At 39.2% G+C, this 72,089-nt stretch overlaps 3 protein-coding genes across 3 annotated transcripts; 1 reads left to right on the top strand and 2 right to left on the bottom strand.

Moving 5' to 3' along the window:
* Positions 1 to 18,798: 18,798 nt before the first annotated feature.
* Positions 18,799 to 30,285, top strand: LOC122018637 (microtubule-associated protein 70-1-like). Its single transcript, XM_042576015.1, has 12 exons — positions 18,799 to 19,305; positions 19,399 to 19,484; positions 20,839 to 20,904; positions 20,994 to 21,164; positions 21,733 to 21,903; positions 21,992 to 22,147; positions 22,269 to 22,415; positions 22,570 to 22,641; positions 22,755 to 23,273; positions 23,349 to 23,542; positions 29,367 to 29,463; positions 30,052 to 30,285. Exons 1-11 carry the CDS (start codon positions 19,059 to 19,061, stop codon positions 29,401 to 29,403), a joined length of 1,866 nt encoding a protein of 621 aa, XP_042431949.1. The 5' UTR covers positions 18,799 to 19,058; the 3' UTR covers positions 29,404 to 29,463; positions 30,052 to 30,285.
* Positions 30,286 to 30,311: 26 nt separating this feature from the next.
* On the bottom strand, positions 30,312 to 33,438 carry LOC122019548 (PHD finger protein MALE MEIOCYTE DEATH 1-like). Its single transcript, XM_042577005.1, has 3 exons — positions 33,144 to 33,438; positions 32,590 to 32,833; positions 30,312 to 32,502 (listed from the first exon to the last, which is right to left on the bottom strand). Exons 1-3 carry the CDS (start codon positions 33,436 to 33,438, stop codon positions 31,032 to 31,034), a joined length of 2,010 nt encoding a protein of 669 aa, XP_042432939.1. The 3' UTR covers positions 30,312 to 31,031.
* A 36,781-nt stretch (positions 33,439 to 70,219) lies between these two features.
* On the bottom strand, positions 70,220 to 71,584 carry LOC122019547 (U-box domain-containing protein 20-like). The gene has a single exon (XM_042577004.1). The coding sequence runs from the start codon at positions 71,582 to 71,584 to the stop codon at positions 70,292 to 70,294; it is 1,293 nt and encodes a 430-aa protein (XP_042432938.1). The 3' UTR covers positions 70,220 to 70,291.
* Between the last annotated feature and the right edge of the window lie 505 nt (positions 71,585 to 72,089).

Raw genomic sequence — 72,089 nt, 5'->3', positions numbered from 1 at the left:
CCTTCGCAACTTTATAGGCATCTATAATAGATGCCCATAAGGAGTTTCGAGGGAATGAGTTAAGTGTATACCTGATGATATCACGATTCTCAAGTTGATGGCCGATGATATGTAGTCCATTTAGGATGTCCTTAATCCTCATGTGTAGTTGGCTTGCCGACTCACCATCTAACATTTTAATATTTAGTAATGAATTTAATAAAAGATCATGCTTTACTACCTTTGTATCATTTGTCCCTACATGTAGTTTAACTAACTTATCCTACAAATCCTTTGCATTGTCGAAGGGGCCGACTCGTTTTAATTCTTCTTTTGATAATCCACATTGTAAAGTGTTGAGTGCCTTTGAATCAATTTGTACTTTCTTCTTTATTTCTTCTGTCCATTCTTTTGGATTGTTGACTGGTGATGTGTAGTCGCATTGGATAATGAGTCATTGATCAATGTCTGTTTTGAGAAAAACTTCCATCCTCTTTTTCCAGCATGGGAAATCACTTCCATCAAATAGCGGAGGACGCACGGTTGAATATCCCTCGGATTGTGTCATTTGTTCTTGCACCAAAAATTGAGAAAGAATTTCCAAGACACTTGTCCTGGGATTAGCATTGCTTGAAAAATAAAAAATATTCTAAGAAAAAAATGATGAAAAGAAAAAGTTTTAAAAGATGCTTTGAAAAACGGTTAAGTAATTTCAAAGCTAACTTGGCTCTGATAGATCAGATGAGAGCGATAGAGGGGGGGGGGGGGGGGGGAATATCGCTTTCTTTTAAAACTTATCTTTTTCTTTTAAATCAAAATCGTACAGCGGAAAGTAAAAAGGGAGACAAGTTCATTTACTTCGTTCGGAGCCTAGCTCAACTCCTACTCGAAGGCCCGCGGTCCTTGACCGCACCGATGGGCAATCACTATAACTCTTCTTTCCTAAATCCTTCAGAAAGAAGTAGATCGTACAAATGAGTAACATAGTAACACCCTACTATCTTACTAAATAATGAGTACAATGCAATATAAAATATTATATCGACAGAAGTAGAATATGAAGCGCGGTCGGTACTTCTGGAGTAGCTTGAAGATTTGTTGCAGACTTGTAGTACGATGATCTTGAGCTGAGTAGAACCTTTTTATCAATCACAAAGCATTATGCAGCCTCAGACTTTGAGCCTCCTTTTATAGGTGTACTGGACGTTCGGTCGACCGATCCTCCTGTTCGGTCGACTGAACACGCTCCCCTCCTTTCGGCTGGAGTTTGACGCTAACTCGATCTCCGGCAATCAATGCTCTTTAAGGGTTCGGTCGACCGAACCCTTTTTTCGGTCGACCGAACAACTTCCTTCCCTGTTCGTCGTGATTTGTCGAGATCAATAGTTAATGCAACTCAGGGCATCACTAATTAATCCATAGTGTAGTATGACAATACGTTGTGGATTAATTATACACACTTAGTTAGATTTCATTCAAACATTAAATTAGTTTCCTACTTGCTTTGCTATGCTTTTGTTAGATTTATAATCAAAATCCAAAACTCCCATTTTCATAATAAAAATCCCAAAAATAGGAATAACATATAATCCTATATTACCATCCTATCGTTGCTTTCGTTGGAAAACGACCTGAGTCATTTCTATACTGCATTAGTGTAGTTAGAGGGGGTTCAAAACTTAAAAAAAAAATTGATATTATTTTCACGATGAAATCAGTTTGCACCACGACAGGAAGGAACTACTCCAATTCCAGTAGCTAAAAATACTAATTTGCTTTCTATATACAGTTTTTTAGATAAGATAGAGCATGAAGGCATTGCCTATGCTTTGCTACTGCACCAAAGTGAAGCCCTAGTCATGGACACTCTAGCAGGTTATGATGAGTAGATGCCAGAAGATCTTCCTTCTGGGCTATCACTCATACAAGATATCCAGTATTAGATTGACATTGTTCTAGGGTCAAGCTTACCTAATCGACCAATATATCACCTTAGTTCCAAGGAAGCTGAAGAATTATAGTGATAGGTGATGGAATTACTAAAAAAGTGCTATATTTGTGAGAGAATGAGCCCATATGCATTTCCAGTCCTACTAGTGTCGAAAAAAGGTGGTTCATGGCGTATGTGCATTGACAGTAAAGTCATTAACAAGATCACAATAAAATACAGATTCTCAATTCCTCGATTGGATGACATGTTGAATCAGTTATCCGATTCTAAAATCTTCAAAAAAAATCAACCTTGAAAGTGGATGCCACCAGATCAGAATAAGGCTTAAAGATAAATAGAAAATCACATTCAAAATGTAACAATGGCTATATGAGTGGATGATCATGCATTTTGGATTAGCCAAGGTAGCTAGCACCTTCATGAGGTTTATACATTAGATTTTGTGGCTTTTCATGGAAAAGTTTATAGTGGTGTACTTTGATGGCATTCTTGTCTACAGTCCAACATCATCTTCCTACTTCGATCACCTTTATGCTATTTTTGAAAAGTTGAAGACAGAGTGTTTATTTATTAATATGAAGAAATGTTCTTTCTTTACTACATCAATAACTTTTCTTGGCTTTATTGTGCTTACTAATGGTGCACACAAATCAAGCAAAGATAGATGCTATCTTGGAGTGGCCTCAGCCAAGGTCCTTGCATTATGTTAGAAGTTTCCATGGTTTGGTTTCTTTCTACCGCTGATTCATTAGAAACTTTAGTATTCTGATTGCTCCTATCATCGAGTGTCTCAAGGGACAAGATTTTAAGTGATCTGAAGAAGTATAGGTTGGTTTTCAATTGGTTAAGCATAAGATGACTGAGGTACTAGTTCTAGTACTTTCTGATTTTAACCATGTGTTTGAGGTCAATTGTGATGTATCTGCATTGGTATAGGAGGTTTTCTGAGTTAATCTAGGCGTCTAATTGCCTTCTTCAATAAAAAGTGTCCGGATCCAAAAAGATTATTCTACCTACGATATTGAGTTCTATGTCATTGTTCAGTATCTGAAGCATTGGCAGCACTACCTAATATAGAGCGAATTAATCTTGTTTCCTAATCACGAAGTCTTAAAATACATCAATGGACAACATAAGTTGAGTATGCAACATGCTAAGTGGGTGACTTATTTATAAGAGTTTACCTTTATATTAAGACATCAAGCAGGGAGAATGAATCGTGTAGCTAATGCCCTGAGTTGTCTCTGTTGATGCAATATCCCTAGGTCAAGGTTGACCAGGCTTGAGTTGGCTCAGGCTTGAGTTGACTCAAGCTTGAGTCTTGATGGTTGAGTTTCGATGTTTGACAATACATGGAGATTGCAGGTGCAATCATCCAATTGGGGCGATTGCTGGTGCAATTTCCCTCTGGTTAGGGTTTGACCGGATTGGTGTGAAGAAGAGTCGAGTAGGTCAAAGTTGACCCGATACTTGACTGGGAAAATCCTGGTGAGTGAAGCCAGACAGATGAAAAGTCCTGGTGAGTGAAATCAGGCAGAGTGAAAGTCCTGGTGAGTGAAGCCAGGCAGATGGAAAGTTCTGGTGAGTGAAGCCAGACAGATGGAAAATCCCGATACTTCTAATTCTTTATTTAGTCTACATTTTATGTACTTACAAGCTTGTAAGAGGCTTCACCGCCTAAGATAAAAGGAGAATTTTGTTAGTACTTTCAACACCTTGGATTAACAACTTCCTCGGTTGTATTAAAGTAAAATTCGGTAACATCTTTTATTTTTATTCAATTTAGTTTTGTTTATTAAAGTATTTATATAATCAAAGTCACAAGAAGTGAGAAGGGTACGCTTGTAATTTCAGGTAATTTTCCCCCATCTTATCGACCGCATGGAACTAATAATTTGTATTAGGGTCTGGACTGTCAAAAGGACTAACTGCCGACTGTGCATGAAAGTCATGGTCCAATCGAGCTATGTGAGTGAAATATTGACCTCTAACGAAGGAATTAGGAGCTCTCATGTCTGGATCAAGATGATCAAACACCAAACAAAAAATCCTAGTTGTGGCTAGGTAAGGAAGTGTTGGTAATTTTGAGAGCATGAAAACTAAAGTGAAATAATGATAAAACAATGCGGTAATTATAATCACTTATAGTGATCTCCCAAAGTCGCAACTGAAGACCCGCTAGAGACGTCGCTGCTTCTGTCGTCGAGAAGATCACCACACGGAACCTTCTCGAACTCTTCCACGAACCAAATCCCAGCCACTGGGTGTTCCCTCTGCTCGCCGATCTCCTCACAAAGCTCTCTGATCACCTCCACAGTGCTCGCTCGCTCTTCACCCCCAATCATGATTGCTCTTGGACGCCATCTTATATAGCTAGCAAAACATCGGTTACCAACCGATGCTTTGATGGCTAGCTTTCAATGGAGGAAGATGAAGGATCGGCACCCCTTCATCTTCCCGACGTTGCAACTGATGCAACGTCTAACATCTCCCACTCGTCCAAGTCAATCCATATGGTCACATAGACCATGCCAGTCACATAGACTACAAGATGATCATGTCACGAAGACCAGAGCGAAATTAGTCACAAAGACTAAATAAGCCACATAGACTTTATGAGGATCAAGTCACGAAAACCAGAGAAAAATTTAGTCACAAAGGCCAAATAAGTCACTAAGATTTTATGAGGATCAATTCACGAAGACTAGAGCAAAATTAGTTACAAAGACTAAATAAGTCACGTAGACTTTATGAGGATCCAGTCACGAAGACCAGAGTAGAATTTAGTCACAAAGACCAAATAAGAACATTCATTCCATACATTAGGGAAAATGGTTCGTGCGACAGCAAGCATAGTGAACATTCAATTGCTAAGAAGATTGTCACACCTTACTTAGCTACTCCATAGAACAAATCAGAGACATAAATGTCCATAGAACGAGTCAAAGACATAAATGACTTACTTTTACCCCAGATTAAATTATTTACATCATTATGAACATCTCTAATCCCTCATATTGATCATATGTCAAGAGTATGTTCAATATCTCCAATCAAACAAATTATTCACAATTACATTTTATGTACTGAACTAAAAATGTAACCGATATCAGTGAATAAATGTCACAGATGTAAATCAATCTTAATCTTCCTTTTTAGCTAGAATCTATTCATTCTAATCAGTCGCTTTCCTAGTTATGCTTCATAAACCGAATCATCCATAGCCAATAAGAAACATGCTAAAGTAGCAGACACTGATCAGAACTTCAAGTAGACAGCTAAATAGTCACTTAGGGTAAGATTGAGATTAACTTATAATCTCAAGGGTCTCACATAGTAGAGAAGCATGGATCCATTCTCCTACTACCTTTCTTGTCACCATAGCACATGTGGTATGAATCACATGCTACGTTGTTATTCTCTTTACTAAAAAGAGCGCATGTTTTTCCCAAATTTAACATCGTACAAATTTTGATTTAGACATTCCCAATGTCTAATCCTGAATTTAACATATGAATTCTAATCTGGTCTCAAGCAGATTCAGTAAATGGTAGGTGCATTTACTCCAATCATTACACAAATGATCTCATCTTGACACAAATATCAAGGCGACCTTAACTTATGGGTATGTCTCTATTTACAGCTACATAAGCTGTCCCATAAGCAACGGTCTTACTTCTATTCATACTTAACAAATAGAGATGATTGTCCATGTGAGTGGATCAATCTCAATCTGCTAACATGCTTATCGAGACTTTTATTCGAATGTAATCAAGACATATATACTGAATAGATCATGACATTTTTCATTTATCAAAATATCTTTACAATTGTTACATTCTTCGAAGTCCCAAAGCCTTCACATGCCCATGAAATGACTCTTTAGTCAATAGCTTAGTAAAAGGATCAGCAAGCATATTCCGTGTAGGGATGTATTCAAGAATAATCTTTTTCTTGTCAACAATATCCCTTACAAAATTATACTTAATTTCTATATGATTGCCTTTGCTGTGATATTTGGGATCCTTGGAAAAAGCTATCGCAGCTTGACTGTCACAGTACATAGTAACAGGACTCCCACTATCCTCAGCAATCCTCAGATGCTTCAGGAACCTTCTTAGTCAGACAACCTCTTGCACACCTGCTACACAAGCCACATACTCAGCTTCCATTGTCGACAAGGCTACACAAGCCTGCTTCTTGCTGTTCCATGAGATGACGCCACCATTCAGCAAGAAGACATAGCCAGATGTTGATTTTCTGTCATCAAGGTCCCCTGCCCAATCTGCATCTGAGTAGCCACTAAGACTCATATCTGATCCTTAGAAACAGAGGCAATAATAAGCTGTTCCTTTAAGATATCTGAATATCCTTTTCACCGTTTTATTGTGTCTCGATCCTGGGTTTGACTGGAAATGACTAACTAAGCCAACAGCATAACTTATATCGGGACGAGTACACAACATAGTGTACATCAAACTGTTAGGATCGGTTGAGCTAGAGGGGGGGGGGGGGTGAATGACTCACTTCGTTTTCTTGATCTTGATTTTACACAGCGGAAACTTGAAGCCAATGCTAACTCCGGTATTTACTTGGTATCCACCTCCTCAAGGAGGTGACTAGTCCAAGGATCCACACCACTCACCACACTTTCACTATCCAAAAACCCTCCTTCTCGGAATCACACCGAATGTGGAGAAACCTTACAACACTTACAATACTTCCTCTCCCAAAGGAAATAACTCACACTCACTACAATAAAGAAGAGAAGAGATTTACAAACTTGAAATAGCTTCTTCCTTGTGGCGTGAGATTTTAAAGCTTGGAGAGATTGAGAGCTCTAACTTCCAACGCTTGAGAGATCTTGAGCACTTCAAGGATTCTTCACACCAGAGCAATAGAACAGTAATTTTTGTTAATCCGTGCTTGTTCCTCTTTCTTCCAGCGTTTTAAACATCAAGAAAACTAGCCGTTTCTCACGCTGCCGTCACCGTGGATCGATTGAGGTTATGTCCCAATCGATTCACAAGTATCCGTTGGAAGCCATCGCGTCAAGATCAACGGTGCAGATTCTTTTATTTGACTTGGATCGATTGGGGCAGCGTTTGAATCGATTCAGCCGCTTGCTCATGAAATCGCAGCTTTGTGAATCGATCGGCCGATCGATTCAACATCTTGAATCGATCGGTTGATCAATTCAGGATGATTCTGTGCTTCGCACAGAATGTTCACGAATCGATCGACCGATCGATTCAATACCTTGAATCGATCGGCTGATCGATTCAGAAGGGTTCTGTGCTTCGCACAGAATGTTCACGGATCGATCGGCCATTCGATTCAATACCTTGAATCGATCGGCTGATCGATTCAGAAGCGTTCTGTGCTTCGCGCAGATCCTTTCCAATCGATCGACCGATCGATTGACTTACCTTCAATCGATCGGCTGATCGATTCAAAGGCATTCTGCCTCACAGCCATGTCTGAATCGATTCACCAATTGATCTCTGATAGTGAGCCTAACACACATATAATCTTGTGACCTACAGGAGCTTCTTTTGCCAAGAATCCGGTCCCCGACCTTCTCGGACTTCTCTTGCATCTGGTCTTCTAACCTGCAAGAAACCTTTTTACCAAGAATCCAGTCCTCGACCTTCTTGGACTTCTCTTGCATATGGTCTTCCGACCTGCAAGAAACTCCTCCTGCAAACTCACAATGCATGTTAGTTCCAACGTATTAACCTAAACTTAAATAATTGTCAACACATTGAAACTTCCAGGGCATGATTGCACCAACACAAACTACCAATAGCATTGGCATATGATTTTTTCTTCATTTCGGCTATTTCCTCAGGAGTCTTGGGATACATACTTTTGCTCAAGACAGTACCTTTCGCTATAGGCGTCTGTTCAATGTTGTAATCTGATATATTGAAGTGTTGTAGTATCTTAGTGATATAAGCTTCTTGAGACAAACTCAAAAGCCTCTTTGATCGGTCTCTAACGATCTTTACTCCTAAGATGTACTCTGCTTCTCCCATATCTATTATGTCAAATTGTGATGAAAGCCAACTTTTGACTTCTATCACACACTTTATGTCGCTTCCAGCTATTAGCATATCATCAACATATAATGATAAAATGACAAGCTTTTCTTTTTCCTTTCTTAGGTAAACACAATGATCCTTATTGATCATTTCGAAATCATAAGACAATATTACTTCATTAAATATTATGTTCCATTGTCTTAACGCTTGTTTTAGCCCATATATAGACTTCCAAAGTCTACATACTCTTTTCTTTTGGCCTTCAGCAACATAACCTTCTGGTTATACCATATAGATTTCTTCGTCAAGATTACCATTAAGGAAAGCCGTTTTTACATCCATATGATATAATTTCATGTCATATTGTGCTACTATAGCTAGGATGACACGTATTGATACAAACTTTACAACTGAGGAGAATGTCTCTTCAAAGTCAATACCCTCCATTTGGGTATATCCTTTTGCAACCAATCGAGCTTTGTATCGATTAATCGATCCATCTGCTTTCCTCTTTATTTTGAGAATCCACTTATTCCTAATAGCCCTTCGGTCCGGAGGAAGATCGACTAAATCCCAAACTTGATTCTTTCTCATTGACTCCATTTCTTCATCCAGTGCAACTTTCCATTCTTTTCTAACTGAGATGCTCAAAGCTTCCTCAACTGTTCGAGGTTCCTCATCGTCAACTAGGAGAACCATCAATGCCTCATTCTCAATATCAAATATTCTCCGAGGAATAATCTGACGACTACTTCTTCAAAGGTTAGACTGTTGAGAAACTGACTCATTCAGTGGCAAATTACTCCTACTCGGTTGACTAGATTCAGGCATCTCCTCATCTGTTGATAAAGGAACATTATCCTCCTCCTCTATCTCATATAGAGGAATTGTCTTATCAACTTCACCTCGTGTTGGGAACTCAGTTTCTAGAAACGTAGCATCTCTTAACTCTATTTCAGAGATGGTTCCATCTTGTCGTTCACCAATAAAAACATAATCCTTAGAAGTCTCAGAGTACCTTATAAAGATATACTTCTTACCTCTGAGTCATAATTTTTCATATTCGTGAGTCTTATCATGAACGTAGGCAGTTGACCCCCAAGGTCTCAGATTACTCAAATCCGGCTTTCTGCCTGTCCAACGTTCATGTGGGTAGATGGAACTGACTTTGAAGGCACTTTGTTAAGTATATAGGTCGCAACTAATAATGCATCTCCCCAATAGGAGATTGGCAAATTAGCCTACGCCATCATAGACCTAACCATTTCAATAAGAGTCATATTTCTTCTTTTAGCAACCCCATTTTGCTGTGGAGTTCCAGGGACAGTTAGTTGTCTAATAATCCCTTTCTCATTACACATTGTCTTGAACTGATCAGACAAATATTCTCCTCCATGGTCAGTGCGCAAGGTTTTAACCTTACGTTCCAATTGATTCTCAACTTCGTTCAAGTAACGAATAAAGCGATCCAATGCTTCAGATTTATGAGAAATCAAATACACATGACCAAAACGTGTGAAGTTATCGATAAATGTAATGAAATAAGAACTCTCATTTCTAGCCTTCATATTCATCAGACCACAAATATCCGAATGAATTAATTGTAATAGTGATTCAACCCTAATAGCCTTACCAAATGGTTTCCTAGTCGTCTTTCCAGCAAGACAATGCTCACATATAGACAAGTTAATCTTAGCATGAGTGCCTAAGAGGTCCTCCTTAGCTAATCTATTCATTCATTCTTGTCCTATATGTCCCAATTTAGCATGCCAAATTTCATCATTAACATCAGCCTTACTAGTAAGAGCAATGTTTGAAAAACAACCATTATTATTTGGTTCTACATCAAGAACCATAAAACCATTTATTACATAACCATATCCAATTAACACAGAGTTAATTCGAAGTTCCACACAGCGGCTATAAAAATTTACATTGTAACCTAAATCAAGAAGACAAATGACGGAAACCAGATTCCGTCGAATCTCAGGAGCGTACAGGACATCATGTAGAAACAAGGTACCTCCACCACGTAGGTTGAGCTTGCAAGTGTCAATTCCTTTGACTTCAATTCTTACATTATTTCCTACATATATCCATTTGTTGTCAGTTGGTACCCGACGATATTTCACATATGTAGCTCGATCACGAGCTACGTGGTTCGTTGCTCCTGAATTTTTTTAGGCTCAGTACAATGCCGAGCAAAATGACCCTTCTTGCCACAGTTGAAGCAAGTCAACCTGCTCTTAGGTTTTTGTCCATATTTCTTTCCTTTTTCTTGATTTGGTTTTTCGCAGCAACAACATTAGTCTCCTTTCCTTTCCCCTTTCCTTTCTTAAACCACTTGTTCTTATTCTTGGAACCAGAACATTCAGCTACAAAAGTTTGACCCGAAATCCTTGCGGATTCAATCCTCTCCACCTCAAGTTCCACATGGCGTGAGACATCAGTGAAAGTCTTGATACTTTCACGATGGGTCAGGTTCTGTTTCATCGTTTCCCAAGAATCAGAAAGGGAATGGATAACTGCATGAACCTGTTGTTCATCGGTCAACGTATAACCAGCAGTCTTAAGTGTTAGGATCGATGGTCGCGGCTAGAGAGGGGGGTGTGAATAGCCGACCCCAAATTCTTTCGTTTCTTCCTACGATTAGGGTTAGTGCAGCGGAAATAAACAATAGAAACGATAAAGGAGAAGCAAACCTCAACACGAAGATGTAACGAGGTTCGGAGATGATACTCCTACTCCTCAGCGTGTCCGTAAGGTGGACGAAGCCTATCAATCCGTCGGTGGATGAGTCCCCGGAAAATCAGCTAATAAGAACACTCCTTCTGGGTGGAGAAACCTCGCCACAGAAACTTCTTACAACAGCAAGAAAGGTGTACAAAAATACAGCACAAAACAGAAGACAATATGAATGTACAAAACAAAGCTTGCCTACTGTTCTTGTCGACTGGAATCCGAAGCAGCAACTTCAGGAAACTCACAGCAGCAGCTGATCAGTCGAGGAAAGCTCACCCGAAGCTTCAAGAAGGAGCGAGCTCAGCAAACCTCAAATCACAGCAGTGAAGAAGAAGAAGCAGAAGCTTCGGAGAAGTAGAACTGTAGAAAGCCCTCGATCTCCTTTTATAACCTGCGCAAAGAAGACAGCGAAGAAGACGGAGATAGTCGTTGTCACTCACAACGGCTATACCTGCTGATCGGTCTGGGGTTGATCTGATCGGTCATGGGGACCGATCAGGCTCTATGCTGATCGGTCCCCAGACCGATCAGAACGCTTACAGAGAGTTGCCCAACTCTCTGTGCGTACCCTGATCGGTCCCGGGGACCGATCAGAGCTCCCTCTGATCGGTCCAGGGACCGATCAACACCCTTTTCTCCCAAACTTCTTGCCTTCTGATCGTTGTTTCCTGATCGGTCTGCAGACCGATCAGATAACACTCAGTAGGCTACTGTTTGGTTACTGATCGGTCACCAGACCGATCCAGATACCCAGTGTATCATTGGATCGATCCAGAGCTTGTTTTTTGCCCAAACCAAGTCCCAAGCCTTCCAAACCAACATCTGGTCAACCTTGACCTGTTGGTACATCATGCTTAGCATCCGGTCACTCCCTTGACGTGCTAAGACTCCCCACCAAGTGTCCGGTCAATCCCTTTGACCCACTTGACCTTCTCAACACCAGATGTCCGATCATCCTTGATCCATCTAGATTTTTCCTTGCCCGGCTTCACTCACCAGGACTTTCACCTAGCTTCACTCACTAGGGTTTTCACCTGGCTTCACTCACCAGGATTTCCAATCTGCCCGGCTTCACTCATCAGGACTTTCCCACTGCCTGACTTCACTCACCAGGACTTATCCGTCTGCCTGGCTTCACTCACCAGGACTTTCCACATCCGGTCCAGAGAACGAGCTACCGAGCCCTCTCTGACCACAGTTCGGAGAACGAGCTACCGAGCCCTCTCCGACTTCCATCCGGTCCAGAGAACGAGCTCCCGAGCCCTCTCTGACCTAGTCCGGAGAACGAGCTACCGAGCCCTCTCCGACTTCCACTTCCGGTCCAGAGAGCGAGCTACCGAGCCCTCTCTGACCTAGTCCGGAGAACGAGCTACCGAGCCCTCTCCGACTTCCACTTGCCAAGTTCCCATACTTGGACTTCTCCGTGCCAAGTCTCCATACTTGGACTTTCTCCCGTGCCAAGGTCCCTGCTTGGACTTTTCCCGTGCCAAGCTCCCTGCTTGGACTTTTCCGAGTCAGGTCAACTCACCTCGGGTCAACCAGGTCAACCTTGACCAAGGGTTGCACCCACAACCTCCCAAGTTTATGTTTTTGTCAAACATCAAGATACAACTTGAGTCAGGTCAATTCGAGTCAGGTCAACCAGGTCAACCTTGACCTAAGGTTGTACCAACAATCTCCCATCAAAATACAACTTTTTTGTTCTTGTCAAACATCAAAATACAACTCGAGTCAGGTCAACTCGAGTCGGGTCAACCAGGTCAACATTGACCTAAGGTTGCACCAACATTAAGCTCTCAAATCATGTTACCCATCTCCCTGAGATGTTGGGCCATGGTAACATTCGAGCGCTTTTTACAACTATCAAACTTGATAGTTAGCTGACGGAGCTTACTTAGACTGACTCCACTGTACTTCTCTCTAAGGGCTACCCAGACAGTATGAGCCGATGGTAATGACTCATATTCAAATACTAGGTCATTCACCATTTAACTAATCAATATTCCCTTAACAATGGAGTCCTTCCTTTTCCATGTCTTATATGCATCAAGGTCACGTCTGTGCTGTGTTGAAGAACCATCAACCGGTTCCTCCATAATTTAGTTTACAGCCTCTAGAACTTCTTGTTCCTCAAGAACATATTGTATCTTGAGGTGCCAGATTTTGTAGTTATCCTCATATAATTTCTCACCCTTATTGAGTTCAGCTATGATGTTTTTAGTTGTCATGATCTACATAAATAAACAAATTATTTATTATTTCAGTGTAATTCATATATGTGCAATTAATCATTGACTCAGTGTAAATTAGAATTAATTTACAAAATCAAGTGATAACATTGTTTCCACTCATCATTTATATGTTCTAATCTAATCAATACTGATCAATCATATTACACATATCCTATCTAATGAACGAATCATTATTAAAATGAACTAATCATTTTTCATATGAACTAATCATATGGATATATGAACAAATCATATCATGAAATGAACTAATCATTTCTAAGTTTATTAACATATAACATAACTTTTCATTATTTAATTCTGTTCATACATAACGACAGAAATTATTACATTACTAAAAAACTAGATGAGCTTACATTGTTCGTACATAATGATAGTAAACAGAATACTAGTAAACTAGATAAGCCAGCATTGCTCCCACTAGGACAAACACTAGTGTGGCAGCCAACATTATCCCTATTAACCTAGACTTATTTGGGATAATCTCAAATGGGGTAGCTTCAGGATTCTCTATCAGATTCATTTCTGGATCTTCCTTGAGCATCTCCTGGTCCTCTTCAGACTCTTCAGGCTCTTCTTCACCCATATAGTGAAGTAGTTCTTTACATAGTACTGAATATGTGACTCGTCCTTCATGACACCCTCATACATAGTCTGGTATTATCCTAGGATACTCTGGCAATGAATGCATCAATGCCCAGATCCTATAACTGTCCAGGACTGGAAACTCTTCTTGCTCAAGTTTCCAAAATAGTCAATCCAACCGTCTAACATGTCCGTCGACTCCATAAGCAGACTTATACTCTATCTCCTGAATCTCCTCTCGGAGCTGGTTTCGCCGCACTTCGCGACGAGTCAATGTGGTAATTGTCCGTGCCATCTGAAAAATTGAATTTAAATAAGTCAGTACAAAATCGACTAACCAGTACAAAACCAGTTTAATTCAATTTATACAGGCATACCATCATTATAAATCAAGAAAAATAAATCTTCTCAATTTTCAGGAGTTTAAGTCGACTGACCCATTAGACCGGTCAATCAGGAGTCCGGATGTTAAACTTAGTCTATTGTCCTCATTAGAACTAATCTAATTGTACCTATGTTCTGTTATTGTTTAAGCCCATTTGAGTCAATCTCAGACTTATTGATCAAACTTAGGTCCGTTTGATTCATCCAATTGCCCATTGGATTAAGTCTGATCCATTAGAACAAATCTAATTTTTATGATCAAATCTTACACAACGGAACTAATCCGATCATATTTGATCAACCCAACTTCTGTAATAAAAAATATCCCAATTAATTCAATAATAAACCGAACTGGTTAAACCAACAAATAATTTGATTCAGCTTTAGGTATCATTGAATCAAATTGGTATGCTTAAATCAATTAATAATTTAAACCAGACCTGGATTTGATCGACCAAGTTGGTCTGATTCCATTTTTAATAAATTGAACCATAAATTAATTAAATATTTCTTTATTAATTAATAATACATTTCTATATGTATTTTAATTAATAAATATATTTAATTAATCTCTACTGTTCATGTATGTGAATAAAAAGCATGCATCTTTTTCTTTATTTTATACACGTTTTTTGACTGTGCACTTTTGTTCATGCATGCATGCATGCAAACGAACGATACTGTGCTTCGTCAAAAACGAGCGTTGTTCATACCGTTTTTTTTCCTTTAATCGATTGAAGAATCGATTAAACCACTATGCACGATTTTTGAATCGATTGAGATTCTTGGATCGATTAAATTACTGTGCGCGATTTTTTTTTTCCAATTGATTCAACACATGAGTGAGGCACTGTGCCACCAATTGAATCGATTCAATTCCTTATTCAATTGATTCAAATATTTGAATCGATTGAACAATCGATTAAAACAAAAAAAAATGCGCACTGTTCGCGATTTTGAATCGATTAACCAATCGATTCAATCGATGAACAGTGTTACTGTTCATATTCTTCTTCGCGACAGAAAAAGAAAAAACGCGAGCATTTTCGCGTCGATTTCCATGCTTTCAAAACCATGCTCTGATACCATTGTTGGTAATTTTGAGAGCATGAAAACTAAAGCGAAATAATGATAAAACAATGAGGTAATTATAATCACTTACAATGATCTCCCGAAGTCGCAACTGAAGACCCGCCGGAGACGTCGCTGCTTCTGTCGTCGAGAAGATCACCACACGGAACCTTCTCGAACTCTTCCACGAACCAAATCCCAGCCTCTGGGTGTGCCCTTTGCTCGTCGATCTCCTCGCAAAGCTCTCTGATCACCTCCACAACGCTCGCTCGCTCTTCACCCCCGATCATGATTGCTGTTGGACGCCATCTTATATAGCTAGCAAAACATCGGTTACCAACCGATGCTTTGATGACTAGCTTTTAATGGAGGAAGATGAAGGATTGACACCCCTTCATCTTCCCGACGTTGCAACTGATGCAACGTCTAACAGGAAGACCTAGTAGGTTGGATGAACCGAGGGACAAGGAAGTCTTAGTAGGCCAGTTGGACTAAGGACAAGAAAGTCCTGGTGGGGATCAGATGACATCAAGTGGATAGGTTTGAGGGGACATTTCTTCATTTGATGGGGGATTATTGGGTTGCAATAGTTGTAAATAAAGTTCCATATTGAAAACAAATGAAAAGGATTATTGACTTGTAATGGAAAAATATCTCTCTTGGTACGAGACATTTTGGATAGAATAAAAGTAAAACCATGAGAGCTTAGACTTAAAGTGGACAATATCATATCATTGTAGAAATATCTTAATTCTTTTCGTCCTAACACAAGGAACCTTAGGGGAGCGTCCTTTCTAAGGAGCCTTCGAGATTTCATCCTCTTGAGGGCTTGGAGTTCATCTAAAGACACCAACGCATATAACGACTAAGTTTTCTCTCTCTTTTCTCTTTGATTTGAGTTATAGAATGTTATTTTCCATGTCTTTGTACTGTAACTCCATCTCAATGGAGTAGTTATTTTGATTTTAGAATGAGGGAGTATCCTGATGCATTGTTAACATTAGTTTTTTATTACTTTATTGTTGTTTTTATCACATGATGTGTTGATCCATGATCTAACTTTATTATGTATACATGACTATGACATTCACGTGTGTTTTCATACCATAGGGATGCAGGTAAGTAACGAGAGATGAATCTAATTTTCTGACTCATACTTAGGGTTTGTTAATGAAAGTGGTCCAAAAACTCTTGAGGACACCATTGACTATCACATAGTTTAATGGGTTTATCCCGATTCAATGTCACGAAGTAGAAAATAACACCTAAAAGATTATGGGACATCATGATAGGTAGGAGCGGAGCTAAGATATTAGTTCAGTATATATATGGTATCAGATCACTTAAAAAAAGTTTCTATGATTTACAATCTCAAATAGGGTTTTATTAGTTACAAGCTATTAGTTATAAAGCTTAATTGATTATTCTACTTGAATAGATGATATCAATACTCTATTTTTTCTTCAAAATAGAAAAATGACACCTTCTATATTTTTTTTACATGAAATTGGACTGTCTAACTAAATCTTTAAAATTGACATTTTCCTAATATAAATTGTTAAGAAGAGTTTTACAAACGCAATGCGAAAACCAAAACGACAATGTCATAAGCCACGGTGCCGTTGCCTGGCGGCCTTGGTCACTTTATTTTCGAAAAAAATAAAAACATCAAAATATTCTTCTAAATTATAAAATTAAAAGTTTAAATTTCAAAGATGCAAATGCAATCTTCCTTCTTCTTCGGGCGTAATTAGTGCTCGCCTATTTTCAAGTATAGTTTGATTTTATTTAGCCCCATTTTTAAGATACAATACTTTGATTATCTCTACATCTACTCTACAATTTTATAACTTGTACAAACATATGTCACAGTTAATAAATAATAATTTTTTATGATATTTTTAAATGAATCACATAAATATCATTTTATGCCATGAAGATAGATGTTTCATTATGAGGCTGGCGCGCAGCGGACTCCAATTCATAAATCATAACAAGTCAGGAATAAAAAATTTATAATTGATATTTAGCCATCGAGTGTAATTCAAAATAAATTTCAAAAAAGAATAAAAGGGTTAGCGTCCCCATCTCTTTGAAAATAAAGGAAAAAAATTTAGAGAATTAGAATTACATTCGATTGAGCTTCCTTACTGCATAAGATTGAGGAAGTATGTGTGTAACTTGCTATCAAGTGTAGACTGCGGAGGGCGGAGTAAAGATTGGGCGTGTGCGGAGACGAAGTTTAATTAGGGTTGTGTAATTTTTTTATTTGGGTTGTATAATAATTTTTTTTTGTCCGGACCTAAAAAATATCCGTTTTAGTAATGTTACCTTTAAAGTAGGTGTCATGTTTAGATAAATATATTGGTATTATTCTAAAAAAAAATATTGGATGCCTCAAGATAAACCACTTTCATATATTTCAATACTGAGATAAAAGAATAAATTATATTTAAGATGTTAATAATCTTCAACATAAAATCTAAGTGTTAGAATTGCTTCTCAAAATCAGTTTTCTCCCTTCGACTCTTCTTCTCTTAGTTTATTTTTTTCTCTCACGATTCGCTTGATTCTGATTGACCTAAGTAATTTCCTTTGTAATTTGAAATAGAATTATAAATTGAGTATTATTTGATAATCATGATGTACCAGTGACCTTTGTACATTATCTGCGCCACCTCTCCCACTTGCCCACTCATCTAGTCAAGTCTCCCATCGAGATCAACTTAGGTCAAACTATGGTGGCGTGTCACCGCCTTGTCTACTGGCTTGTTCTGATCTTAGTTTTATGCTCGGTTAGCTTGATTTGAGCTCGACCTTGAGTCTCAGGTTGAGCTCGACCATGAATCAGATTGACCCAACTTTGCTTGGCTAAGTCATAGGCCTGCCACGTGACCTCTGCTATCAGAATTGGTTCTAAGAGCATCCACAACGTTAATGTGTTATAATATTCACCACTTCATCAAAAGATATGAGGCTCATTGCCACATATTCATTATAACAACATATATTTTTCACTCACATCTCTTTTAACATTAATATGGATTTCACCATCCACTTATTCATCTCTTTTATTAGTTTTTTTAAATAATATTAATTTTTTTATAATTTTAAAAAGAAAAAGAAAATATTAAAAATTAGGGGAGAGAGCCTCTCTCTTGTGATGTTAAATGGGTGTTATAACCATACTCGCTCAGAATGTTGTGATTTACCTCCCTCGTGATGGCCTTGGGTCGGGTGCGGCGGGGGTACTGGGGGCAAGTGATTTCGCCTTTTACCACATAAATGGGTGTTATAAGATTCATTTAATACCCTATTGTAGATGCTATAAGAGAATAAAAGTTGTAATTTAAAATAGGAAAGAAAGACTGAAGTGAGATAAGATGAGAGGCAGGCTCAGGAGAAGAGCTTTGTTTTTTAAAAATGAAAGTGGACGACTTTTCTACGGGATAAATCTAGAGTAATTTATGCACAATCACTAACATTTTTTTTTTTTACAATGAGTAACGAGTGGGTAGTTATGTTATCACGAGAACCAGCAGTTACTCTGTGGTTTTACATTCACCGCGATTCTCTGTGTGACTGTTTTATAATTAGATATTTATGGGACAGATCTGTTGTCTATGATCCATGATCAATTTATGAGTTTGCACTATTTGCCCTATCGAAATGAATTGCAAATTGTATGTTTTATCGTTGCAGTTTTTATTCTCTGGTTCAAATATTTGTAAAAGGAATTTTTTTTTTATTTTTATTTTTGTATATGGTAATTGGTAGCTTAGCATAATAGTGGCGTTCTCCTGTTGCTTTCACTGTGTCCTAGTTAATACACCCCCAAATCCCGCATTGCTTCGGGACGGGGGCGATTGGAGGAAGAGGCATAGATAGGGTTCCTTTCGCAGGCAATCGAAGCTCTCGGAAGATCTCTCGGCGGAGGAGGTGGCGGAGGGAGAGCGCTAGTTCCGTGAATCGGCGTTGAGATCACATGCCCGTTTTTTTTCTTTGTTCTTTTTGAACTGGGCTCCTGGTAAATGTGAGACAATCAGATCCAGGATGTCAGGTCGGTACGACGACTCTGGGGAGAGGATCTATGTGGGCAGCGTCGGGGCTAATGCTCCGCCGCAGTCGGCGGCGGTTCTGACGGCGTCCGCCTCATTCAAGGGTGAAGGGAGGGCGGCGTCTGCTTTGAGGCGAAGGGCCTCAATGAAGCCTAACTTGGACGTGGAGGAGTTCATTAATCTTCTCCATGGCTCAGATCCGGTGAAGGTCGAACTCAATAGGCTCGAGAACGAATTGAGAGGTGGAATGCAGTTTTTTATTTTTGCGTGTTTCTCATTATTTTAATTTGTTTGGAGTTTGTGTAAGCTGGTTTCTTGTGTCTGGGGGTTTACAGACAAAGATCGAGAATTGTCTGAAGCACTGGCAGAGATCAAAGCTCTAAGGTTGTCTGAACGTGCTAGAGAGAAGGCAGTGGAAGAGGTCAGTAGGCTGATTAATTTCCTGCTCTGTCATTGGTTTGTTGCTTATGTTCTTTCCCTGTTTTCTTGGAATCATTTTCTAGAATTTTTTTTATAAATTCATTCCTTATTATTGTCATAAAATAGATAAGAAAAACAGCTAATTTTTTGTTCTCAACTATAATGTGAATCTAGTTTTGCATGAAAGCTATCTGTTTCATTTACTTTCATGGGAAACGGTGCGGATGAGAAGGAGTAAATAGAAAAATAACTGATGGATGCCTTTTTTGGATATTTACTTAGACGGAAACCTTTAGGCGAAACAACACTGCTAAAGTCTCCAGCTTTTTCTTAGCTCAATTTTCATCCAAATGTAGGCATAAATTGGATGGAAAGTTCTTGCATTGTCGAATGACTATATTGTTCTTTCCTTTGGGAAAACTATACTATAATCTTTCTACAAATGTTTTTTCCTACTTAGCCACCAGCTACCATGCCAACAACTGCAATACTCTTGCTTCTTCAGCAATATCATACCTGTGACTGCCTTGTCCACAATTGCACATGTATTAGTGTCATTTTAAGTTCAAATCCTTCTAGTCTTCCTCTCAAATAAACAAAGAAATAAACAATAAAAACAATTCATACTCCAAACTAAACAACATGAACCTCGTCCATCCCTCATATCTTCTATCCTTCTCATTTGTATTCAAGGGTTTAGGTTGCAATCCCATTCTATCGAGATTCAAAAAGTTATTTTTCCCCTCTTTCTGATCCTCATGTTTTTACATGTCAGCTTGATAGTAAGTGCAGAGTGAATAACACGTTGAACAGAAATGTGCTTTATTATTATTATTATTATTATTATTTAATTTGCATTAGGTAGTGACTTTTCTATCAAATTTAGACTGGTGGATGAAATAGTTGTGTTAATTTCTTCTTTTACACCTTGTACGTCTTGGTTATCTTTGTCAATATGTTTTTTAGTTGGAAATCTACAAGAACTAAATCATTTCTGCCTTTAGTAAAAAAATTAATGAAGGTTCTTGGAGATTCTAAATATGGCATACTAATTTTGATTTTGTTAAAGATAATGTGATTGGATCTTATTACTTCAGGTTTACATTCATGGATAAAATTTTTATAGTGATGGAAATGCGTTAAAATTGGTTTTACTAAAAAAATTTATAACCTTGACTTCTATTAATTTAATTGTGCATAACTTTGCCTTTGCATATTATCAGAGAATTCATTTTCCCTCCAAGTTGTTGCATTTCTTTCTCTTTTTTCCTTTATGTTCTCATCTTTATACAATTAAATATAAGATTATGATGATATCAATAGGATGCATTCTGATTTCCTTTCTCAACTGTCAGCTAACAGATGAATTGATCAAGATGGATGAAAAGCTCAAGCTAACTGAATCACTTCTAGAAAACAGAGTACTTGCAGAATTCCTAATATTCTTTTCCCTCTTATTTTCATATATGATTCTATAATGAAGAAGTGTTAATGAGAAGTAACCATGCAGAATCTTGAAATTAAGAAGATAAATGATGAAAAGAGATCAGCCTTGGCCGCCCAGTTTGCAGCTGAGGCAACACTTAGAAGGGTCCATGCAGCTGAAAAAGATGATGATATGCCTCCTATTGAAGCTATTCTTGCACCCCTTGAGGCAGAGTTGAAGTTAGCACGGCAGGAGGTATTCCTTTGAAATCTTGCTCATGCACAATTTCATTTTGTCAATTTCTTGGACATGTCGCCCTAAAATCTAAAAAGAATGACAAGCCATTATCAGTAAATAACCTCCACTTTGTCTCAAGTTTATAAACAACTCGAATGTTTTAAAATCTGTTGTGAGCTATTTCCTTTTTTGCTTCATTTATGCACTGATAATTCTCTATGCAATTTGAGTGACTGTTGGCTATCCTTTTTTGCATGAACTAATTGCATTTATTATTGTAACATCCATCTCCTAACTTTTGCCCTGAACCAAATTTGTTAATGGTATCAAGTCTTATCAGTTGGATTTCTGTAACTGTTAGAGCTTGGCTTTAGTGTGCTCTGTAAGCTTAGATATTTTGTAAGTTGTTGCCATATCTATCACTTTTGTTAAGGGTTAATACTTCTGCTAGTTGATAGCACCTATTCTGTTCAAATATAAACCTTGGGCTTCCTCATGGATTGGCAGAAAGAGTCTAGAAAGAGCGGAAACTGTATGATATATTCCCTCTTTATTATTCCTATCCAATTGTTTTTCTCTTTTGCAGATTGCAAAGTTACAGGATGACAACAGGGCATTAGATCGACTCACCAAATCAAAGGAAGCTGCATTATTGGAAGCAGAAAGGACTGTACAAATTGCTTTAGCAAAAGCTGCCATGGTAGATGACCTACAAAACAAGAATCAAGAGTTAATGAAACAGATTGAGATTTGTCAGGTATTCATTTATGAAACAATCTTTGGGCCAAAATTCTTTTGGCCCTACTTCTATTAAAAATTAATTATGCACTCATTTTATTCTTCAGGAGGAGAACAAGATCATGGATAAAATGCATCGACAGAAGGTTGCAGAGGTTGAAAAGCTTGGCCAAACAGTGCGAGAACTAGAGGAGGCTGTTCTTGCTGGTGGTGCAGCGGCAAATGCTGTTAGAGATTACCAACGGAAAGTTCAGGAAATGAGTGTAATACATCTAGCTTTACCACAATCAATATGACGATGCTCCTAAAAGTTGTCAGCTCTTTTAACTCATTATAGCATAGTTGGAACTCTCCCCCTCATCATTCTGTTATTTGTTTATTCAGGAAGAGATGAAAACACTTGACCGAGAACTCTCTCGAGCCAAGGTTTCGGCTAACAGGGTTGCTGTGGTAGTGGCAAATGACTGGAAAGATGCTAGTGACAAAGTAATGCCTGTTAAACAATGGCTTGAGGAACGTAGATTCATGCAGGTTAGATTTAGCTGTTCCTTGATTTTGTTCAAGTTCAGATGTTATGTTTGGAGATATTTCTTCTTTTCAAGACTATACTAGGCTTTTCGAAGATTCCATTTACATGCCCATCTTTCCATATTTATTATAAATATTGCCACAAACATTTTTACAGGGTGAAATGCAGCAACTTCGGGATAAGCTTTCTATAGCAGAAAGGACTGCAAGATCTGAAGCTCAATTGAAAGTACAACGCCTAGCTTTGGATGTCTAAGATTTGACATTTTAAATTTACATGTTATGTTTTAAACTTTTTCGTTAGTGACAATCTATGTGACTGAAAACCTTTTGGTGTTTCAGGAGAAGTTCCAATTGAGGCTTAAGGTTCTGGAAGAGGGATTGAGAATGCCAGGTAGTGGTATAATCCGTGCTTGTGTAGAGGGAAAGAGTGTAGGTAATGGTCCTTTACGTCGCCAGTCCCTTGGTGGAGCTGAGAATAATTCTAAGAGCATTAATGGCTTCCTATCTAAGAGACCATCTTTTCAGATGAGATCTTCTGTTTCTAGTACGATGGTATTGAAACATGCCAAAGGGGCATCAAAGTCATTTGATGGTGGGACAAGAACACTGGTTCCTAAAGTCATTGGGAATGGTACAGGTGTGTCACTAAATAGATCTCCTGATGTAACCAGTGATAATCTCTTACCTAATAGGTGGAAGGAAACCCCATCTGAGAAAACCTGTGAGTTTCCTATTGTTGAGTCAGAAGATTGTGTCTCTGGACTATTGTATGACATGTTGCAGAAGGAGGTAGTTACATTAAGGAAGGCATGCCACGAGAAGGACCAAAGCTTACAGGACAAGGATGATGCAATTGAGGTAAATGGCCTGTCATAACAAGTTCCTGCTCTAAAGTCATCCAATTTCTTGCTGATCCTTCAACTTCCAAATCAGATGCTGGCCAAGAAAGTTGATACGCTGACTAAAGCAATGGAAGTGGAGGCAAAAAAGATGAGAAGGGAAGTTGCTGCAATGGAGAAAGAGGTGGCTGCTATGCGGGTGGAGAAAGAACAAGATAGCAAGTCAAAACGACTCAGTGTTAGTGGTTCCAAGGGTCCATCTACTAGCTCTCAAATGCTGTCTGGAAGGTACAATTGTTTGGGGTTTTTATGTGTGATATTTGATGATCCGTTTTCTAAGGTCTGCATTCTAATCTTGCTCTTCATGTTATTGTTGTGGCTTTGTGATATCATTGAAAATTGATGCCTCAATAAATATACAGTTTTAGTATAATTAAGATGTATGATAAATGATGAAAAATCAGTACTGATATATTAAGAAATGCTAAATATGATTTTATACTAATTATAAAGGGATTAAATTCATAAGTCATATCGTGAAACTTTAGGAAAAGGCAATTGGGACTGATTAAGAGATATAATAACAAATTATGATAATCAATGTACTTTTATGCCTCTGATATCAATGATAACTAGCAACCTCAAGAAAAGAAAATACTCCACCATTAACTCAAAAATCACTTGATTAATGCAAATTACTAATACCAATCAATGAGGTGGGACTGGTCCAATAAGCATGAACCCTGCACTCTTCCATCCTCACTCAATAGATAATGATATCCGCATGTACTCCTACATGTGTATTGACTATTGAAAGTAGTCCCTGTGTCTAATACATCAGACTCACCCGTGGCGAATGCATGGTCAAAGTAGAAAGATTGGTATAAGTGCTAAATGGTTTGAGATCATCCACAATAAAATATCTGCCGTATAATCCAGATTCACAATAAAGTCATCCAATTATGAGGATATGCTTAGGTTTATCATGTTCTAACCTTTGTAGCCTTCTAGTCCACATCAATTAACAACAAAAATAAAATTGCATGACACATCTAAAGTACAACATCTACATATTAAACATAAATATATCTAATATGATGTACATTTTCAATGCAAATAAACATAGTCCAAGAGGAACTATATGAACAATAACCAAACAGGCGAGCAAATAAGGTAATATAGAAACTTCCCATCAAATTAGGTATCTCGGTCTAGATACTCCTTTATTGTGAGTTTTCCAATTCAACGGGGGGGAAACAACTTACCTTCACTGAGGTTTACTGAAATTACTAGAAGTAAGCTACTGCAGTTGGATGAAGGCATTTCCTTTCGCTAAGATTAATACTCAATCACTTGGGTGCTGCTCTAGCAGAGAAACAGTGAAAACACCATGTTATAACAATGCTATATGCATGAATTTCATACTTATTGCAACGAGGGACTTATATGAAAAGGAACACAATCTCACCTATTTGAATATGAATTCATGGTTGCAGAAGTAGCATCAACTTGCAGCTATAAAGGGAAAGGTTCAATTTTTCTCAGTGAGGGAAAGATGAGGCTGCATGACTATTGGTAGCAGTAGACAGCAAACAACAGCGAGAACCTTGGCTACAGGGGCAACAAAGGCCAACCGGTGGATCTCAAGCAATGGTTGGCTTTTAAGAAGAAAGAGGAGCAATTGGCATTTGAGGGGATTCCCACACCTAGGTGAATCGGAAGCAACAGAAGCTTAATCCGTAACCAGCAGTAGTGGCATGATCTGGGGCTTTTGCACGAGGTTGAGAAGTTCAGGAGAGAATCAATGAAGCTGCCTTGGGTAAGGGGAGGAGAGGAGCTCTCTCTAGTGAATTCACAAGGAGCGCATAGCATCGAAATGGCTTTGAGAGAAGGAAGAAGAGTTACCTGTTCTGCTCTCACTGAACGGGAGAACAGGAAGGAGTTATGTGCTTCTCACTATATTAGGGAGAGGAGGAATAATCAGAGCATTTAAAAGTCCTAAATCCTAATCCAAATAAACCTAGTGAATTGAACCAGTCAACACAAATATTTTTGACCAGTTTAATTTGGTCCAAAATTAGTTCAACCCTGAAACCCCTTTTTAAAGCCGTTATGAGCCCAAAGAGAAATTAAATTGACCCACACATTAGATTGCCTTTAATCAAGCTTTCTAACCCCACTTTATCCTGAAAATTGGACAAAGAATATTTATATTAGCATTTAAACTACTTCGCTCAGTCGTAAAATCCTTATTTTAATTCCTTTAGCTTCTAATAATTCCTAATATATTTATTTAAATCTTATTTAGGTTTTTGAAATATAACAAAATGTCTCAATGATACATTTGACAAAATAAGGATATACTTTCATGGAATACTTAGGTGTTTTGAATTATTGTCACTGTCTCATACATTAAACATTTTTTTTTTGTATATTTTCACTTTATTTATTTTACTATGAATTTTGATTTCATCAATTCTACTAATTTGATACAGCTGATACGTAGGGTTTTTGATTGATTATGCTGAAACTAATACCTATTATGTCAACTATGTACACAATAATACAACAACCTTTGCTTGTATTTTTACCACATTCTACTGTTTATTTGATGGATCACTTCTAGATGGCCTCTTGTACCATCCTCTGCTTATCATGGTACATGGGTGGTGAAGATGCTTCACATCACTTGCAGCAACAATCTGGTCTCATGAAAAATAAGATGATGAACTATATTCATTGGTTTAGACAAATTTGGTGATGTCTATGCCTAACACTGCATTCAACTTTTCTTTTTTCCTTGCGTTGACCTTTTAACTTATGAAAACCTTCATTAGCAAATGCAATATTTGTATGATTAAAGATCCTATTCCTCAATGGTGCCTTTGGTTTGCCAATTGAAATAGACAAGGATGGCTCATTGTTCCACTCTCCTAGTTTTGCTGGCTCATTGAACATGTTTAGCCTCACAATTTGATTGACTTGTTGAACTCGCTTGTCCTGCCTTGCTCAACAAGTCTAACCAATCCAACCAATCCAATCGATCTGCTTGCATGGTTCATCTGATCCATCTAGCATGATTGGTCCTCATGCTCCATCTGACCAGCTTGTCATTATCTGCCTGATCTGCTTGCCCAAGTGTCTTGGCCCATGGAATATTATAATTGCTATTCCCATGGAATTTTGATTCCTCATTAGGAATAGCTATTCTAATCATAATTCCATGGGAATTGATATTCTCACTTCATATTGCAATCAAACATACAAATACTTATTTTATGGGAGTTTATAGGGAATATAATAGCTATTCTTATGAACCAAACACTTCTTACTACTGGACAAACTTTACTTTTTGTGTAGAATAAATCGGGACATTCTTATAATGAATACTTATAAGTGATCTTTGGAACACATGAAAATAGTATATTAAGGCATGCTTTTGTTGACTTTAGAATGTGGGCTATTTTATCTCTTAGTTTTGGACTTTTGTGTTGTAAATGTTCATGAATGAGCAAGCTAAACATTCAACATGATAAGAGTTTGTTGTGTTCGTTTAACATTTAAAATTAAATAAATAAATAAGCTTGAACGCTAGTGAGCTTGCCTCGTTTGAACAAAGCAATTTATGAATGGACATGTTTATAACTTGTACAGAGCTCAACTTTGGCTTTTTTAGTTTTAGATTCAAATATATACAGAAATACATATTTTACAAATTCAATACTTTTATATTGTTTATACTATGTCAAAAAGGAGCATAATGTTTTAACTAAATTATAAATAAAATAATGTTTCTTGTTAAGCTCAATAAAAAGCTTGAGTTGAGGGTTTAATAAATGAGCCTAAACAAGCTTGGTAAGCATGAGCATAAAGCTCCTTTTTATTCATTTACATCCCTACTTAGATATGCTCAAAATATATATTCTGACAATTAGCAAATTAGTAAAGATGAGAATCGTAAGATGTATATGTGGAGTTATTAGACACAATACAATATGCTAAATTTTAAAATTTGAGTGTAGTTTCAATGAATGATAAAATAACATTTTACTAAAGGGCCCTCCCAAAAGATTCCTATTTACTTAAGGATGCACCACAAGTTAGAATCTACCAAAGAGCACATCTTATTCTCCAAATTCTCCCGTATTTTAACTAACAACACATTTTATATTTTAAGGCAACTTTTAAAATTATTTTGATGTCCTTTCAGTAGTTAAAGTCTATGATGCTACAAATTGATTCTTGAGAGCTTCATGAATCAAATGGGATTATGTTCATGAAAAGGGCTTAAGGTGGTTATGAATGTGGTTTAACCATAAGACATCATTGGATTTGTCATGCTCAAGGAATTGATTCATGTCCTTGTTGATTTGGACCAAGATCATCAACCTTTTTACCACTAAAAGACCATGAAGCCTTTTAGTTATCAAAATTAAAAAGGCAGGAGCATAAACTTTTGGGAGCACTATGAACAAAATGGTGATCTCATATTGTCATTTTGGCGATTGGAACACTACCAGTGTGTTTTAACAAAACACCTTGATGACTCTCTTGACCACCTTGTAGTGGTCATAATGGTAATACAAGGCCATCATTGCACTCATAATGCTCCCATGAGTCTATTAATTCCTTCTATTTGAATCACTAAAAGATCTCAAGATGACCATCAAAGTGTTTTGACAAAAATGCCTTGATGACCTTTTCTTGGTTAAGGTGGCAAAATAGGACAATTTGATTAGTCAGGCTCACAGGAATTGACCATTTGAAGGTCATCAAGATGGCCATCAAGGTGTGTTAATTAAAACACTTCACTGTATAAAAATAGCAAAATAAGACCACCAGATTCTTCTTGATCTCAGGAATCAAGTTATGCCCTTGTTGATTTTGACTACTGAAAGGTTATCGAAAATTTTTGCCTACTAAAGGGTCATGAGGTGTGTCGTTTGGTAAATTCTAACTTGTGGTTTACTCTGGTAAATATGAAACCTCAGATGTGTGGTCTGGTAACATGCCGCTGATAAAATGAGAGAAATTAGGTTGAGATTGCATTTTATATTTAGAAGAGTCGAATCCATGAAAGTAGGAGTTAGGAGTATTGGGAATCCAAAGAAACATCAATTAATTAATTATTGATTTGATTATTACTAATGGCTCAACCTATGCAATGTAAAGCTGGGTGAAACATGGCTTCATGATGATATGATCTAACAAGGCTTTGGTGTTTTTTATCAGGCATAATTTTAATAAAAGTTGGCAATTACTTCTTTTGTAGGTTTTATAGGCTCTGATCATGAATATAATCTTAGAAAATGTATAGATTGTGTATAAAATTCTTACTGCAACAAATCGATTGAATTTGGAAACGTTTGCAGATTGGCCATTTCTGGTGCTTGGGGTGATTCTTTACCATTCTTGGGGCATGGAGTAGGAGGACTAAGCCACATAAAAAAACTTCATAGTTTTTCACTATTTAATTTTTCATTAAATGGATAATACTTATTCCTAGTACGAACATTTGTTTAAAGTAAATTCAAATTATGTTTTCCTTCTTAGAAAATGTATGTTGGATGATTAATTTGCTTTTGATTCTGTTTAAGATGCAGTCAGATCTTTTCTTCCTTTTCACTTGTATGGCACCCTTTGATATGACACAAATGTAGCATGTGGTTGGTTCATTTAATTTGCCTTTTGATTTGACCTTATCAAATGTCAATGATGCCAAATCTGTGCAGCCAATCTCAAATAATTGGGGCTGACATGGTTTGATGATGATTATGAATTATGTCAACTAGCCGTATGAGATAGTTTTCTCAGGATATGGAAGGCTTATTTGCAAATTATCACTAAGTGAATTCTTAAGTGTCTTTTTTATTCTTTATGGCTTCTAATGACAATGGTCATACTGGGTTTAAATGTCGCAAGGATTTTTCTTAAGCATGTTGTTTTATTTAAACTCTTCTGCTTTTGTTGTACACAGTATTAACATTTGAATATAAACAACATTTGCATACTAGTGTAATGAACTAGATTTGTATTACTTTGAATTCAAAATTAAGGTAATGTATGTATAACTATGTTGTATTTTTGGCTTACGGCTATGTTCCAATTTCAGGACTGGTCCACGAAGTGGATTGATTCGCAACCGTTGACAACAAAATACAAGGTCTAAAAGTATCTAAGAGATTCTGCATTAGGCTACTTCTTCTGCGGTATACTTCCCTTCTTATTTTCTTATATTTTTAGACTGAACCTGGCACTATCCAACCTTGCACCAGCGTTAGGTAGTTGCACCTGATTTCAACTGTAGTTAGCCACTGCAAGTGATGCTTGGGTTTGCCTTTTGCTAACTCCATGACCTGCTGTTTTGGTGGGACAATATGCCTTGTTTGTATAGCCCGGTGCATCCTAGTCATTTTGCAAGATGCCAAAGTATCACAATCTCTTTTGCTTTTCACTTATTTTCCAGGAATGTCAACTTAGTATATATTTGGCATTTTGCAAGATGCCAAAGCATCGTAGTCTCTTTTGATTTTTTACTTCTTTTCCAGACATGTTAAGTTGGTATAATTCTGGATTTGTGTGTTTTTGTTGATTGGTTTTAAATTTGTATCGAACTCCCTACTTGTTTAGATATGTTTTACTCGGGCCTTGAACAAATTCATGTGATTGTATTTCCTTTCGTTTCATAAGGCGCGACTCTTGATGAGAAGTTCGTGAGTTTTAGTGTTCAACTTTGACCATTTAATTAGTGTTACATTAGTCAAACAAAATTTCACGCAGCTATGCTTTTCTTGCAGAGCCAATGAAGATGTAACCCAAGAGCCAACATTGATCGAAAACATTTGGGAGCTGGGAAGGCTAGTAATATGTTGTAAAAAATAGTGGTACAAAAAGCTGGAGCAGGTGATTAAACATCTTCCTGTACAACGATCACTTGCTCAAATGTAAAATTTGTTTGCTCTATAAGGTGTCTCAAATATTTTAAGGATTTTATCTATCCAGGTTATTAACACGAGCTTGATTTTTCTTTACTTCAAGTATCAGAAAGTCTAAAATTCATTTACCTATCGACTGGAGATGTAGGCTTGAAACGCTGTGATGTTGGATTCGAAACGGGAAGATATGGGAATGAATGTTTTGTCTCACTCAACTCCATCAATGAGACTTTCTTTCCTCTTATGGTTCTGGAGCCATGGACGATCATGATGACAGAAACTTGTACGTGTGTTATCCCTGCTCTGTGCGTCGGAGGAGGATTGGAAGCAAGAGAGCTACAGGCAGATCGTTCAAATCCTCCTAATTCAATGAATCCATTTTACGTCCAGCTAAGTAACTCCACCAAAACAGTTGTTTCTTCTTCTTCTGATGCCTTTCAGTTAACCATAATCCGACACCATGAACTTGCATTGATCCTAATTCATCAAGTCAATCAGCCCCAAAGGCTGAAACCTTGCTCTTCATCCAAAATGGTATTACAGAATCCATGACGAATTCATTTACACCAAGGACAATGCAATCTCATATATCTTTTGTTTTTACTCTTACAATGGCTCATGGAATGCTCCAATGTGCCGCCGGTTCCGACATGCTTTCAGCAGCTAAGAAAATGAACAAATGAATGAATAGCAGCAATCGACACTTGCTAGAAGCAGAACAGAGCCATGGCTTCCAGCTCAAAAAGGCAGAAGAGCCGTGTCTTTGGACCCATCCGCGGTGATTTCTTGATCCGTCTTCTCCCTGGCAGCGGGAAGATACCGTCGCGGCAGCCGGAGCTTTCTTACTCCATCATGTCCCCGGCCGCCACCGCTGACCTTCGGCACCTGGCGCAGTAGAAGATGGGCGGCACCGGCTGCCCGTCCGGGATGCCTGCGCAGCGCGTGTGGTGCCACACATCGCAGGCGTCGCAGGCCACCATGCGCTCGCCGTCGTCGTCGCGCGCCCCGCAGGCGCAGCCAACCGACCACGTGTCGGGGCCACCCTCGTACATAAGATCGCAGTTCATGTCGGCCCCCTCCCCGCGCACCCAGATCTTCGACCCCGACTCCGCGCCGCCCAAGAGCACCGCTTCCCACGGCTCCCCCTCCACCCCCTTCATTTCCTCCGCCGTGAACCCCTCCAGAGCACAGTACGTGTCCCTTAGCGCCGTCTCCGCCTCCTCCATAAGCTCCCCCACCGACGCCGTCGCCTCCATTACCACCACTTCCGGCGGCGCCAGAAGCCGTGTAAGCTCCTGCAGCTCCTCCGGGTTCGGCATCCACATCACCAAAAACCGAAGCCGGTCGTCTACGTCGTCCTGCAGTTCCCACTCCTTCACCCAGTGCTTGGCGTGCATCACTATCCCGCCCGCCTCTGGCTGCGCAGCCAACAGCCCCCGGCACAATGCCGCAAGGTCCCTTTCCACCTGCCGGGCACTGTGCCATGTAGGCCTTGCCACTTCAACTACTTCCTGCTCCTGCTCCGGCCCAGGCTCCGGCTCCGGCTCCGGCTCCGTTGCCACAACTGTAGATGGCATCTCCTCCAAACTGAACTCGAGAACCCTTGTGGCCGGATTGGAAACGCGGCGCACAATGTGGCCACCAACGATGCAATCGCCGAGGGACTTCAAAACGAAGTCGAGGAGACCAGTGTCGCCGATGGTTAACCGCGCGGCTTCCCGGACCTCTTGCCGCGTCATTCTCCTCCCGTGCTTCTTGAGAGCATCCACCACCACCTGAGCAGAAGTATGGAGACGCCGAACGGGCCACCTGCTCTGCAGCTCCGCCGCGACCCTCGCGAAGTCGCGGCACCCCTTCCTTCCAGTCTTTTTGGTCGACCTCCTCGATGACGAGGCGGGCAGGAGCAGGGGCGAGGGCGTGGGAGGGAGCGGGAGTGGTGGGGGCAGCGTTTTGAGGGCTGGCGGTGTCTGTTGAGGCGGCCGGCGCTTCAGATCGAGGAGGAAGCGGAGGAGGTCGCGGACGGTGACAAGCGGCGGAGTGTGGCGATCAGGCAGGCACATATTCCGGTAGGCGAAAACGATGCGTCGAAGCTCTCGATTTTGAGCGCCGTCGGCGACGTTCTTGATGAGGTCATCGAGGTCGAGGGACGCGAGAAAGCGAATGGCGCGGTCGTAGGCCTCCTGTGTGACGCCATAACTTCCCCGCAAGAATCGATAGCCCCAGCGAGCGAACCAAGGCGCACCATGGGACAAGCTGAGCAGGAGGCGAAGGTCGATGGATCCCTTCCGCGACACGTCCTCCAACGACACAGCCCTGGCAAGAATTCGATCCACATACTAAGAAAAATGGCAAATTTGCTAGGTCCAATGGAACAGACTGACGTCCTGCTCAACAACTCACCGGATTCGGAGGGCGGTGCATAGGCGATCGAAGAGGTCCATAATGCGACTGCCGGAGATGAACTTGGAGCCGCCCTCACGGCCGTTAAGGAAGATGAGGTGGCCGAAACCATTGCAGTGGAGGAGGGCGTGAAAGAGGTGGTTGTGAAGGAAGAAGGCGTCGGAGCGCAGGGGTTTGTCCCAGTCGTTATCGGACGGGATGATCAAATGGTAACGCCGCTTCGACACCAAATGGTGGCTCCATCCTGCGATGCCAAACGAAGAATGATCACCGTCGCGTCAAAAACCAACAAGAATCAGAGCCAAATGGAACTTCACAGAAATTCCCAATCCAAGCAATCGAGATGGAAAAAAAAGCCGACCTTTCTTCGAAATGTGCAAATTAATCTGGAAAACCTAAATCACGGATCGAAAGAGTCGTCATTCGAAGACGATCGAGAGAAATTGGGGATAGACTGCCTAAAAATTTCTCAATTTGGAATCGAACAGATAAAGCAAGATCGAAAACCCTAAACAAACCCAAATGGCAATACGAGAGAGAGAGAGAGAGATTACCGCTGCAGCGGCAGTAGTCGCAGAAGGGGGTGGCGGAATGGTAGGCGCTCTCTTCGACGGTGTAGAGCGGCACCACCGCGCCGCACCGCTCGTCCACCAGAAGCGTGCACCAGGTCGGCATCCCCGCCGTCGTCCGCTCCTCCACGTCCGCGCATTCGCGGAGGAAATGCCGGATGTTATCGCGGAACGCCTCGTAGAAATTCGCCGGGCACCCTGGGTCGAGGAAGGTCCGCAGCCCATAAACCTTTGATCTCGCTTTTCTCTTCCCCGCCGGATTCCCCTTCAACGTCAGCATCGGCCCCTCCGCCCTAGCCTCCGGAGCGGCACTATTTAGTCCTCTCCTTGCTTTGGCGTCTCGCCGGCCGTGGTATCTTCGAAGGCGCGCTTTCTTTCGTAATTACCTAAATGCCCAGATCTTAATGGTCACTCGACGCTAATCAGAATCGTTCGATAGGGTTAATGTTGGAAATTCGCCCTTGCTTCTATTGAGACCGGAGGATTATCGAGCGTCCTTTGAATTGTGAAATCGGACGGTGTTCATAGAATCCTGTTGTTCGATCAACTTCCGATCGCAGCCGTCCATATCAGCACTCTCGGGGAGGGAAGATAATGTTAGAGCTTAGGGCTAAAATCAAATGGGCATTCGGAATTATTAGAAAACAAATAATTTCAGTTAACGTGATTGAGTATCCTTGGATGATTGGATTGGGTGTCTAAGTAACAATCTAGATATTTTATCATGGTATCATAGTTTCAGGGATCAAATGATAATTTTAATTATTCTTATTGACTATTTTTGAGGATGATCGGATCGGTCCCATGGAACTTTCCTATTGATTATCAGAATAAATCAAAAAGCGCACGTGATGATCAACCTAGAAGACAGAAGTCTAGCATCCTTTGATTGTACTTTTCATTTAAAAAAAAAATTCCTACAAATATATCATAATTAGAGATTAAATTACGAATACTTAAATGACAACCTGAATATTCTATTATGATATCATAATTCTGGAGATGTATTTGAAATGATTAGAGCATCAGCAATGAGAAATTTATATTATGCGTTTTATATTATAAATTTTTTATTATAAAACTGTTTCCCACATTCTAGTGGGGTTTATATTTTTTTTTTATAAATTTATCTTAAAATTTTAGCACGAGATTTATAAAAAAAATACTAGAGTTAAAAACAGTGGGTTTTTTTTTTTAAAAAAAAGATATTGTGAGAGTAGAGAGAAGTTTTTAAAAGGACTATGATATGCTACTATTGGGATAGTTAAAAGAAATTAAAAGAATCATTTTTTTTACTTTTCTCATATCAAAAATATTTTTATTTTAATATTATTATTATTAATGGTAGCCAGAGTAGTGACTATTATACCAAAAAAAAAAAAAAAAAAAAAGAGCTCATGAATACAAATCTAACGAACTCCTATAGAAACTAATTTCACAATAATCCTCTTCCATTCCATTGTGACGATGAACCAAATTTAAATTATTAAAACGTACTTCTTCTTGTTCAACTTGTTCGCAAATCGATATTGCACACAACTAGTCATAGGGGCTGCTAAGTTTTAAACGAGCTAAGCCAAATTGCATACGCGAACATTGACAATGATGATGACATCAAAAACCCTTACAATGACATTGTAGATATCATAGATATGATTTCAAGGCTTACGAGTTGTGGTGAGCCACAGTGGCCTTTTTGAGTATTGGAACAATGACCGATTCTAGATAAAAATTTCAAAAGAAATTATACATTTAACCTTCTTATTGAAAAATCTTAGTTTAACTAGTCTAAGATGTGGCGAGGCAGCTTCAATTAGATCACTTATCTAAGTAAACCAAGTAGAATATGTTTTACCTTTCTTAACTTCCCAGACTAAGTTTTCTTAACATATTATCATCTCGTCCTATCCTAGTACTATATTGGATAAGAGTCAAATTGTCTTTTTCAGTCTAATTCTAATTATCCAAATAGATAGATTATATTTTTGAGATGTTAACTAATTTGATGTCTCCCCTAAATCCTATATTGTATGTCTTGTTTTTATATAATAAATTTCATTATTTTTTTTCTACTTGCTTTGACTTGTTAGGTAAGCTTTCATAACCTAAGCTTTGATTTGTTTCTTGTTTTAATTAATTAGTGAAATGAAAGTTTTATTTGTTAAGCTAGATTTGTATCTGAGTTCGGACTTGTTATATACAGCTCTTTGAGATCCAAATATTAAGTCAAGATTTTTAGATATTGTTGTAAAATTTTCTAGTAGTCCTTTAAAATTATTAATTTCATATTTCAATACAAAGTTCTCTTCTTTAAGTTTTGTAGCTTGAGTTGAGTCTTTATTTTGAACTTGTTTAGTTAAGAAGTTTAGGTTAACTGGTTCATTGCGCTCTTGATTTTTCTTAAAGAGCAATTTAACTTGATTTTCATATTTAGTTAATTTTCTATTTAAGCATAAAATTACTTTAAAGAATTTTGCATTTAAAATAGATGTTACCTCATTAGAACATTCGAAAATGAGTACAGATTCGTGACTTGATTTTTACTTGAACTCATCTTCTTAATCTGAGTTCCTTTATGGCTCAGGTCCAATTGTCATTAGTGTGAGGTAGCTTGCTTGCTTTCAATCTTCTATATCTGATTCTTCTGAGGAAAATTCATCCCAAGTGGCTTGAACTGCCTTCTTCTTCTTCGTCTTCTTGCACTTGTCTTCTTTTTGATTTGGACACTTCTGCTTGAAATGACCCTTCTTTTTACATCCGAAGCAGGTGATGTTTACCTTTGCATCGGTGGATGTTGACTTGATCATTTTTATAGATCATTCTTGGTGAAAATTTTCTTCTTTCAAGTGAACATTTTCCTTACCAAGTTCACTAGTTGCTCCTCTTCGCCTAATTTAAGTCAGATTCATCTTCTGACTCGGGCTTGGTTCGAATTCTTGTTTTCACCTCCTTTGTTGAACCTGCAAGAAAAGTTATGCCCTTCTCGACCTATCTTGATTTAGTTTGTTCATGAAGTTCTAACTGACAAAATAGTTTGTCTAATTTTAATTTATTTAAATTCCTCGAAACTTTATCGGCATCTACTATAGATGCCTACAATGCATTTCGAGAAAAAGAGTTAAGAGCATACTTGATTACATCCCTATTTTCCAATTGGTGGTCGAGGAGATAGTCTGTTGAGGATATCCTTGATCCTCGCATGAAGCTGGGTTGCCATTTCTCCATCCTGCACTTTTATATTAAGTAAACTATTTAATAACGAATCATGTTTTATTACCGTAGCATCGCTTGTGCCTTCGTGCAGCTCGATCAGCTTATCCCAAAGTTCTTTCGCATTCTCGAACGGTTTGACTCGGTTGAGTTCTTCCTTGGTCAGTCCACATTGAAGAGTGTTCAACGCCTTTGAATCAACTTGGGTCTTCTTCTTTATTTCTGGGTTCCAGTTCTTCGGATCAAGTGGTTGTTTTGTTATACATTCATTGACACCTTGTATCCTTGTCGGATGGAAAATCACGAGTCGATGTCTATCTTCAGGTATACATCCATTTTTTTCTTCCAATAAGGGAAATCATCCCCACTGAAGAGTGGAGGGTGAGCAGTACTGTAGCCTTCGCTTTGGGCCATTAGTTGTGAAATAGAAAAGGCTCAAGAAGGTTTCCAAGGCTCTATCTTGGGGTAAGTAGTGTCGGAAGAAAGAAAAAAGGAATGAAATGAAAGTTTGAGTGGTGTTGCACAAATTTCGAGGGCAAAAAATCACAAATAAGAAGAGATGATCAAAAGGGGTGATTGCCATAGGTTTGGTGAGGCAGGCTAGAGATGAGGTGGATAGCCTGAAAAGAAAGTTAGACAAATTTCTCTTACTTTTGCTTTAGCAAGGATGTACAATTAATTAACAAATAATTTGCATAAAATGAAAGAGATAAAGTAAGATGGCTAAGGAATTTACATAGTTACAACTTAGGTGATTGTTAACCCAAGATAATTGAAAGCTCACTAAAGATCTCCTTCATGAAGGTGAAGTAGCCTCTTATAGTCTTTGAAAGCACAGAAATAGCTAGGAAGATTGGTACAATGATTGATGAATAATTTCTATCTCTTGGAGTTTTTTTTATAACCTCCTAAAATAAGTTACCGTTGCTTGGAGGGGTCTCTAAAGGCATCTAGGGCACCTCCAAATGGATAAAGCTTTATCCATTTTTCAATGGTCAGTCAAAGACTACTGTTCATTAGAGGCGCCTCTGTGGAAGCTCTAGGGTGCCTCCAAGAGGTCCGAGGGCACCTATAAAAGAGCTGCGAGGGCACCTTTAAAAGAGGCGTGAGGGCGCCTCCAACCATCTTGGAGGCACCTCCAACTAGCTTGGAGCTCTAGTTAACCTTCAAATGGTTGACTCTTTTTTGCGCTTCTTTGGGTGATGCTCCGGTTGACTAGAGTTGAGCTCACCTAAATTCAACTCCGTCCTTCTCCTCGAGCAAGCTTCCTCCCCAACTTCTCGTCTCTTGGATGCACCACGTGCATTCCTTCTCGTCTACCAATGTACTCTTTCACAACTTTTCGTCCCTCGGATGCACCAAGCCCGTCGACTCATTTTCCGTGCCACCCTTCTCGCCCGTCACTTCTTCCGTTCGACTTCTTGTGTTCCTAAGTTCTTGCACACTTAGACACAAGGCATCAAAATAACACAGGATTTAACTTAATTCAGTTGATCACATCAAACCAACCTGAGGTATTTACAATTTCTTTCTTTTTAATGTACATCAATCCAAATTAAGATTATGGTTATACTAACAAGTAAAAAGTAAAAAATATTTAAATGAAAGAGATTAATTTAAATTACAAATAAATATGGAAATTTTAAAATAAAACCATAAATTCCCCCTCTAAACTTAAAATTTAATTATTCTTGATCATAAAAAAAATTAGAAAAAAATAAAAAATAGTAGAAAAAATACAAGAAAAATTTGAGGGTTTGGTTGCAAAATATCTAAACTCTAGGATTTTTACCGAAATAATTTTTAAGAGATATTTCATATTTTTGTGCCAAATAATTTAAATTATTTTTAAGTTGTGAAAAATCCTAAAACTTTTGTCAATACAAAATCATAAGCATTAAAAACATAATAAAAATATTTCATGCATAGAATATTTTTATTTTAATCATAATAAATATTTTGAACAAATAAAGTTATTTTCAAAACTAAATATTTAAAAATAATTTTCGAGTTCTAAAAATCTGACTAATTTTTCTACCCAGTCAAAATACAAGGGTAATTTTTTGAAAAATTAGTTTCTTCAAAATTAATCTCAAAAAACTTTTAAATTTTAAAATTTATTTGTTTGATAAAAAATTCATAAAAAATTAATTATTGGTTGAAAAATTATTAAAATTTTTATACTGACAAAAAATCCATTTGTGCATCACAAAAAAAATTAGTAAGAAACATGGACATTAAATATACAAAATAATTATTTTTTCTAAAAATTAAAATAATTTAAATTTCTATCTAACTATGAAAATTTAACATGTCAAGATGAATTTTAGAACCTAGAATAAATTCTTACATACTGGATTTATTAATTATTTTCTATAGATATAATTTCCGGATACTTTTGTGATTTGACTTATATGAGTTCTAATATACAAATTTATCCCTTCATTATTTCTAATATTTGAAATTGGTGAAAGATTTTAACATACATCATTCTTTTTCAGTAATTTGATTTGCTCTTTTAGTTTTGCATTTTCATTTTTAATTTTGTCAAATTTTCTACTAAGGAGGCAAGATTTTTCTTTGAATATAAATATTTTATCCTAGTTTTACAAAGTGATCTACTTAGCATTTTAATACATTCATATAAATGATCAGAAGGAAAGTTACGTACCTCACTTACTGTCTCGGAGTACTCGTCGGTAGTTGCTCCCCCTTCATCGTTGCTTGCTTTCGAAGTGGTTTCGTTGTCTTTAGGTAGTATTAAGCTATTAGTGTTGTTCCTATAATCTCTTCGGTCTCGGAGTTTTCTGAAGACAAATCAATATCCATCAAGGAGTTAGATTCTGCCTTTTTGGTTCTTCGTAGAGTTCCAAGAACTTTTCCTAAAGCTCTTTGGCAGATTCATAGATGCCGATTCTTTCGAGTTCTTGAGCAAGTAGCACACTCAAAAGATGGAACTCGACCTTACCATTTACCATGAATTCTTTGCGCTGCATGCTAGTTTAACAATGTTTCTCGAGTTATTTTCTATCTTTGCTTTTGGGCACTTCAAAACCATATCTAGTTGTTAATAAAATATTAAAATTGGTTTTGAAAAATACCTCCATACGTCGCTTCCAAAACACAAACTCTCCCTCGAACACTGGTGGATAGGTCCTCGATCCGGCCATAGTCTTATTGCTTTAGATGACGATTATTCTTTCTGAAATGGTTGGACTCTGATACCAATTGTAGGTCAGATGAGGTCAGCTAGAGAAGGGGTGAATAGCCTGAAAAGAATGTTAGACAAATTTATCTTGCTTTTGCTTTAGTAAGGATGCACAATTAATTAACAAATAATTTGCATAAAATAAAAGAGATAAAGTAAGAAGGCTAAGGAATTTACCTAGTTACAATCTAGGTAGTTATTAACCCAAGACAATTGAAATCTCACTAAAGATCTCTTTCATGAAGGCGGAGTAGCCTTTTATAGTCTTTGAAAGCTCAGAAATAGCTAGGAAGATTGATATAATGATTGATGAATAGTTCCTACCTTCAGGGGACATTTTATAGTCTCCTAAGATAAGTTATTGTTGCTTAGAGGTGCTTCCAAAGTCATCTAGGGCATCTCCAAGTGGATAAAGTTTTATCCACTGTTCAGCGATCAGCCAACGACTACTGTTCATTGGAGGTTCCTCTATAGAAGCTCTAGGGCGCCTCCAAAAGAGGTGCGAGGGTGCTTCCATCAAGAGACGTGAGGGCACCTCCAACCTCCATCAGGGCGCCTCCATTAAGAGCGCGAGGGCACCTCCAACCATCTTGGAGGTGCCTCCAACTAAATTGGAGCTCCAGTTAACCTTTAAATGGTTAACTCTTCCTTGCATTTCTTTGGGCAATGCTCTGGTTGACCAAAGTTCAACTCACCTGAACCTAACTCTATCCTTCTCCTCGAGCAGGCTTCCTCCTCAGCTTCTTTCCCTCGGATGCACCACGAACATTCCTTCTTGTCCACCGGTGTACTATTTTATAGCTTTTCATCCCTCGGATGCACCGAGTTTGTTGACTCATTTCCCGTGCCACCCTTCTCATTTGCTATGTCTTTAGTTCGACTTCTTATGTTCCTAAGTTCTTGCACACTTAGACATAAGACATTAAAATAACATAGGACCTAACTTAACTCTGTTGATTACATCATAACCAACCTAAGGTACTTACTATATGTACCCCGTGGTAGTTTTGATGTGATCAACCAAGTCAAGTTAGGTCCTATTATGTTTTTAGCCCTTGTATCTAAGTGTGCAAGAAATTAGGAGCACAGGAAGTTGAACGAAAGACACAGCTAGCACGAAGAACGACATGGGAGAGAGTTGACGAGCTCGATGTGTTCGAGGGATGAGGTGTTGCAGAAGAGTATGCTGGTGGACGAGAAGGAGGCGCGCGACGTTTCCAAGGGACGAGAAGCTTAAGTGGAAGGTTGCTCGAGAAGGCCGAAAAATGAATTCGGGTGAGTCCTATTTCAGATGGCTTGAATCACCCAAGCAGGCGGAGATGAAGCGGAAGATCCAGACCCAAGTGATCGGAACTGGAGCTGAAGACCCAGACCAGGTCCGTGCCCTGGGATCACCTGGGCGCTCCTTAGGCGCCTCACCCAGCGGGAGCCTCTGTAAGTACCTCGTGGTAGTTTTAATGTGATCAACCAAGTAAAGTTAGGTCCAGTTGGTATTTAACCACTGTGTCTAAGTGTGCAGGAACTTAGGAGCACAGGAAGTCGAGCGAAAGACGTAGCTAGCGAGAAGGACGACACGGGAGAGAGCCGACGGGTTCGGTGCGTCCAAGATACGAGGTGCTGCAGAAGAGTATGCAGGTAGATGAGAAGGATGCGTGAGGTGTTTCTGAGGGACGAGAAGTCAGAGCGGAAGTTTGCTCGAAGGTCAAAAGTTAGGTTCGAGTGAGCCCTATTCCGGATAGCCGAGATCAGCCAAGAGGAGCCGACCCGAAGTGGAAGACCTGGACCCAAGCGAGCAGAGTTGGAGCTAGAACCTGAACCAAACAAGTTAACATTAGGTTAACTTTGGTCCGGGTGCTCAGAACCCTTCCGAGCGCCTAGAGCAGGTTTTTATCAGGAATGCGACGTGGTGCGTTCCGTTGCGACGGCGATAAATTTTATCCCCCAAGTGTCTGGAACTCTTCCAAGCGCCCCGACTAGGACTATAAATATAACCCTGGTCTTAGAAGCTTAGATATAACACATGTAATCATTTCTCTTTCGTTTAGCTTTCTGATCTAATGCGTTAATTGTTGTAAAGAGACTTGTCCACCTGAAGGAGAGTTTAGTGTGCTTTCAACTTCCTTGGATTAACAACCTCCCCGATTGTAACCAAGTAAATCCCATCTTGCCTCTTCCTTTCTTTAATTAGTCTCTTATTTCTTTATGCAAATGTTAGATTTATTAAAACTGTAAAAGTTCGAGAAAGATATTTTTGTGTTTTTGTTGTGCAGGCTATTCACCCCCCTTTAGCCGATCACCAAAGGGATCAACAAGTGGTATCAGAGCCCAACAACTTCAAGAGGACTAACTGCCGAACGAAGCACACGAGATAGCCAGACCAAGCATCTATCCACCAAAGTTTAAGGGGGAATTCACGAGATGAAAGAAAAGGATGGAGGTATTCTTTAAAATAGATTTTGATTTGCTTTTAATAATGAAATTTGGTTTTATAGCACTTGAGGGTAAAGAAGAATATCAATGGACGAAGAAGGAGCAGCCTGACTTCGTGGAAAATGACAAAGTAGAGTTCCATCTACTAAGCGTCTTAGCACCATAAGAAGTCAATCGGATCAGAGCCTACGAGTCAGTAAAGGAGCTCTGAGAGAAATTCCTGGAACTAAGAAGACGAAGTAACATCAAATTACTAGAACCTCGAAGATGAAACTCACGAGACATGATCTACTCAGGAACCAGATAAGTAACTTCAAATTAGAAGAAGGAGAAATTGTTGGACATCTTTACTCAAGAATAAAGCAACTCATCACCGGACTCACGAATCTCGGAGAAAAGGTAAGCAACCGAGATTCGCTAAGGTACACACTTAATGCATTTCCTAGGACTACCAAATGGACATCATTAGTAGATGCTTATTATATATCTAAGAATTTAGAATCAAGTACTTTAGAAGAATTATTTTCAACATTTGAAGTCCCTGAAACAAGATGTACAGATATGAAGAAGGAGTCAAAGCACAACATTGCTTTAAATGCAAAAATAGACGAACAAGATTCTGAATTTTCTCTCGATGACGACAAAATGACATTGATGGTAAGAAAATTTAAAAAGTTATTTACAACTAAGAAATTTAATCAAGTGCAGGGTACAAGAAGAAAAAGAAAAGTAAGATGCTACCACTGTAATGAAGAAGGGCATGTAAAAGACAACTGTCCAAAATTGAAGGACAAGGACAAGGAGAAGAACAAGAAGTAAGCCCATACCAAGTATAATCTAAAAGCGATGTTGGATGAAACATCGTCCGAATTGGAGATAGAAGCCTTTGTCGGGCTTGCGCTAGTGGTAAGTCACCAAGAAGACGAAGCAAGCTCATCCGAAATGAGCATCGATGAAGGGGGAGCGACATTGGAAGAAACTAACACTTCAGGGGGAGCTTCAGATTACAGGATTGACAAGGTAAGTCAGGTACGATCTTTTCCTCCTGACAAATTATTTCAGTTTGTAAAAATATTAAATTACTATAAGTTAGAAAAAGAAAATAAGGAATAAAAATCAACCTTAGTTGGTTCTTGTCGATTAGAAGACTTCGACAAAGTAAAAATAGAAAATGATAAAGTTAAAATAGAAATAGAATATTTGAAAAATTTTGGATGCTCAAATAATCAAAATATTAGGAGATATAATAATTTAAACTGATATTTTAAATACCATACGGGCCAAATTAGGAAAATATCATAGAATACGTTCCTAAGAAATTTCTGATTAATCTTGTAGGAAGAAACTTATTTTGGGTTCCAAAATCATATTTAGATTATTTTTTTTTGAATTTCAGACAGAAAATTAAATATTTAAATTTTTTAAAAGACTTTATCTAGAAAATGGTTGTTGCTCCAATATCTAAAAAGGGCTAGTGCCTCGACACATCCTGGAAGTCAATTATTGGAATAACTATTAAATTGACTAACTGTTAAAGTAATTAGTTGTTATAAAAATACTTTTAAATGTTTGTCAAAAATTTTATTAGAAATTATTTAAAAGTTAATTTTTTCAGAACTTTATCACTTAACTGTAAGAAAAATTTTAAATGTTAAAATTTTCTGAATGTTAAATTTTTTAGAAAATTTTTTTAACGATAATTTAAACTTTATATAATTTTTTTTCCTCTGCCTTAAATATGTTAAATTTTTTTCAAAGCTTAAACTTAAATTTTTTTTAATTGTCCCTTAGACTTTTTTATTGTTGTTAAGTAGAATTTTCTAATATACCCATTTTTAATGTGATCAAAAGGGGGAGTAGTAAAAATTAAGTCTAGAGGGAGGGTAGTATAATTTTTTTATTTTTGTACTTGCAAAAAATTTATAGTTGTTATTTTATAACTGTTATTTTTGTGATTTATCCTAACTTAACTTAGGGTTTGCTCACATCAAAAAGAAGGAGATTGTAAGTACCCCATGGCAATTTTGATGTGATCAACCAAGTAAGTTATGTCTTGTTGGTATTTAACCCCTGTGTCTAAGTGTGCAAGAACTTAGGAGCACAAGAAGTCGAGCAAAAGGCACAGCTAGCGAGAAGGATGACACGAGAGAGAGCCGACGGGCTCAGTGCGCCTGAGGTATGAGGTGTTGGTGTGGTTAGCACTAACGACCTAACTCAAGTTTTGATGAATGACAAAGTAGGTTAAGTTAGCTTCATATTGATCTAACACTTCTACAAAGTGTGCGGGAGAAGCCCAGACGGGTCGACTAGCTGACTTGACGTCTGGTACGAAGTCCAGCTAGGTCAATGGGCTGACTTGATAGCTGACATGAAGTCCACACGGGTCGACGGGCTGACCTAACGTCTGGAACGAAGTCCAGCTAGGTCGATGGGCTGACCTGATAGCTGGCACGAAGTCCAGACGGGTCGAAGGGCTGACCGTGTTGGAACCCCAAGGTTGGTTTTGGTGTGATCAACAAGTTAAGTTAGGTTCTGTTGTTTTCTAACCTTGTGTCTAAGTGTGCAGGAGCTTAGGAGCACAGGTACTCGAGCGGAAGACGCAGCTAGCGAGAAGGACGGCACGCGGTGGCGGACGAGAAGGAAGTGCGCGCGATGGTTCCGAGGTACGAAAGCCGGAGCGGAAGATTGCTCGGGGAGCAAGAGACGCAGCTAGCGCGAAGGTCGGCACGGGGTGCGATCGAGGGACGAAGTCTGCGGATGAGTACGCTGGTGGACGAGAAGGGACATGCGGCAATTCCGAGGGACGAGAAGCCGGAGGGAAGCACGCTCGAGAAGACCGGAAGATGGGTTCGGGTGAGCCCTATTCCGGATGTCAGAGATCACCCAATCAAGAGGATCCGGAGCAGAAGACCCGGACCGAGACGGGGACTTAACGGAAAAGTGGTCCCGGACAAAAAGTCAACCACAGTTGACTTTTTGCTCCGGGGCGCCCGGAACCAATCCGGGCGCCCGGACCCTGATTCTGACCAAGATCGCGATTTACGTGATCTGAACGTTGGGGGATAAAACTTTATCCCCCCCAGGGCGCCCGGAACCCTTCCAGGCGCCCCGACCAAGGCTATAAATATAGCCTTGGTCCAGAAGCTCTTCATCAGTTCAGAAATTGTAAACAACACTTGTGTGCTTCCACTGTTTAGATTAGCTTCTGTCTTTCTGTGCTTACATTGCTGTAAACGAGGCTTCTCCGCCTGAACGAGCTCTTAGTGCGATCTTCATCCTTGGATTAACAACCTCCCCGGTTGTAACCAAGTCAAATTCGGTGCCTCGTTTTTATGCTTTATTTTCTATTTAATCTATTTTTTATGTGTTAGCTTAATCGTACGAGAAAGGGTTGTGTTTGATTTTTCAGGGCTATTCAACCCCCCCTTCTACCCGGCCGCATCGGTCCTACAGACCGGACGTCTGGCAGGTAAGTGGAGGTAAGTCACTGGATGAGAGTGACTGTGAGGACGCGTTCCCGGGAAGGGAACTTAGGCGCCGATCCAACTTAGAACCATTTTGGAACTCTAAGTTGAGATCTTGACAAGATTCAGATCTCGGTGAGACGGAATCTAATTACTATTCTGTTTAATTATAAACTGTGCTAACACTCTATTTTACAAGATATATAATTTACATTTGCATCTGGACTAACGTTTTCTTGTAGGAAGGAGATTGCTGGAAAACAAGGGTCCGGGTGCCCGGAAGGGATCCGATCGCTCGGAGGCAAGTTTTATCCTCCAACGCACGTCGACATGTGGAGCTTCATGATTGGCTGAGTTACGTTACATTCCAGGTGCCCGAAAGGGATTTGGGTGCCCGAAGCCTCCTATATGAGGGTGAAGGTTGGAGCAAAGATAACTGACAACACAAGATCTTCCATTGCTTGCTCTGTTGTGCTCCTGCGACGCTACGACCGACAAAGTGTTATTTTTCTTTTTACTCTTTATTGTGGGCATTTCTTTTTCCTTAAAAGCAATTCTGTACTTTACTTTTGTAATATTTCGAATTGCTAGTGGGTTGCACAACGAAAGTACTTGACGAGTGCGAGTCTTGGAGTAGGAGTCGACATAGGCTCCGAACCAAGTAAAAAATTACTTGTGTCAGCATTGTTATATTTTCGTGTTTTTCGCTGCCTACTCGCTTAAATTTTTAATCGCTATTCACCCCCCCCTAGCGAATTCACGATCTAACAAGTGGTATTAGAGCAGGTACCGCTCTGATTTGGTGCAACCACCAATCATACAGGGGGTGAAATTCTTTTCTATTTCTTTTTCGATTTTCAAGTTTTCATTATATTCCAAACTGGTATCGTTACCTTTTTGGAAATCTTCTCGTCGCAATTAATCTGAATTAGTGCAACACCAATTCAGTTTTACATATTTTTCTTAATACCGTACTAATAATCCAAGACAAAGTCTTGGGATTTTTTGCTTTTGTGTGTGTGTGTGTGCAGGATAAAAATGTCCCAAGTTGAAGGTTTCAGGACAGTACGTCCCCCTATTCAACGGGGACGACTTTCCCTACTAAAAGAAGCGAATGGAGGTCTACCTGAAGACCGACTTCGACCAATGGTTCAGCGTCACCAGAGGATACAAGGTACCAGTCGACAACTCCGGAGACTCACTAGACCCGGAAGAGTGGACTCCGGACATGAGAAAGAAGTCCTCGATGGACTACAAAGCTCTCAACACACTACAATGTGGGTTGACGAAGGAAGAGCTAAATCGAGTGGGACCGCACCAAAATGCGAAAGAGTTGTGAGACAAGTTGATCGAACTATACGAAGGAACAAGCAACGCAAAGGTAACTAAGTGTGACCTTTTATTAAATAAATTATTTAATATTAAAATGCAGGAAGGAGAAACAACGAGTCGACTCCATGCGAGGATCAAAGACATCCTCAACGGACTCCACGCGATAGGCCACCAAATGGAAAATCGTGATTTAATAAGATACACTTTAAATGCTTTTCCGCGTAATACATTGTGGGCATATATCGTGGATGCCTACAAAATTTCTAAAAATTTATCTAAATTAAAACTAGACGAACTATTCTGTGAACTTGAATTACACGAGTAGACTAACGTCGGGTTCGAGAAAAGTATTACTTTGTTTGCAGGTCCCTCCAAGGAAAAGAAAAAGACCAAGCTTGGCCCTGAAGATGAGTTCGACCAAGATTCTAAAGACGAAGAGCACCTGGTAAGGAAGATGTTCACCATGAGAAAGAAGAGCTTCAGCAAAAAGGACCTTTTGGAGATCAACTCCCCATATGAACCAAGGAACGTGACTTGCTTTGGGTGTAACAAGAAAGGCCACTGCAAGAACGAGTGTCAGAGATTGAAGAACAACAAGTCGAAGACATCCAAGAAGAAGACTCTCAAAGCAACCTGGGACGACTCTTCCTCAAAAGAATCAGAGGCCGAAGATCAGAAGCAGTAGAGTCACCTCGCGTTGATGGCCCTCGAAGAAGAATCGGAGGACGAATCGGAAGACGGGTTCGAACCCGAATCGAGCCACGAGTCCGTACTCGTTTCTAAAGGTCCCGAAGAGGTATGTTTTAATTTAAATAAGAAATTTTTTAAAATTATTGCCTGTTTAAATAAAAAAATTAACAACAATAGAAAATGAAAATAAATTGCTCCTTGAGGAAAACCAAAAGCTCAAGGAACAAATCATAAATTCCAATCCAACTCAAGACCTAACACTTGAGGAGGAAAATTTAACACTAAAAACAGAAAATAATAAATTAAAAAGTAGTCTACAATAAATAGAAAAATTTACAACAAGATCTAAGAATTTAGATTTAATTTTAAATAGTCAAAAAGTAGTCTACAATAAAACCGGACTTGGCTACAAGTCAAGTTCAAATAAAACATTAAATTATTAATAACCTAACATAAACAATAAAATAAAGCTTGGGTTCTGAAAGCATGCTTAACCATGCAAGTAAGAATTAACCAATATTATATATCTAAAGATAAAATATATTATATAAAATCTAATAAACCAAATCAAAAACCAAAACACAAAACTAGACCAACAAAATCAAAATCGAAAAATTTTAAACCCATCAAAAATCATATTATCATCAAGTTAAATATAGTTATAAAAGTAACAGACACAAACCTAGAATTAAAACTTAAAAATAACAGACCACTAATCCAGGGGAGGCTCCAGAATAGCTGACACCTCCAAAATTAACATACCCGACAGGGTAACCAAAACCAATCTATTCGACAGGATAATTAGGACTAGTTCAAAGGGAAAATAGTTTAACTTGACCAACGGTACTGGTGAAGTTTTGGAGGATAGTACGTTAGTGAAACTATGTCTATGCATGTCTATGAAGATATGACTTCGACCTGGTGCATTTGGCTTAGTGGAACTAACCGAAGCTACCCTTTACGGATCCTAACCAGTTAGACCAATGTTTTGTATTAAGTTCAGTGGATATGACTATTTTAAAAACCTCGAAGGCATGGTTACTCTAATGATGTCCAAGTGATTCACCATAGCCCAGAAGTTTATCCAAAAAATGCCGATTTGTTGAGCCCAAAGCTAAACCTGAATCTAGCACAAAGTTAAACCAAACCCTGAAATTGAGTCCAACTCATCTCACAAAAATTATAGGATTCTCTGATTGAAAACATAGATCGAGTGAGATGACTAAGGACTTAAATTAAAAAGTAAAATCAAATTAAATTAGATTAAACTAAATTAAATTAAATTAAATTAAATTAAAATCAAATCAAATTAAATTGAATTGAATTGAATTGAATTAAATTAAATTAAATTAAATTAAATTAAAGTGGAATTAAATTAAATTAAATTAAAGTGGAATTAAATTAAATTAAATTTAAATTAAAGTATTTTGTATAAAAATTTATTTTAATTTTTTTTAAAACTTATTTTAACTTAAAACTTATTTTAAAATTTATTTAAAAAAAATCCTTTTTAACAAAAAATTTATTTTAAAAATTGTCTTTAACTTAAAATTTATTTTTAAATATTTGTTTGACTTAAAATTTATTTTAAAAAACTTTTTAACTTAAAATTTGTTTTAAAAATATTTTAAACTTAAAATTTATTTTAAAAATATTTTTAACTTAAAATTTATTTTAAAAATCCTTTTTTAAAATTTAACATAAAAATTTATCTTAAATTTTTTTAACTCAAAAATTTATTTTAAAACGTTTGTAACAAAAAAAAAAAAGTCAAAAAGCGCCCCTGGTATAACCTTCCGGGGCGCTCGGAAGGCACTCCGGGTGCCTCGCTCCAGCCCATTCCGAGCACCTGGAGTGATTCCGGGCGCCCAGACCACCCTATATAAGGAAGGGGGCAAGGGCGCCCCCCATCTTGCAACTCTCCCTTCTATTTCTTGCAAAGGCTCTCTCCGAGTCTTAACGCAAGAAGGATTGATAATTAAAATTTCCTTCTTTCTTCGGTTATTACGTTGCTGCTAGTCAACCGAGGTCGTCATTTCTAAAAATCTTATTCACGATGCCTCGGTAAATTCCTTTTTCCCCCTAAGTTTTTAAAATATTTCATTTCTATAATTTATGCTTAGTATAGTTTTTAATAATTTAGGAAACATTCTAGTTTTGGTGATGGGCCCTCTACTGCTAGTACCGACCCTAGGTTCCCTACTGACGAACTTAGGATTAGGTTTGAGTCTATCATTTATATGCCTATCAGGACGAGGTGTTTAGATAGACAATTCTTCTTGCGCTCTTGCATCCCAGTCGTAGAGGTCATTAACTACTATAACTTGCAGAACCTTGTTTACTGTACTAGTTTAGTAAATATTGGTTTGTATGCTGAGTTGTACAACAACTTAGTTAGGGTAGATGATCTTACTTATACCACTAGGGTAGTTGGTACTGATATCACGCTATCCCCTACCATCATTCGGACCTTTTTAGAGCTATGACCATCTACGTGCACTTTTCAGTGCTACCCTCCTAGGGATCTATCATTTGGTGATCCCTATTCACACATTACTCTTGATACAATTTATTCATATTTTTTTGGGGGAGAGTGAGTACCCACTGTGACTATGTTTAGGTCAGTATCCCTTCAAGTTCACGACTATGTACTCTATAGGGTTTTAGTCTTCTACATCTTGTCGTTGATCACTCGTGACATCAAGATGATGCATCCATTTCATTCTTTTCTCCTGTATACCCTCTGCCATAGATTAGACATAGACATTAGCTTACATATATTTTAGACTATTATCTACTCAACTGGAGTCACCACCAGCGCTCGAGTTCACATGTCGTACTATCACATTTTGATGGCATATATCACCTCCCTACATATTGACGTCACCCGAGGCGATATCCGAGTCATGACTGAGTTCGACGTCCTATGATCTAGGAACTTTTCTCTAGGAGGTATCCATATAGATGATAAGGGTATCCTATCTTGGCGGAGGGGGGTACAGCACCAGCCGGATCTAGATGCCCAGGAGGAGGCAGAGCAGGATGAGTTTATGGTCGCGCTATTCGGCGAGGACACTCCGGCCTCAGTACCACCTCCACCTCCAGGCCGAGTACCACGCCCCACTCCTCGCACTCTAGGCGACTGAGTTGTCGGACTTGAGCTATCCATGATGAGTCTCCATCAGGAGGTCTCCGATTTTCATCGAGGCATGCGGCAAGAGGTCACCGACCAATGATGGGAGATGCAGCAGGAGGTCTCCGACTTGCGATGAGACGTGAGACAGGAGATCTCCGACCTTCGACGTGACCTATCCAACTCCTGAGAGGATGACTAGGTCCATCATACTGAGCTGATAGAGTTGTTATGTTCCCTGGGGACCAGACTGTTAGGATCCTTCGTACGGAGGCTAGAGAGGGGGGTGTGAATAGCCGACCCCAAATCATCGTTTCTTTCTACAAAACATGTTAGCGCAGCGGAAAATACAAAGAAACGAAAGAGAAGAAAACCAAACCTTAACACAAGGATGTAACGAGGTTCGGAGATTAGGGCTCCTACTCCTCGGCGTGTCCGTAAGGTGGACGAGTCCAGTCAATCCGTCGGTGGATGAGCCCCCGGAGAACCGGCTAATACAATATACTCCTTGTGGGTGGAGAAACCTCGCCACAAACGTTTGCAACAGCAAACAAAGAGTACAAGAACAATAAGAAAAGCAATACAATATGAATACAATAGCACTCTACCAATTGCTTGCTTTCTTGTCGACTGGAGGTGAAGCAGCAACTTCACAACCCAAACGCAGCAGCTGGTCGACGACTGGAAGCTCACGCGAAGCTTCGGAGGCGAGCTCAATCAAAGCTCAGTTGAAGCAGAAGCTTTAGCAGCAGAAGAACAGAAGTTCTAGAAGAAAAGAAGAAGTTTTTGGTGCAGCAGCAGCCCTCGACCCCTTTATACCTGCGAAGAAGACAGCGAAGAAACTAGCCGTTGCTACGCAACGGCTAGGACGTGGACCGATGATCGGTCGTGGGGACCGATCAGGCCCTGTGCTGATCGGTCCCCAGACCGATCAGAAGGCTTCACAGAGAGTTGCCCAACTCTCTGTGTGGAATCTGATCGGTCCCCGGACCGATCCCACCTGTCCCTAATCGGTCCCGGGGACCGATCATGCTCCATTCTGATCGGTCCCCAGACCGATCACTAAGCCCACAGCCTTCTGTTTGTTATCTGATTAGTCACCAGACCGATCAGATACACAAACGTATCGCTGGATCGGTCTGCAGACCGATCCAGAGCTTGGTTTTTGCCCAAACCAAGTCCCAAGTCTCCCAAACCAACATCCGGTCAACCTTGACCTGTTGGTACATCATGCTTAGCATCCGGTCACTCCTTTGACCTGCTAAGACTCCTCACCAAGTGTCCGGTCAATCCCTTTGACCCACTTGGACTTTTCTCTTCGTGTCAAGTATCCGGTCACTCCCTTGACCTACTTGACCTTCTCAACACCAGATGTCCGATCATCCTTGATCCATCTGGATTTTCCTGGCCGGCTTCACTCACGGGACTTTCACCTAGCTTCACTCACTAGGGTTTTCACACCGCCTAACATCCAGTTAGGACTTTCTCACTGTGGCTTCACTCACGGGACTTTCCAACTACCTAACATCCCGTTAGGACTTTCCCACCGCCTGGCTTCACTCAGGACTTTCCACACCGCCTAACATCCCGTTAGGACTTTCTCACCGGCTTCACTCACGGGACTTTCCAACCGCCTAACATCCCGTTAGGACTTTCCCAGCTTCACTCACCAGGACTTTCCACACCGCCTAACATCCCGTTAGGACTTTCCCGTGCAAGCCTCTATACTTGGACTTTTTCCGCGACCAGGTCTACCTTGACTTTTCCCGTGCCAAGTCTCCGTGCTTGGACTTTTCCAAAGTCTCCATACTTGGACTTTTCGCGAATCAGGTCAACCAGGTCAACCTTGACCTAAGGTTGCACCTATAATCTCCCAAACACCTATTCTTGTCAAACATCAAGAATACAACTCTCTTCTCGTCAAACATCGACATGCAACTCAACTAGGTCAACCTTGACCTAAGGTTGCACCGACAATCTTCCCAAGTCAAACATCAAAATACAACTCGAGTCAAGTCACCTCGAGTCGGGTCAACCAGGTCAACCTTGACCTAAGGTTGCACCAATAATCTCCCCCTTTTTGATGTTTGACAAAACTCATAATCAAGTTAGGTTAATCCGATAACCTAACTTAGGTTTTCCAACCATCTTCCAATGTCCAATGTTCTTTCCTTGAACATTCTCTGGACATTCTCCCCTTAGGTTAACCCGATAACCTAACTTGGGTTCTCCAATAATTCTCCCCCTTTTTGACACACATCAAAAAGAATTCCAATGTTCTTCCTCGAACATTCCTTGACATTCTTCCCCTAGCTTAGGTTAACCCGATAACCTAACTTGGGTTCTCCAATAATTCTCCAATGAACACTCTCCCCTTTTTGACACACATCAAAAAGAAAAAGGAGAGTATCAAGGTCAAGAGTTTCTTCCTAATGAAAGTCCCATACCTTTCATTGAAACTCTTAATTTCCCCCTTGATACTAAACTCAACAATCAACTTAGTGATAATCCCATATCACTAATCCTCAAAAGTCTTAAGGAGTAAAACTCCCCCTAAGAGTCAACTCCCCTTGACAATTAGGTAAAAACTCCTCCTAAAGGTCAACTCCCCCTTGACCATTGCACCAACAATGTCTTGAAGAGTTTCAAACCTTTAGAAATCCAAAACACCAACTCTCAGCTGAAATTTCAGACAAAACAGTCGAAAAATCAGCATTTGGCACGCCCTGATCGGTCACCAGACCGATCAGGGATTCCCTGGATCGGTCACAGTGACCGATCCAGCATCCCCTGGACCGATCAGGCAACCTCCTGATCGGTCCACAAGTCTGATATCAGATTTCTGATTTCTTCTCCCGAAATTCAGAAACCTCTAGAAAATCACAGAAAATTTTGAAAATTGTAAAATTTTAAGGATACATTCCTCATAACATACACTATCATGGAAAAATAATTTTCGATGAAAATAACTTCCATTTTCAAATCTTGATACAAAGTTCAAAAACTTTGAAATAGTTCAAGTTTAACTCAACTTTGTATCACAATGTTCAATGATGAATGCAATCACTAAGATGTCTTCATCAAGGTTTTCCAAATCAATTTCAAAATGATTTTAAACCTTTTAATTTAGGACCATAATCTTAGGGCTAAATGTACATGACTTGTACACAAGCTTTCCCTATGATCCTCCATTTCTTGAATTAGGCTTATCTAGGTACAAGAACTATGCACCTTGATCCTAATTCATGATCCTAATATCTCACACACATCTAAAGTGTATCAAACACATCCATGGCAATTTTAATGTGAGATATGGGTTTAGGTATCTTAGACTAAGGTCTCATGCATTTTCTAAACACAAATTTGATCTCAATATCAAAATGTGTTTTTCATCCTTAAATCAATTCAATTGATTATTAATGCAAGAGATGATGACATGACATAAAATGGTATCATAAATGAAAACATGTGCCAAAGTCATGATGTCATGGCATAAAGTTTGAAACTTAAATAAACATGACATAAAAACTAGCCTAAGCATTATCATGACATTTCAAATGATAATAAAACTAAACATGATGTCATGACATGTGAGGGCAAACAATCATGGCAAGATTTAGCATAAATAAATATACCTAGATTACCTATCTAAGTATCCTTAACCACTTGGCTAACTTCAAATTTAATCCTAGATTGCCCCAAAATGCCAAAATCCTAATTTTGACAATTCTTGAACTCTAGATTAATTCATGCCACTTAAAGATCAAATTTATCCTCAAAACTTGACATGTTTCATTTTTCCTCGAGAGTTCTCTAGATTTTCCCAAATTGTGCCAATTGATATTAAAAATGAAATTTCCAATCTTTAGGCACATTTAACTCTTCAAAGGAGTAAATGATAATTCCATTTCATTTTCAAAAGTTCTCAAAACCTTGAAAATGCTCCTTGAGTGTCAATTTCCTCAAAGTTGGGTTAACTACCCTTCTAATCGGAGTTGACACTCTCTAACCCATTTATGAGGTAGAGAAGATGCTCCTAGGAACCCAATACCTATTAGAGCTCATTGGGTTCACTAAATATTCACTAGGGATAACTTCCCTAGCAACCCTCCTAATGACCCTCTTAGGCTTTAAAGCCTTGGTCATTTGGGACTCATCAAGATCAACTCTAGGGGTGACTCCCCTTGTGACCTTGGTGATGGTCTTCCTAGCCCTAGATTTTGTTCCATAATCGAATGGAACATTATGATAAGTGGGCTTGACCACTTGGGACTTAGGTTTGTGACCCAAACCTTTCTTGTCCTTGGACATTGGTTTTTGACCCTTAAACCCTAGAGATGACTTCTCCAAGTTCTTAAGAGCCTTTTCCAAAGTATCAAGTCTTGACCTCAAGACTTGATTCTCCTTCTCTAATACCTCAAGTTTTAATTTGTCATTGTTCTTTGAGGCATTCCTAGGCATGTGTCTAGTTGATTTGGGGTTTCTACCTAGGTTTTCCTTAACCTTAGAAGTGTTAATCCTAGGGTTAGCATTCCTAGTAGTATCCCTATCTAGGTTGACATGTTTAGCACCTAAGCACATGTATTGATTTCTAGTGTTAACATGCTTATCATTATTGACTAATGCAATAAAATTACTAGCATGTATCCTACTAGAATTGCACGAATGAGCCTTAAAAGATACCTTAGGGTTTGCCTTAGCTCCCCCTATCGATGTGCATCCCTTGTCCTTGTGAGGTTTCCTCCCCTTCGGACATTGGCTCCTATAGTGTCCCCGTTGCTTGCATTGAAAGCACACCACGTGCTTCTTGCCTTTGTGTGTTGGGACTCCGGCTTCCTTGACCTTTGGTGCCGGTGGAGTCTTCCTAACCTTCTTTGGACATTTGCTCTTGTAATGTCCATGTTTCCTACACTCAAAACACATTATGTGTAATTTGCTTGAAATCACAGTGTTTAAGTTACCTAGGGTTGTGGATGGAGATGAGCTTTCTTCTTCAACCCTTTCGGAGGTGGGAACTTCTTCTTCTTGCTCCGAACTTGAACAAGAGGAACTCTCCTCCTCTTCTTCCTTGGATGTTGAGTAGCCCTCAACTCCCAATTCGCTCCCTCCATGATGTGAGCTACTTGGCTCACTAGGCTCCTCTTCATGGCTTGAAGTGGAGCTCTCCTCATGGTACTTGGCCAAGTTATCCCACAACTCCTTGGCATTGTTGTATTTACCTATCTTACACAAAACATTAGTAGGTAATGAAAATTCAATTGTTTTAGTTACCTGATTGTTGATCGTGGATTGGTGGACTTGTTCCTTCGTCCACTTGTTCTTCTCTAGAGGCTCTCCTTCTTTATCCATTGGAGGAGTAAACCCTTCTTGTACACAAAACCAGTTCCACATATTAGTCCTAAGAAAATACATCATCCTTACCTTCCAATATGCGAAGTTGTCGTTGTAGAAGGGTGGAATGGTGATGTCTTCTCTGAATTGATCCATCTCTAGCTTGTGCTCCCACGGGTGTGAATCCGTCGAAGAGCGGCCTCGCTCTGATACCACTTGTTAGGATCCTTCGTACAGAGGCTAGAGAGGGGGGTGTGAATAGCCGACCCCAAATCGTCGTTTCTTTCTACAAAACGTGTTAGCGCAGCGGAAAATACAAAGAAACGAAAGAGAAGAAAACCAAACCTTAACACAAGGATGTAACGAGGTTCGGAGATTAGGGCTCCTACTCCTCGGCGTGTCCGTAAGGTGGACGAGTCCAGTCAATCCGTCGGTGGATGAGCCCCCGGAGAACCGGCTAATACAATATACTCCTTGTGGGTGGAGAAACCTCGCCACAAACGTTTGCAACAGCAAACAAAGAGTACAAGAACAGTAAGAAAAGCAATACAATATGAATACAATAGCACTCTACCAATTGCTTGCTTTCTTGTCGACTGGAGGTGAAGCAGCAACTTCACAACCCAAACGCAGCAGCTGGTCGACGACTGGAAGCTCACGCGAAGCTTCGGAGGCGAGCTCAATCAAAGCTCAGTTGAAGCAGAAGCTTCAGCAGCAGAAGAACAGAAGTTCTAGAAGAAAAGAAGAAGTTTTTGTGCAGCAGCAGCCCTCGACCCCTTTATACCTGCGAAGAAGACAGCGAAGAAACTAGCCGTTGCTACGCAACGGCTAGGACGTGGACCGATCAGGCTGAAGCCTGATCGGTCTGGGCCTTGCCTGATCGGTCGTGGGGACCGATCAGGCCCTGTGCTGATCGGTCCCCAGACCGATCAGAAGGCTTCACAGAGAGTTGCCCAACTCTCTGTGTGGAATCTGATCGGTCCCCGGACCGATCCCACCTGTCCCTGAACGGTCCCGGGGACCGATCAGTAAGCCCACAGCCTTCTGTTTGTTATCTGATTGGTCACCAGACCGATCAGATACACAAACGTATCGCTGGATCGGTCTGCAGACCGATCCAGAGCTTGGTTTTTGCCCAAACCAAGTCCCAAGTCTCCCAAACCAACATCCGGTCAACCTTGACCTATTGGTACATCATGCTTAGCATCCGGTCACTCCCTTGACCTGCTAAGACTCCTCACCAAGTGTCCGGTCAATCCCTTTGACCCACTTGGACTTTTCTCTTCGTGTCAAGTATCCGGTCACTCCCTTGACCTACTTGACCTTCTCAACACCAGATGTCCGATCATCCTTGATCCATCTGGATTTTCCCTTGCCCGGCTTCACTCACCAGGACTTTCACCTAGCTTCACTCACTAGGGTTTTCACACTGCCTAACATCCCAGTTAGGACTTTCTCACTGCCTGGCTTCACTCACCAGGACTTTCCAACTGCCTAACATCCCAGTTAGGACTTTCCCACTGCCTGGCTTCACTCACCAGGACTTTCCAACTGCCTAACATCCCAGTTAGGACTTTCTCACTGCCTGGCTTCACTCACCAGGACTTTCCAACTGCCTAACATCCCAGTTAGGACTTTCCCACTGCCTGGCTTCACTCACCAGGACTTTCCACACTGCCTAACATCCCAGTTAGGACTTTCCCCGTGCCAAGTCTCCATACTTGGACTTTCCGCGTGCCAAGCTACCTGCTTGGACTTTTCCCCGTGCCAAGTCTCCGTACTTGGACTTTTCCAGTGCCAAGTCTCCATACTTGGACTTTTCGCGAATCAGGTCAACCAGGTCAACCTTGACCTAAGGTTGCACCTACAATCTCCCAAACACCTATTCTTGTCAAACATCAAGAATACAACTCTCTTCTCGTCAAACATCGACATACAACTCAACTAGGTCAACCTTGACCTAAGGTTGCATCGACAATCTTCCCAAGTCAAACATCAAAATACAACTCGAGTCAAGTCACCTCGAGTCGGGTCAACCAGGTCAACCTTGACCTAAGGTTGCACCAACACGGACCACCCTCCTCATCATCCCAATAGACTTGATCATCACTATTTGTATTTTATCATGACCGTTGTATTTTGACTTAGATATTGACTTATCCTGTTCCGACTTACTTCGAGTTAGTTATATCTTGACTCCGATATTGATTTATCTTGATCTGATTAATAGACTAGGATTCTCAAAATCGTTTTCAAAAATAGTTGTTTTTAACTTTTAGGATAAAACTTATATATTTTCAAAATTTCCCATTGTTAGAATTTCAAAATCATTTAACCTTAGAATAGGTCAATTCCTTAGAAAGCATGTTCCTATAGGACTAGAATTTGAGCAACTAACCAACATACTAGGACTACCTTGTTTGTGATTGTTAAATATAGAAAGGGGTGAGATGCATAGGCAGATTGTTTGGACTTAAGATGCTTATATCAGTGCATCGATATAAGTCTAGGCGTTAAACACAAAACAAATATCAATCAGGTTAAGTTATTCAGTTTAGTCAAACACTAGCTGATAACAGTTGACTTAATCTGACGAACTAAGTGAAAGTCGCTATCATCTGATAGTTAGTAAGTAACTAATTGGTTAGACGGTTTCTGTTATGTCAGGTTCAGGGGAGGATTAACTGTGTTAATACTTATTTTGAATTAGTTTTTGAAAAATACTTTCTTAAATAATAATATTTTAAATCCATTTTAAATCTGATTTTTTTTAAATTTGATAATTTTTAACTACCTTTTATAAAATTAAGTTTTTATTGGATCCAAGTTTTTTAACATATTTTTGAAAATTGATTTTAAAAATTATTTTTTACAAACTTAGTTTTGAAAACAGATTTTACTTAGTTTTAAAATTGATTTTAAAAGTTGAATTTTCCAAAGATACTTTTGGAAATCGATTTTAAACTCAGTTTTGAAATATAAATTTTACTTAGTTTTTGAAAATTTGATTTAAAATTGGACTTACCTGTAATAATCACCCTTTTGTAAAAATAGTATATTTGAAAATTGTGTTTAAAAAGATGTTTTAAATTTACAAAAGCTTATTTTTGAAAATTAGGTTAAACTACAACATTATCTTTCTAAAGCTACCTTTCTAAATTTAAAAACTTAGTCATTTTTCTTTTGACAAAATTAAAAGCTAAGGGTGCATTTGGTACGCACGTTTTCCATTTTCACTTTCTGGAAAATGCGTGTTTTTTGAAAAATGGTGTTTGGTTTGCGTTTTTCGTGCTTGTTTTCTAAAAAAATAGGTAGCATTTTCTAGAAAAACAAAAAATGACAAAAAGTCATTTTTTATTTTTTAGAAAACACGCATTTTTCAGAAAATAAAAATTAAAAACGCGCGTACCAAACGCACCCTAAAGTTTTTAAGTAAAATATTCTATGTTTTCTACTTTAGACTCCCCCGAGTCAATCTGACCTTAAAGTCTTTGTTGCATTGTCTTTTACTTCCTTAATCACTTTTTTTTATGTATTATTTTTGATAAATGTCAAAGGGGAGGGTTAGGTGGATTAAATTAGTTAAAACAAAACAACGAAATATCAAATAAGACTAACTTAAAAACCTTATCAATGCTTGTTTTACTTGTATAATTTTTCGCTAACTTAACCTAGGTTGTCATTACATCAAAAAGGAGAAGATTGTTGGTGTGGTTAGCACTAACGCTCTAACTCAAGTTTTGATGAATGACAAAGTAGGTTAAGTTAATTTCATATTAATCTAACACTTCTACGAAGTGTGCAGGAGAAGCCCAGATGGGTCGACGAGCTGACCTGACGTCTGGCGCGAAGTCCAGCTAGGTCGATGGGCTGACTTGATAGTTGTCATGAAGTCCAGACGGGTCGACGGGCTGACATGATGTCTGACACGAAGTCCAGCTAGGTCGATAGGCTGACCTGATAGTTGGCACAAAGTTCAAACGGGTCGAAGGGCTGATCGGATGTCTGACAGGTAAGTGGAGGTAAGTCACTAGAGGGGAGTGACTGTGAGGACGCGTTCCCAGGAAGGAAACTTAGGCGCCGATCCAATTTAGAACCATTTTGAAACTCTAAGTTGAGATCTTGATTAGATTCCGATCTCGGTGAGACGAAATCTATTTACTATTATGTTTAATTATAAACTGTGCTAACACTTTGTTTTGCAGGATATACAATTTACATTTACCTCCGGACTAACGTTTTCTTGCAGGAAGGAGATTACTGGAAAACAAGGGTCCGGGCGCCCGGAAGGGATCCGGGCGTCCGGAAGGGATCCGGGCACCCGAAAGGGATTCGGGCGCCGGGAAGTGGTCCGGGCGCCGGGAAGTGGTCCAGGCGCCCGGAAGTGGTCCGGGCTCCTGGAGGTAAATTTTATCCTCCAACGCACGTCGACACATGGAGCTTTGTGATTGACTAGGTTACGTCACATTCCAAGCGCTCGGAAGGGATCTGGGCGCCCGGAGCCTCCTATATAAGGAGGGTGAAGGCTGGAGCAAAGATAACTAACAACACAAGATCTTCCATTGCTTGCTCTGCTGTGCTCCTGCGACGCTGCGACCGACAAAGTGTTGTTTTTCTTTTTACTCTTTATTGTCGGTATTTCTTTTTCCTTAAAAGCAATTCTGTACTTTACTTTTGTAATATTTTGAATTGCTAGTGGATTGCCCAACGAAAGACCCAAACCCAAGCGAGCGGAGCCAAAGCTAGAACCCGGACCAAACAAGTTAACATAAGGTTAACTTTGGTCCGGGCGCCCGGAACCCTTTTGGGTGCCCGGAGCAAGTTTTTATCCGGAACATGAAGTGACACATTCCGTTATGACGGGGATAAAAGTTTATCCCCCCAGGCACCGGGAACCCTTCCAGGCATCCCGACCAGGGCTATAAATACAGCCCTGATCCTAGAAGCTCAGATAGAACACTTGTAATTATTTCTCTTTTGTTTAGCTTTTTGATCTAGTGTGTTAATTGCTGTAAAGAGACTTCTCCACCTGAAGGAGAGTTTAGTGTGCTTTTAACTTTCTTGGATTAACAACCTTCTCGGTTATAACCAAGTAAATCTCGTTGTGCCTCTTTCTTTCTTTAATTAGTCTCTTATTTCTTTATGAAAGTGTTAGATTTATTAAAGTTGTAGAAGTTCGAGAAAGGTATTTTGTGTTTTTGTTATGCAGGCTATTCATCCCCTCTAGCTGGGCACTAAAGGGACCAACAACCTCATCTGCATGGTCCGGGCGCTCGTAACCCTTCCAGGTGCTCGAAACTGAAAGTTTATCGAAATATGATTTGTCGCGATACGTTGTGAAGGGGATAAAATTTTATCCCCCTCCAAGTACTTGGAACCATTCCAAGCGCTCCGATCAGGGCTAAAAATACAGCCCTGATCCCAATAGCTTAGAACAATACTTGTAAACGATTTTCTTTTTGTTCTACTACTTGCTTGTGAGCCGTCAATGTTATAAGAGGCTACTCCGTCCCAAGGAGTCTTTTTAGTGAGTTTTAGCTGCCTTGGATAGCCCCCCTGAATACAAATCAAGTAAAATATCTGTGCCTCTTTTTCTTTAATTAGTTTCTTAATTTCTTCTATTCAAGTGTTTGTTTTATTAAAACTGTAAAAGTTCGAGAAAGATTTGCTTATTATTGTGTAAGCTATTCATCCCCCTCTAGCCAGCCGCCAAGGGTCTTATAATTGGTATTAGGGTGAGGTTGCTTTAGAAGGACTAATCGCTGACCGAAGCACAAGAAATGGCCAGAGCTAGCATCTACTCGCCAACATTTGAGGGGGAGTTCTCATTCTGGAAATGAAAATGAAGTTATTTTTTTGAATTAATTTTGATATAATGCTTTCTATGAAATTTGGTTTTGATGTCCCCAAAAGAAAAGATGAAAAAGAACTCGAGGAGCATCTTTGGACTCAAAAGCAGCGCGACAAATTTATAACAAATGGTAAGGTCGAGTTCCACCTACTAAGTGTTCTTCCTACTTAAGAACTCGATAAAATCGGCAACTACCAATATGCAAAAGAACTTTGGAAAAAGTTCTTGGAGCTCTACGAATAATCAATGAAAGAATAATCTGATTCTGCTATGGATACCAACTCGTCTTCAAAAGCATTCGAATATGAGGAGATTACTGAAACAACGCTAATTGCTGAGTACCTACCCAAAGACGACGAAAGCACTTTGAAAATGAACATTAAGAGCATGGATGAAAGGGGAGACACTGCAGAAGAAAACAACAATGAAATGGGAGCGCCTACTAACGAATATATGGTAAGTCAGGTAAGTAAGCTTCCTCCAGGGTAATTATTTAAAATTGTGTAAATGCTAAGTAAATCATTATATAAAAAGAGAACAAAGTATATAAAGTTATAGAAATAACATGCATACCTAAAAGAAGAATTTGAAAAACTAAGTGATGAAATACAAAATTAAAAGATAAAATTGAAATGCTAGAAAAAGATAATTCATACGCAAATTTTCTACATGCTAATGATAGAACTTTTAAATATGAATGAGGACTTAATTGACATTTTAGATTTCATAAGGGCCAAGTTAAAAGAATATCACAAAAGTATATTCCAAAAAAATTTCTTATTAACCAAGTTGGAAGGAATCTATTTTGAGTTCTAAAGTCATGTTTAAATTAAAATTATTGTTCTGTGCCTGTTTTTTTAAATTTTTTAAAAGTTAGACGTAGGGTTTTCAGAAAGAAAATTAAATATTTAATTTCTTTAAGAGACGTTGTTTAGAAGTGATTATTGTTTCAATAGTCAAGAAGGTCTATTGCCTCGCCATAGCTTAGAAGCCAATTACTGAAATGAATGTTTAATTGACTAATTGTTAAAATATTTAACTATTATAAAATAAATTATTCTGCATAATTTCTATTAGAAATTAATTAAAATTAAATTTATTTTAGAAATAAAATTTCATTACTCATCTATAGGAATTTTTTTCCCTCGTTGTATTATTTTTAAACTTTTTAACAAAATTTGTATTCTTTAAATTTAAAAAAATCTTGCAATGCTATTTGCTGCAAAAAAAAATTTCTGTGGAACTTTATCATTTTCTCTATCTAAAATAATTTTTTTCAAAACTTATGTTTTTATTAATTTTCCAAAAATAGTTTCTAAATTGAAAAATCTAGATTTTCAAAACTTAAAATTTCTTGATTTTATCCTTTAGACTTTGCAGAGATTATCCCATCTTAATGTGATCAAAAGGAGAGAATTAGAGATTAAGTCTAGAGGGATATCATTCATTAATTTTTTTTTTGCATATTTTGTACTTGGAAAATTCTTTGCCTTACTGTTATTTATATTTGGTTTACCCTAACTTAACTTGGGTTGCTCACATCAAAAAGGGAGAGATTGTAAGTATCCCGTGATAACTTTGATGTGATCAACCAAGTCAAGTTAGGTCCTGTTATATTTTTAACCTTTGTGTCTAAGTGTGCAAGAACTTAGGAGCATAGGAAGTCAAGTGAATGACGCAACTAGCGAGAAGGACGACAAGGGAGAGAGTCGACTGGCTTGGTGCGTTTGAGGGACGAGGTGATGTGGAAGAGTATGCTGACGGACGAGAAGTAGGTCTGGGTGTTTCTGAAGGACAAGAAGTCGGAGTGGAAGGTTCCTCGAGAAGACCAGAAAATGAGTTTAGGTGAGCCCTATTTCGGATGGCCGAAATCACCCAAGCGAGCGGAGTCGGAGCAGAAGACCCGGACCAAAAAGTCAACTAAGGGTTGACTTTTTGGGTCTAGGCGCTTAGACCAAGTCCAGTCGCTCGGACCCTCCTGGAGCTCGAGCCTGGTCGAGCGCTCAAATCACCTAGGGGCCCCTTGGGCGCTTTACCCAGCGAGGGCCTTATCTGCACGGTCCGGGCACCCGGAACCCTTCTGGGCCCCAGAACACTTTCGGGACCCCAGAACCGAAAGTTTATCAAAACATGATTTGTCGTGATCCGTTACAAAGGGAATAAAAGTTTATCCCCTCCAGGCGCCTGGAACCCTTCCAGATCCCTCAATCAGGGGTATAAATGCAACCCTAATCCCAGTAGCTTAAAACAACACTTGCAAACGTTTCTCTTTTTATTCTACTACTTGTTTGTGAGCCGTCAACGTTGTAAGAGGCTACTTTGCCTCAAGGAATCTTTTTAGTGAGTTTTAACTGCCTTGGATTAGCAATCCCCTCATTGCAAACCAAATAAAATATGTATACCTCTTTTTCTCTAATTAGTTTCTTAATTTCTTCTATGCAAGTGTTTGTTTTATTAAAACTGTAAAAATTTGTGAAAGGTTAGTTTATTATTGTGCAGACTATTCACCCCCCTCTAATCGACTGCTAAGGGTCCTACACTTACAATTACACTGATTCTAACTTCAATCAAAAAACTCAAAACCAAACAAAAACAAGGCGAAAAAAAATAAGAGAAAACCCCCGCTCGAATGGTGGTTGCACCAATTTAATGCTAACAAGGCGCTGGCACCACTTGTAGGATTGTAGGCACATGAGAGGGGGGGGGGGGGGGGGGGAATCATGTGTATTTTAAAAATTATTCTTTTTTATTTTCTTAAAATTGAGTACGAGACGGAAACAAAAAATAACTAAGTAATATAGAAAGTGCGAAAAAGCATAATATAGGTATTTACTTAGTTTAGAGCTTTCGGTGACTCCTACTCCCAAACCCTTTGGAGCTTTTCGATGGGTAATTCACTGTCAAATTGTTTCTTACAAAAGATAAGTTGATAACAAGACTACCAACCTTAGAATATAAAATGCAAGAAGAAAGAGAGATTAATATAAAGCAACAAGTATACGCTACCCATGTCTGAGCTCGTTTGAGTACATAGTAGCATCGTATCATTCTTGCATTCTTGAGGCTTGAATGCAGCAGAGTATCATCATTTTGGAAGCATAATGAAGCTTAAAGAGTAGAAGATGTTGTGTTTTGGAAGCTACCACTGACTTCCTTTTATAGGCATTTCTGGGCACCTAGACCAACCTGGGCGCTTAGATTGAGGCCTATCTAGGGCTGTAAATGAACTGGGCCGAGCTTTGGGATGCTCAAGCTTGTTTGATATGGTAATCGAGCCTAGCCGAGTTTAAAATGAACCAAACTTTTGAAATGATTATTCAAGCTTGACTTTATTTATTTTTTATGAGCTTGAGCTTGTTTGAAGCTTGGCTTGAGCTTAGTTCATTTAAATGCTATCGAGCTCTCAATTCAAGCTTGACTTGAGCTTAGTTCGAGCTTGGTTTGTTTAGATATTATCGAGCTCTCAATTCAAGCTTGTTTGATTGTTTGAAACTTTTAGTTGTTTGATTGGTTATTGAGTTTGATAATTCAAATTTATTTATTTTATTTTATTATTTATTTAGCATATTGAAAAGAATTTTATTAATGAATACGGTTCATGAACATTGTTCATGAACGTTATTCACGAATATTGTTCAAGAAAGTTATTCACGAACGTTAACGAGATGAACGCATATGTGTTTAAGTTTGTTTGTTTAGTTTAACGAGCTCTTCAAACTTGTTTGCTTAATTAATTTTATGTATATTGAATGAGCATAAATAAGCTCTTACCAAGTCGAACACCAAACTTGTTCATGAACACTTGATTTATTTCCTTAAAAACCACTAATGGGAAGGAGTACTAGCACTATTGAAGCTTGTGTTAAATATAATTTCCTTAAAACAAATTCATTCCCTCTGGCGTAGGATGTCTGATACCATGGTTTGACCACTTTTACAATCAAACATTGGTTGTATGTGACTAATTAATGCACGAGGATCTGAAAATTATTATTATTATTTTTAGTAATTTTATTTTTTTAATAAATTTTCTTTTATATATATATATATATATATATATATATATATATATATATATATATATATATATATATATATATATATATATTCAGAGTATTTTTTTGGTAATTTTTATCTCTTGTATTTTGAGTCCAAATTTTAGGATTGTGAGTCTATTAAGAATTTTTCCTTTATGATAAGATTCTTTTTCCTTTCTTTATAAATTGGAGGCTATATGTTAATATTTCTTTTTTTTCTTTGTGTCTTAGAGTTTAGAGTATATATAAGTGTCTAGCTACTTGAAGGATGATCCTCGGTTGTTTAATAAAATTTCCTTTTTAAGAAAAATGTGGATGATGGCGGTTTCTCTTTTTATTTTCTCCTGATAATTGTTATTTTGTCTGGTGTTAGTTGTTATCAAAGAAGGTGATGTACATAAATTATGTATATATTTATGCATTGTTGGACATACATTTACTTGCACTTTATGAGCATGATTTACATTATCATACCTTATTTTATCATTATATTAGCTTAATTATTATTTTTGTTCGGAAATATACTTTTTTTATGCATTTTCATTGGTAGGACGTATTTTTGAAGTAAAAATAGAGTAAAAAGCCTTAGAACGTGAAGTTAGAGGAAGGAGCATACTCTAACTGTGTCCCATGACACGGGCGTGTTCCTATGGACAAGAAAGATGAAGAATGGAGCGGAAAAAGGTTCAACACGGGCTAGCCATGCCGCATCATCGAGCCAAACACATGAAATATACATGAAGGAAAAGACTTTCAAGAGACTTTTAAATTGGAGTTTTAATCGAGGAATACGCTTTCCTTGACACGTGTATATCATTATGGAAGAAATTTGACGAAAAATAGAACTAAAACAGAGTCTAGAACCTCAAAAACGTCCGGGTCGTGCTTATAGGCACGCCCATGTAAAAATCTAGCACAATCCAATATTTTCCACAACCTAAACATGCCTTTTAGGTAGGGTCGTGTCTTTTTCAGACATGACCATATCGAATTTTGAATTTTTCTACACTGTAGACCTAAAGTAAAATAACCATAACTTTCTGTTTGGTTGGAGTTACGACCATTCCAGATAACAAAATGTAGATAACTTCAAAATCTATAACTTTTCTTTAGACTTTAACTAGAGAAAAACATGTTTAGCCTTGCAAAAAGGCACAGTCGTGTCACTTGCTTCGCCTAGACTGCAAACCAAAATTTGAACGGCCATAACTTTTAGCTCAGATGGAGCCATGGTCCGATCCACCTATCAAACTGTAGACAACTTCAAGATCTACATTTCTATGCTAAAATCTACTCCTTTACAGTATGTACCATGGCACGATCATGCCAAAAGGCACTACCATGTCGCATCCTCCTCTAGATTGAAGACCAGACTTTGAACTACTATAACTTTCAGCAGCCATGGGCTGATTCACCTATCAAAATATAGATAATTTCAAGAGTTACAAGTTTTGTTTAGAGCTCAACCCTAGAAAACCTAATCTAATGGGTAAAAAAAACTAGTTTTGGAGGAACCCAACAAAAGGGGCAGATCTAAAACTTCGGGGGATCTATAAAAGGGTTAAACAAACTCTTGCTTGACTCATCTTGGGTTTGGGCTCCGCCCCCTCTCCTTGGGGAAGGATTTTTCCCGTCTAGGGGAAATCCTAGAGCCACTATTTGAGGAGTCATTGATGATTCGTCCACTACTAGAGCATGGAGATCCTCTCAGAGACATCGGCAATGCATTGCTAAGCTTTCTCTTATCCTTTCTTTATGCTTTGAGTTGTCGAATGCTATTCTTCATGTCTTTTGGTTATTTCTTCATTTCTATAGAGTATTCCTCTAAACTCTAGGATATAGGGAGTAATTATGATGCAATATTGATGTGTGAACTATATATTTGATCATTTCTTTGTTCTATGATATGTGCATAACGTGTTCTATTGTGTTATGCCTTATTTGTATTTGATGAAATGTGTGTGTGGTGAATGCGAATGGATGTGAAGAATTGGTCACCGTGTAGAGTAGATGCTTTGGATTGTATGACTTGGGGGCTCTTAGTGAAAGAGGGTATATCTTTAATCGGAGTTTCTGTGTTACCTCTTTTACTTCATATTATTGAAATTCAATGGAGTAAACACCCCGGAACGAACTTTACGGGTTCATACTTGTATTTGGTTAGTGTTAGTGTAAGCCCTAAGAACTAATTAAGAGTTGATTGACTTAGGACATATTGTATCATATTTCATTAATAAAAAATAAAGTTTATGATTATTATATTTACTTTAGATCTGTGCCAGATGAAGAAGTATAATAATGTCCCAAGGTAGTAGGTTCTAGTCTACAGTATATCAATTGTTTGAATTGATAGTGGAAACATGTAGATACATATAAATACTACTCTTAACTATTCTTAGTCAGACATTAATATACAAGGATAATATTAATACGTTGATACTAACATGTAAGTTAATTGATGATTTAATCTCACAAGTCATAGATATGAGATATCAAGTTGACACATGAGTATATATTAGAGAATATGTACTGAATTGATCTGCCATAAGAATGTTTCATAGATCGTTATATGAGTGTCATAAATATTCTTATAGTAACTATTAGTATGAATAGTCCTTCGACCTGAAGTCATTATAGTTCCCTACATAAGGAGTTGTGTACTTTCGTATACATCGACAAGCATCATCTTTAACAGAGTGGACTATAAAGTTGATCACTAGGTATGTAATAAGTTATGTATAGGGATATGAATGATGTAGATGAGATCTATCTCTTTCATATGACGAAAGTAATATCTATAGGCCCCTTGATTAAGTAAGATACAAGAATGCATAGAACAAATCATCCCTTCGTGTGCCCCTCCCTGCCTTTGTTCCTTCCAGGCCTAACGGCCACCTGCCCTCCTTCGTGTGCAAAATCGGGAGGGTAATTTTGGAAAATTTTGTAATTAACTCCTATATGAAGAAAAAACCCTAGGCTTTTCAAGGTAATCAGATTTCCCCTTTTGATTACGTTTTAGTGATGTGACATACATCTTTTATTCTAGAAAATTGTTGATTATCTAAATCAAACAAAATTTTTGTTGATAACTTTAACTAAATAAACCAAATTATCAAAAATAACCCAATTAAACACATCCTTACATTTTAAAGTTCATCTGAAAAGCCTCAACCGTTGTAGTTTAAGGAAGAGAGTCACATTCATTAAAGTAAGGGGCTTCAATTAATAAAGAGTTGATTTTTTTTCCTCTACTTTACTTCTTGAACGACAGGCATGCTGAATCGAAGGACTACAATTGTAATATTGCTACTTTCAATTTCATCATTTCTCCATTCATTTATTTATTTTTTAAAATCGTTTTTTAGGCTCCCACGATACATTAGATATCAGAGGAAACTCCGGATGATTCCTCTAATCCGTGTTATTCTACGTAGAAATCAACCACATCTAATCCGAAGCTAATTCGGAGAAATTGACCATGAAAGCCAACAAAAGAATATTCTAGGGGATTTGATTCACTCTCGTTTTCGGACCGGAACACACACAAGATAAAATCTAAACGTATGATGTTGGACTATTAGACTGTCCATTAAAAAATATTTTTAAATTTATTTTGATTTTAAATTTTTATGGAATCAAATCCATCGGTCGGCACTCAAGATCCGCACCACCATGCGTCTGACTTAGTCATATATCATTAATTCACCCTCGTGATGTTTTTTCAAATCAACGGCGACGTCTCCCGTGAACATAACCACTCGTTGTCAAAACTAGCACGAAGACCAGCCGCAAGTGTTGGTCAAACACGACGGCAATTAATATTATATTATAATTTATATTACAGGGAAAAATACACAATGAGTTCAGTCAGTCGAAGACTCAAGTCCATGGGTGCATACAAGTCGTCGTTCAACGCCAGATGAGTCCTGTAGAAAATTAGTATCACTGGACTACACTGGGTCGTCTAATTAAGACACTGAGATTGAATCTTCAATATATCATCCATCATACAGCTTCCGCATGAAATTTCCTCTTCATTTTATATTTATTTACTATCCCTTCCAAAACGCTCGAGAATTTAGCTCCGGCGACACTGTAGTCAACCCCGACGCGTTCAACGTCAACCTGCATGCATGCGTGTGCGTTGTTGTTAAAATGGAAGCTGATTGCGTCAGCAATCGATTAATAATCCGACATTAAATCGAAAAAACATATTTTTTTCAAATCATATCTTAAATCTTAAATATATATGTTTTTAATCGACTGATTAATTGGTTAATTCGATTTTACTCGGCCCTAATTGCACTAGCGCACAGAACAGCGATCTTCTCTCCTCCCCCCTTCTTGGGAGCTTGGAGCGAGTGAACTATCGACACAAAACAAAATATCAGAGTGGATTTGATAGTTCGATTTGATTTGATTTGATGAACATGATGGATCGATTAGATTATAATTTGTTGAGTCCCTTGAAATCCATGGTGTCGGCGCACTCGATGTTCTTCCCCGAACAGTTCGCGTTCAAAAATTTAATCAGCTGCGTCGCTCTCTCCTTCGTCTCCTCGCCGCACCCGATTTGCAGTAGCAGCAGCAGTTTCGGAAACGCCCCCACCTGGACAGCCTCCCGCGAGCACTTCCCGCAGTCCCCGCACAGTTTCCACAGCGCCGACACCGCCAGCTCCGTCGCCGCCTCTGACACCCGGAACATCCTCTTCGCCAGCGCCGGCACCGCCAGCGCGTGCGAGCATGCGGCAGCTCTGCCGCGCTCGCAGCTGAGCACCCCCTCCAGCACCGCCAGCGCCTTCTCGCACATCCCCCTCTCCGGCTCCGTTAGCACCTCCACCAGCGCCGGAACCACGCCCTGCTCCGCCACCGACTCCGCCGCCCCCTCGTCCTCGCTCACCATGTAGTAGATCGCCGCGAGCGAGGCCTTCATCGCCTGCTGGGAGATCGGCTCCTTGACGAGTTTCGCCAGCGCCTCCACCATCCCCTCAGTCGCCGACACCAATTCGGAAATTGGCTTGCTCGACGTCGTCGCCAGAAGAGACTTCACCGCCATCGCCGCGTTGAGCCGTGCGGCCAGGCTGCCGTGCCTCAGCATCTCCGCGAGGAGGTTCAAGGGCTCCGGCGCGGCGAGAAATGAAGCGGCCTCGTCGTCCGTCGCCATGCCCGCCGCCGCCATTGCGGCCAGCACTCCCTCCAGAAGTTCCGGAAGTTCAGCATAGTTGGCGGCGAACGCCGAAAAGGCTGCCGCCAAAACCCTTCCCGCGCCGTTGGACGCCAGGCACCGCCGGTTGCGCTCGCTCTCCCGCGCGAGGGCCCTCACCCTCGCCGCCAGCTGCTCGCACCTCCCGGCGTCGCGCCGCCGGGCGCAGGCGGCGAGCTCAGAGAGGAGCTCCTCCGCCTGCGGCGCGGAGAGAGGGATCTTGGGCGTGGGGATGCGCTCGACGCCGGCGTCGCGGTGGGCGCCACACCAGGATTGTATCATCCGGGTGAGCACGAGGTTAGGGAGGAGCTCGTCGGAGCGCAGCTGCTGATGGGTGACCGGGCACGTGATATGCCCCCGCTGGAGCCACCCCTCGATCGACTGTCGGTCGTAGGTGATGCCGGTGCACGTCGTCACCGGGTCTTTCATCAGCTCTAGCGATATCGGGCACCGGAAGTGCAGCGGGACGGCGATCTCCAATATTTCGGTGGCCGGCTTGGCCTTGGACTTGGCTCTCCTCCTCCATGCCATGGCCATGACCCCCAAATCTCTTGAAGAATCAAGAAGTAGCTAGGATCGGAATGAGTTCTTGAGATTTCAGTCGGAGTTGGAAGAAATCGCGGAGATCGATTGGCGTTTATATAATTTTGGTTTAATTGTTGAACGAGAAGAGCCTGCAGTTGATTTGAACGTTGACCGTTGAAGTTTGAATCGTTGAACCACGAGAAGGAGACGGTAGAAAAAACTCTACTTGCCTCAGGAATTAGCTCAGACGGTGGCGCATAATATTTTGATACATCTCAAGAAGATTTGACGATTTGAAATTTATCTCATTATATTATACGTGAGGTGTTAAGGTAACGAGTTAATAATGTGGCATGGTAACATATTCTTACTGTAGTAAGAAGGTGATTCACCCGTCTTAGTGTCCGTCAATTTATCCCTAAATTAACATAAAAAAGATGAATTATAGATAACAACTTATCATTAATATAATGACTAAGATATAAATAAAATATACTTGAACATGCTGATTTTCAAT

The sequence above is a fragment of the Zingiber officinale genome, chromosome 9A, assembly GCF_018446385.1.
Source record: "Zingiber officinale cultivar Zhangliang chromosome 9A, Zo_v1.1, whole genome shotgun sequence".
NCBI lineage: Eukaryota > Viridiplantae > Streptophyta > Magnoliopsida > Zingiberales > Zingiberaceae > Zingiber > Zingiber officinale.
This window is presented reverse-complemented; position numbering and strand designations above follow the sequence as displayed.

Excerpts from the sequence above, each read along its gene's own strand:
- LOC122018637 (XM_042576015.1), top strand. The coding sequence starts at position 19,059 with ATGTCAGGTCGGTACGACGACTCTGGGGAGAGGATCTATGTGGGCAGC. Across the intron at positions 21,165-21,732 it reads TGAAGTTAGCACGGCAGGAG|ATTGCAAAGTTACAGGATGA; the intron begins GTATTCCTTTGA and ends TCTCTTTTGCAG. Across the intron at positions 23,543-29,366 it reads TCTCAAATGCTGTCTGGAAG|GACTGGTCCACGAAGTGGAT; the intron begins GTACAATTGTTT and ends TTCCAATTTCAG.
- LOC122019548 (XM_042577005.1), bottom strand. The coding sequence starts at position 33,438 with ATGCTGACGTTGAAGGGGAATCCGGCGGGGAAGAGAAAAGCGAGATCA. Across the intron at positions 32,834-33,143 it reads CGACTACTGCCGCTGCAGCG|GATGGAGCCACCATTTGGTG; the intron begins GTAATCTCTCTC and ends TTGGCATCGCAG. Across the intron at positions 32,503-32,589 it reads TGCACCGCCCTCCGAATCCG|GGCTGTGTCGTTGGAGGACG; the intron begins GTGAGTTGTTGA and ends AATTCTTGCCAG.
- LOC122019547 (XM_042577004.1), bottom strand. The coding sequence starts at position 71,584 with ATGGCCATGGCATGGAGGAGGAGAGCCAAGTCCAAGGCCAAGCCGGCC.